Genomic DNA, 71,817 nt, shown 5'->3' with positions numbered 1-71,817 from the left:
TCCAGGTGGTGGTCCTATGCAGAGATGGCTTGATGGCTGTTAGCACCTCTTGTTCTCATTAATAGTTAGCCTACAGTAGGGCTACTTCCCCATATGTAATTATTACCCTCCACTGAGCAGGCGTGGTCTGCTCTGCTTTTATCCAATCAGGAGCACAAAATGAGCTGCCAGCTGCACTGTCTGCTCCTCAACAAAAGCTTCTCCTGGTTCAAGTGTTAGCTACTTTTTGTTTGTTGCTATGATTAATACATTTGAATAAAGTGCACATAATTAACTTAAGTACAGCCCATTGATTACTAGTAACACACACGATCAAATTTTGTTTTGTTCACATGCAACAAACAATTAAAATTGATGTAGGCTACAAACTTTGGTCTCATATTCTGGTTTCCCCGCCAGATATTACTTTATAAGGTAGAATTTTTTATTTTTTATTTTTTCAAAAACAGATCAAAGGAACTGTGCTCCTGCTATTTCTAATTGAGGTGAAACTTCATCTTGCGTGACAGATTGTTGAAATTGATCTCGGCTTCACTCATATAAACAGTTACAGAGTCAGAGGACGTAAAATCTGAAACTCCATTTGCTCCAAATGATGCTTCATGAGTGAAATGTTGACTTTTACCTCCCAGCATGATGGTGGAAAGGATGTTATCAGGACTAAGAGTTGATCATTGCAAAGGTCCAAATTAATGAATAATTTATTTGCATATTCAAAGTGAAAGTCCAGGTCATCTCATATCAGGGAGATATTTTATTAGATGAAACAATATAACTGCATCTTCATTTGAATCAGATGGTTTTTAATGAAACATATAGAAAATTAAGCAGATCACAAAATATTTGGTGAATACTTGACTTAAGATTCCGTTTTGTTTTGATTGAAAAAAAAAATCATTTTCGTTCAACTTTGCAAATATTATATCATGAGAAGTATTTTCGGGGTTCAGTAAATGACTTGTGCGGTGCAGAAAGCTGCAGTGGGGGGAGATGAAAGAAAGAGCTCACCCAGGGTTAAAATGGCCGCCATCCACTGAACACTGAGATGATTTGTAGCCTATTGTAACAGCCCACAGCCAATCTAATGAATGGAGGATGGATTTAATTGCGAAATAAACCTAAACACGGTTATTAAAGGATTTTGGATCATACCTGCGTGGTGAATCACATTCACATCCCTGGTTGTATGCGTGTGAAACTTTTTGGGGACCACTGTGTGTGAGACCTGCACGGATTTAAAGTCACTGATGATGTCTTTGACACCAGTTTCATTTGCCTTGACGCGCTCTTCAATCTGAGGATATGATCATCTTAGAAAATGTGAACAAAGTAGGGTGGGTTTTTTTGTGGTCTCCCCCTCATTTAAAGACTGGCCTGCTCGGTTTGAAATGTGTTACTTGGATTTGGAATGCAAATGCTTTGTTCACAAGGAGGAGGAATCAGCGAGGAGTCTGAAAGCGACGAGTTTTTGATTAATGAGCTTTGAAATGGCTCTCCAGGAGCAATAAAGGATGAACTGCTCTCTCTCTCTCTCTCTCTCCCTCTCTTTCTCTCTCTTACACACACGCACACACACACGCGCACACACATCCATGGTTGCATCATTTCCAATGTCAAAGTGGCACCGTGTTTTTATTTTCTCTTTTCTGTTTTATTGCTACCAATCTGCCTTACCCATCAATGGATGGATATATGTTTGTACCTCCACTCCCGCCAATTTATGAAAAATCATTTTGAAGATCACTCCCACTGTGTGTTAATCAATTAGACAGATAGTGATTAGGCTTTGGTCTATAGGAAAATGGAGCTTATTCCCTTCAGTCCTAGCAGATAGGAAGGTAATCATGTGGCCGAGTCTAAAAACTGCTAAGTGACATGTGGAAGATGCAATAAAGCCCATAGACTCACTTCCCTCATACCAATAAAACATCAATAATCTCCAGAGCTGAAATGCACTTTGCATTGGAGGCATAGAGCCGTCTGATGACTTTTAGATATCCTGGTGTCTAATTATTGATTGGCTCTCCCTGTTTGGACCGTACAGTAGAGCTGTGAGTCAATAATCCTCCTCGGCACTGTTACCTGACAGTTTCATTGGGAGCAGAAACTAAACGAGGAATTGAAATGATCAGAAGCTGCAGGATTGTCAGAGTTCCCTCCTGCTGCGGGGTGTTTGTTGTTTTTTTCCCTACAAAAATCAACAAAATGCAATAGAAAATGCAAGTTTGAGCACTTTATTTACAAAATGTTAAACACAATAAAATATAACATTTCAATATCATTAGGGTTTCATAAATTTATGGATATCCAACCGAGTGGAATAACAATGGAAGACAAATAAAAAATAGCAATGGACTACACGAAATGACATGCTGGTGTGTATAATATTTGATACTTCGATAGTCTACGTTTTGCTTAAGGTTTGACACAAGATTAACCATGGACACATAGTGGTGTTTATACACTATAAAATGCCCCATTTATCCCAGATTTACAATTAAAAATGCTCCTTTTCAACAATACACTGCGAGTCATAGCATTTTCAAACCCTGTTTGCCAACACTTCCAAGTGCACTGATCTGTCCAATCTTACAAAAAAAAAACTCCACACTTATAAATACTCGCATATAAACGATAAATAATGTGCAATACAAAAGTAATTAAATAATAAATAGGCTATATGCTAGTACGAAAGATTATTCAACATAATAAAAAAATAAATAAATAGGATGCTCGTGAGGAAAATGAGATCCTGACAAACAGACGAAAAATTTGCCTAAAAGTCCTTCTCTCTAAAGATGAGCTTCTACTTTCGTGATCTACAAGACTTACCTTCAAGTAACGGCATGAAATATTCAGTCAAAACTGCGCATTGCACTTGATAAAAAAAACAAAAAATAAAAACGGAACAACTGACAACCAGGCTAGTCTGCCTCTGCGCATCCCCAAATATTCAAGAGAAATGGACAAAGCTGTATTATTTAGAAAATAATTACACAATAGCATTAATAGTAATATCAATAATACTGTAATAATACACACGACTCGCTCGGAGTGTAGTTATTAGACTAGTGAGGTAATAAAAAGAGCGCAACATAATTTTGGCACACACGCGCGCGCGCACACACACACATACAGGAACCACATATTACAAATGCGTGAGTTTAGGCGCTTCCTGAATCCTTCCCTGAGACGCTTGGTGAGAGGTGAGGTCTGTGTATGTGGGATGGGGATCACAGGGTCCATGATGGTGGTTTCCTGGGATCTGAGCGGCACAGCTGTAGTCCACACTGGTGGATGAGGGGTGGGGAAGATGGCCGAGGTTGAACATAGGGCCCGAGGCTGGCATGGAATCAACAAAATTCCCACCCACATAAACGGGGCTGCCTTGCAAATTGGCGTTGGCAAAGCCGCCGTTGCTCTGCATGCCGTGCTGTTCGTACTCGGAGCCCGGGTACCTCTTCTGTTGCGGGATGCAACCACCCAAGGGTGCCGTGTACGCGGCCAAACCGTACATGCTTTGCTGGGGTTTGGCGAATGACGGGGGCGAGGGCGCGTCATAGCTGAGGCTGTTCACGTTTTGGAGCTGGCCAGAGTATCCAATGTGATTTGGGCCACTCAGCGGCGGGCTTCTATCCGGGGAGTGTCCCAGGGGAGAGTGCGCGAGCCCTTTAGACTTCTGGTCCTTTTTGTATTTCATCCTCCTGTTTTGAAACCAGATCTTTATTTGACGCTCGGTGAGATTTAACAGATTTGCCATTTCCACTCTCCGAGGGCGACAAAGATACCGGTTAAAGTGAAACTCCTTCTCCAGCTCTACAAGTTGTGCGCTGGTGTAAGCAGTTCTGACCCGTTTGGACGCTGGTCCCGGTGGGCTCTTTTCATCACTCACCTCACCTGCAATGACAATAAACAACAGCATCTTCACGTTTATGAGCCATTTCAATACCATTATAGTCTAGCAAACTGTAAGCACAACAAAGCACAAGGCCCAAAAGCCCCCCCTCCACCCCTACTCCCACACACACACACACACACACACACACACACACACACACACACACACACACACACACACACACACACACACAGCTCTCCATCATGATTACTACCTGCAGTGGTGCAGTTGTTGCTCTTCTGCTTTGAGTTCTGCCGGCTCTCCTTCATCCAGGGGAATATCTGCTTTGTGAGGACTGATGTGGTAGAACTGGAAGCGCTTCCGGATGGAGATTTCTTCTTCTGGGATGCAGAGCTGTTGGGGCTGGGAGAGGATGCGGACAGTGGAGGTGCTTGCTGCTCCACAATACTCGTTGCCTGGCTGCTGCTGCTGCTGCTGCTGCTGCTGTTGCTTTGACTGCTGCTTTGCCGCATACAGTCTCCGTTCAGGTCACTGTCTTTGAGAGTTGGTGGCCGGACAGCAGAGGTCTGGATGGGACACACTGTGCCCTGGTAGTCATTCTCGATGTTAGAAGCAGGGTAGGATTGATGAGCGGGGCCATAGTTGTAAGAGTCTGGTTTGGGGTAGGTGTAGCCTCCAAAAAGTCCAGAGTTATCGTAGTATGTTGCTTTCTGCATTTTGTTAATTCAAAGCCAATAATCCAGAGCAGCTCTATCCAATGGCATGGGTGTTGTTTATTCACGTGATTGGTCTTTCCCACCGTAGCTCCAGTCTGTGACCTATAAAAGAGAAATATATCAGATTCATCTGGGCACACATGAATTAACTTCCTCAACATTACTTCAGATGACTGCGTGAGATTCGGGGTTTGAACACACAAGTTCACAATAAACCAAGAGACTCTCTTCCTCTCTGCTCTGCACAAGATTCATTCTGCTATAGTGCAACAGCGGCTATTAAATTAGAAATTACCAACTGTCTCTACACTGTCTATAACAGTGATACATGTCTCAGGCCCTAGAATCGAGCCGTGTGTGACTCATTTCTGGCACAAAACAGTTAAAGTTTAACTTACGCTAAAAAGGACCCTCTGGAAGGCTTTACGAGCCCCTCAGAAATAAGCTGAATCAGCATTTGACACACACAAACACACAATACCCTTTTCACTAATCACAAGGCCTGACAAAAGCCCGTCATGCATTGTTCCCTGTAGCAGAAATATAGCCCACCAAGGCCGAGGCGCACATGCGTTTGAATCACATGTTTACGCACACAAGAAGGCGACGCTCATCGACGCCAGGCTTCGATATTAATGTTAATATCACAAATGTAGTGGGAGTGTCTGGAATATGTGTGTGTTTGTGAGTGTGTGTGTGTGTGGGAGAGAGAGAGAGAGAGAGAGACAGAGAGAGAGAGAAAGGGAGCTGTGTTTCGTTTGGCTGGGTGGGGGTGGGAGTAATATTTGATATTTCATTAGTCTTAACTCATGTCACAACCTATATTTTGGGTTGCTAAGTCAGTATCTTCCTTCTGCCTCATTCATGAAAAAAATGTACCTTAAAATATCTGCAGATATTTTAGATTAAAGCAGAAATAAACCAAATATTCTAGTGGATTATTTTATAAACAGACACATGTGATTAAAGAATATAACAGATAAAACAGCATTTTAACAAAGTTGAAACTAAAATATCAAAGGGTCTGTACTGTATGCTGGTGGCTTGAGGAGGTGCAGTCTGCGCCGTGCATAACAATTGCACCTGTCAGTGTGGACCGCGGCAAAATTTATGACCGCAAATGTTAAACGGCCTCAGAGAGGAATGAAAAGCAAAACACTCCTCAAGACACGAAGCCCTCAGAAGTGTAAAACTAAGCGTAGGAGGAAGGCAAGGGAAAGAATTTCATACTCGGCGACTTCTCTCATACAGGGGCTCGGTTTATAAATGATGCCTCGTGGCTGCGCGCGAGTCAGCAGCCAAAACACCGAGGTGAAAGAAAGACTGGAGCTGTTGCTGGTTTAAAAAAAAAAAAAAAAAAAAAACTGGCTGGGAATATTGGCGATGGCTGCAAAATGTGGAAATCGTGGGATAAAGTGGTGAAATTCCTCTTAATTTTACGTTTTTTTACGTGCATGTTTATCAGTTATATTTCAGTAGAGTGTGTGACTGTAAACGTGTTTAATGCATTTTTCTTTTTTTGTATTAAAATAATAAGTGTGTTGTCACTCACGAGGCTTTGTTGCAAACAGCAGGAAAAGGACAAGTTGAAATGAGATTCAAACCTGCGCAAATAATTACACGTAGAGGCTCAGTTAAAAGTCTAATCATCCCTCATGTCTGTTTTCGTGATTTAAGCCTCCAGTGAAACACCGAGAGCGTTAATGTGCAGCCTAATAACAAATCACCCTTTCTCCTTGTTAGCAGTTGGCTCTGTTGACCACTCCCTTTATTAAAGAAGTGTTACTCACCGAAATCTGTGCAAATCTCTTTTATTATATCCCTCACGCATTCATCACTGCTCCCACCTCGACCTGGAAGAAAAAAAAACAAAAACAAAATACAAATGTATTCTCATTAGAGGTTTGTTTTGCTCTTTTTTTTGAATTGCAGCAATGTGCGGGCCTGAAATTAAATAGAAACATAAAGATTAACACCAGGCCCAATTATATTCACACTTTAAAAAATTCAATCAAAAACGATTGTAATTAAATATTCAATTATAAAATATCAAGTAAAAAAAATCTAATTCATATGATTCCTGGGCGATTAATATATATTTTGCACTGTTTAATTTAATGAAACTGGAAGACTTGAGAATTAAAGAGCACATATGAGAAATAGAATTTTTTTTTTTTCACTGCCTGCAATGCTTGTGAAAACTCCTACATCTGCACTTTTGCACAAAGAGCTAGGCCAAATATTTAGCAGTCATAAGCTGTTTTGGGTGACCTTTGGGTCATTCAGCACTAAGTCAAAGTTTAATGAACAACGAGCAGTTTGGCTTCAAGTAGACTCAAATTCTCAACTAAATTCAAAGCAGCTTTTCAGCGGTGACTGAAACAAGAGGAGAAGATGCTCGACCGGCGGCGAGAAAGAAAAGAGAAAAAAAAAAGATAGAAATGAAACCTCAGAAAATGTCGGTAATTTGCTTTCACTGTGAGTGTGAAAACAACCACTGATCTCCTGCTTGTTTGAGGATATTCACTTTAAAATATCATCATGGAGATTTAAGATTCCTTCGATGTGGATTATTTTTGGTAAAGCTGCTTCGATATTGTGCTCCTGAAGTGCTTTTGCGCACACTGAGCTACTAGTCGCAGACATGGTCCTCTTTTCAAACAACAGTGTTTTTCGCCTACGCGTTGTTACGGTAAGTTTGGTTCACACAATAGGCCGGACTCAATATGGAGTGTTATTATCCCACTTGGTCGTTTGTACTCGTTATCCCTTCAAATTCTGTTTAGATTCCACTTTAAACAAGCTTTGGAGGCGTTTTTTAAATGTTGGATAATTATATCTTGCAGCAGCTGATAAACATAATGTTGGACCTCTGCTCGCTGTTGTTGGTCTGTTTTTATTCCTGGAGAAAATACGGGCTGCTCACAAAATGCTAAATTGCCTTTTGCAACATAAAAAGCTGCTTTTTTGTTGATATCTGTTGAAATTCAGCCGATTAATCCGCAAAAAAAGACGCACAACCAGGAGAATGTTGTCTGTAAAAATGTAGTGCACATAAATTAAACTGTAATACATTGACAAACAGATTATAACCAAATAAAATAATCAACTTAATTATAAGTTTTTATTGTCTTTACCACTCAGGCCTTTGATGTTTATTCTTATAAAGTCTAGTCAACACCTAAAGAGAAATATATTCACATGAGTTACAATTAACCAAATACAAGTTAGTCAGAAAGGTATCCAAATAAAATAGAAGTATTTGCCTTTTGTCCTTGATCACTTTCCAGCACGCTAATCCTTTAAAACATCCAATATGAATTCATGTATAATATAACATTGCAGGTTAACAAAGCCATACAGTTGAAACCACATAAATCACGGCAAACGCCACTGTGACGATAAGACAACAAATTAATGTGATTTACGATCCGGGAGTCAAAAAAGAAAAGTTGCTCTCCTACTTTTTCCTTCGAGCCGGCTTTCATCGAAACGTGAAATCAGCTGAAAAGTGCAGGACAGTTCAGACTCAATCTGTCGATAATATTTGGACGCGTTTTCCCCAACAAAAAAATTATCAATCTGCTTTTGAGGAGATGGCTGTGGTCTCCATATCCGCAAGCTCGCCGGCGAGAAAGCCACATTAACAAGCATCACCTCCTTGAATGGAATAAATCACATATATTTCCTTGCATCATATTAACCCGTGGTTAAAGGTTGCATTCTGCCATGCAATTGCTTACCTGTGAATCAATTCATCATATACAGGTTCCCCCTCAGTCTCAGTTCCTTTCCACGCAGTCTCTAGAATAAATCCTTCACCCTTTGTCTGTAGACAATGCTGTCCTAAACCTGATCTTGCTGTTTTTCAGACATTTCCATATACCAATGGAGACAGTATTCCCGAAAGAATGGAAGGACTCGCATGCAACTACCAATAAAAAGCGAACAAGGTATCCTTATTCCTGGAAAAAAAAATCCCTGGTAATCAATCACCCATTGAAACATACATGCATTCAGAAACGCACAGGCCTATACAGATTTGGAGCTAACATCAGGATTTTTTGGGGTGTTTCGGAAGCTTTATGATGACAAATAAAGGCGCTGCCTTAAGATACAAGCATATTTGTTCACGTGATTGTTCTCTTCTTCAACCAAGCCTTTACCTCACCAATCCATTTTGATAAAGGGTGGCGTTTATTTCCTCATCTGAACTGTGTGAAAATGTTGCACTGCCTATTTTCTTTTCATCTCCTGCTTACATTGCAACTCGCCTGCATTTCAGCATTTAAACACAGGCTGAAATGCTTGTTGTTACGGCGTTAATAATAAAGATTTACACATTATCATGCTCTATCAGGGCAGGGGTTAAGCTATATTATCTGCAGTGTGTTTTGCGTAAAAAATGATCTGTGCATTTTACATGTTACAGCAGCTTTAAGCTTATCAGCATTTTGGAGATTTTCACAAATAGAAACTATCAGGAACATCACAGGAAAAGCTGTAAAGTTGGCTTATAACGCAACACATGCAAGTATTTTTTTTGTTAATAATACTGTTTAGTCGCCCAGTAGCTGCCTTGATGTGGGATGTGCATTTTTAAGATGATTTATTACTTATTTTTTTTCTTCCAGCTGGGACTGGATTGTATTCAAATAAACCACATTATCATCTTTTGTTTGTTGTGTCTGTCTCTGCTGAAACACAAAGAGTGAGATGGTCGTGTCTTCTCCTGCATTGTTTTCAATATCTATCACAGAAAATAAAAACATATATTGTTGTTGGTTTAATAGCCAATAAATAAATGCACCGAGAGAGAGAGAGAGAGGAAGCAGGATGGGTTGTGAAGAGGGGGATTTGGAGCCGCAGAGACCCGTCGGCTGGTTCAGCGGTGGGTTATCTTTGAAGTGAAGAAGGGGTTCAGGACTGGTAGCGTCGCAGCATATGTTCAGAGGGTAATAAAAGTGAAAGATTTACAGTTTTCGCCCGGCCCCCCAACAGCCTCGCACCCTTTCAGGAATTACTGAGAATGATTTACAAGGAGGCAGAACTGTCAAGCCTGTCCGAACTTCTACGACTGTCAGACATCAACATCAAATCTTCCCTCATTAACAATAAAACAGTAGAAATCGACAGTAAACCAAAGCAAAAACTGAACATAAATTTTCTTATATTGGAAAACCTCCTCTATAAAGATATCTTCATTTCTAATTAGCAAACAAAAACACAACAAGTCATAATTTTAATGTTGTGTATTTGGGAAAAATATGTAGTTATTTCTTAAAATTTTAGACAAAATTAGTAAAAATCAGAATTAGACTGTTAATAAGGAATCAGTGGGCCCTGTGCAGGGGCCACTGTCCGACAGAGCATTTATTCACAGCGAGCATCCATAAATACATGTCACTGCCCTTTACTTTTTACGATTTATCCTATCAATCCTTTTCAAGATACATGCGTAAACAGCAAACACACACATACACACACACACATACACACATACACAACAAAACAAAAAAAAAAATCAGCCTTTGCTAAAAAAAAAATATAAATAAGAGACGTGCATACAGCGACTAGCCAGATACAAATTCTGCTCAGAGCGCACACATCAAAGGGAGCAATTTATCAAAATATCACGACATTTGATATCGTCATTTACCAGCTCGGGCAACATGAAAAATGCTGAAATATTTACCTACCCAAGCATCCATCGGTTCGGATGTGTTGCTAAAGTGCGGGGCTACGGTTGCGCCGGGTATCGGATATTATTTTCTTGGGGGATCTCTTCAGTTTTCAAGTCTGATAGAGTCCTTGCGATTAATGACGACGCCGTGTTTCTAGGGGGACGTGCTGCATTAATTATTTAGACAATCACGTGGTCGAGAATAGAGAGCGGAGTGGTATAGTCTCTGGATTATATCTCTGAATGCAGACAGCGCACTTTAATATATCTTAGGGGGGTTGTCTGGCACGGAGAGGCTTCTGCGAAAACAGCTGGAAATCAAATATGGCCGGATGGAGAGCAACGACGTTGTATTCCTGCACTGGGTGCAGTGTCATTGAAAATGGCACTGCCTTTGGCTCCCATTTATTGCTGTTCAGACATGTAGGTCAGTGTGGCTACACACTGCACGGTGTGTAGTAGGCTGCTCTGACCTGATAATTGCTGGTGAGAACTATGTTATGATAAATATTTATACAAATGATGTTTTTATGGCCAAGAGTTCAGACAAGTCAGGTTATGATATTAAATGGCTCTAAAATAATAATTAATGAATAGCAATCAAAAGGACTAATGTATATTAGGTAGGTTAGTTGTCCAATTGTGCCAATCCCCCCCCCCCTCCATCTCCCCCTCCCCCACTCCTCTCATCCCCCCCTCTCTCCCCCTCTCTCCCTCTCATCCTCTCTTCAGCATCTATGTGCAGATCATTTATGGCAGGATGGTGGATTGGTAGCATCACTTTGTCTCAGCTTCTCTCTGAATCCAAATGACACACGCTTGTATTTCACACATACACACACACACACACACTCGCGCGCACACAAATATATAAGCGCGTGTGCACGCCTGCAGGGACACACGCGCTCAGCGGGGATCAGATTGTGGTCACCGGGGATGAAAACATTGCTGAGTGTGTGACTGTAGATTGTCTTTCCACATGTCTGTTAATGCCCATTTTTGTTTGGATGAGAGTTGATTGTGTAGTGCGGAGGGGGGTCGAGGGTCAGTATCGCAGAAGTTCATCTCTAATAAAAGCATAACTCGTGATGCACGAGGGGGTTTCATATAATAACCCAAGTGGTCTTTCTCATGTGTGCACACATGCTAAAACAGCAGCAACTACTAAGTGTTGCGTACTTTGGTTTTGGAGCAGGACCACCACCTCTGACCAAGTTTTTATTTCAGTTTTGAGTCCCACTGGGCCAGTAAACTCCACTTGTGTCTCTATTTTGCAATAAATATCTCACTTTTAAGAACCCAAACAAGATTTTCACTGCACAAAATTCAAAAGATTCATTATGAGCCTAAAAATTTCAACGAGGATGTTTTTACGCAAAGCATGAGTTCCTTTCGATAAGCGCTAATGGCTGAAAATTAAGTCACGCCAGGTTAAAAACTCGTTCTTTATCAGTTTTATACACAAACTTCACTTATTCTACACTAATAACTAATTTATACTCTTAGATTTTTATACTTGACAGGAGAACAGACTGAGTTTACCCAAGCAGCGCACATTTGGTGCATTTGTGGATGTTTGGTAAAAAGGCTCCATGTGGCTTCACGTGCTTGTTACCACTGAAGAAAAACTCGCTTTTCCCACCAAAAGTGATTCTTTTTGTAAATGGCGCAACACCAATGACCCGAAATAACAAATAACCACATAAACATACATAATAAAAAGGATTTTTTTTTCTTTCTTTTTTTTTTTTTTTTTTTTTTTAGATTTGAGAATATTTCAAAGCCTCGGCTGGCAGAGGGGAGTAAATTTCTTCAAAATTAAAACGTTTCTCGGGTGAAGTAAAGAAGAAATCTCGCGACAAATTTCTTTCTGCAATCATTTTAAATGCATAGTCAGTAGAAATCTTTATTTTTTTCCAATATACTTCTCACATCTCAATGCACAGTACAAGGTAAAAAGCATGTACAAAAATAAAACCAAAAAGATTGCATATTGACATGAGGAGACAAATGCACATATCAGGACCTTTCTGGGGGCTGCGCCGGATATAAATACAGTTAAAACACGTGTAAAACTATTGAATCCACGCAATGACTCTTGCTTTGAATGCTTTAGCTTTTCTTTTTTTTTTTTTAAGTGTGGAAAACCCCTCTGAACCAAAGCGAGAAGCGCCTGGGAGAGAAAATGCTGCTTGTCCGGCGGGTCAGGGGTGTTGGGGTCAGTCCTCGCGGCTGAAATGTGTCCCCTGGATGAACCTGCCACTGCTGCTTTGTCGACCTTCGGTTGAAATACCTTTTCAAGCCTCTCATGGAGAAAACTTCAGAGAGAGAGAAGACCTCCAAGAAACTGTTGGAGCTTCTGGGCTTTTTTTTTTGTTTTGTTTTGTTTGTCCGAAGACAATGAGGGTTTAAAACAAGAAATATCTGTCTTGTGACGTGAAAGCCCCCCTCGGTAAGCTTGGTGTAAATGGAAAATGATAAGATTCCCACATGAACTAAGACTAAACTTTGCATAAAGCCATGCTAATAATGCACAAGAGTTCAAACATATTTTAGATTAATAAAAGTCCAACGAATAGTTTTAATTAAATTTGTATGTGTGCTATAGGCTACGAAAATTTACACTTTTTTTTATTTTTAAACAAATAAATAAGGACGCAAAAAAAAAATCATATCAAGGAAAATAAACAATTATCCTCCTAAATATTCTGGATTTGATTATTTCCGATGAGAAACATCCAATACCAATTCGGTGCCATGCAGGAACAAATGATCTTTCATGAAAGAGTTTCAGATGGCATGAGAGAGCCTCTTAAAATGTACACTGTTTACAAAGATGTCAAAAGAGATTTATAAGGGCACTCGGAATAGTATGCACACAGGAATGTTCTTGATTTTTGGGAATAACATTTAGGCTAAGAAAATTTTAAAAGCTTTATTGTACAAAATAAGTTAAAACATACAAGTCACGAAGAAACGTGTAACTGATATAAAAAAAATCAACGGGATATTTGCAACTTACGAAAAGGAGGTTGAGTTGTGTTTGGCGTTCTGTTTCTTTCAAGTATATATTTATATGTATATATAGCCTATATTGTGCATTTATTATGTAGTTTCAATGAGAGTAAAACTGAAACAACATTTATTGGTGTGTGTGTGTGTGTTCGTGTGTGTGTGTGTGTGTAATTTGAACGAATGGCTTCCCTGTTTTTGAATAAAGATATTTCAATCTTTAAAAGCAGCGTGAATCCACGTGAGAAGAGCAGAGACACTTTGTTTAAATCCATGAAATGTCCGCAGAGAGGGGGGATGATGATGATGATGATGGGGGGGTAAACGTCCAAAAAGAAGAAGTTTGTGTCTCTTTGAGGAAATTAAAACAAGCAAGAGAGGCTCAACTTTCAAACCTCTCAGTTATAAAGACTGATTGATTTTCTGACTCAGCCTTGAGTCAACACTGCTGGGGTCATTTTTTTTGTTAAATAATAATAATAAAAAAAATAATAATTAAAAAAAAGGCTAAAAACGACATCAGCCCATGCAAAAAGTCAGATGCAACCTGTGTCTTTTTTTATATACAGTTAATTTCTAAAGATATGACACCCCCTCCTCTCTTATAATGATGTGATATCAGTCTGGTTATCCTTCTGGAGGCTTTGCAGATGGCTGGAGGCTGGTGTAGATCTGCCCTTGGTGTTGGGTAGTTTGTGATCTTTCTTCCATTTCATCCGTCTGTTTTGAAACCAGATTTTGATCTGCCTTTCGGAGAGACAAAGCGTGTGGGCGATTTCAATCCGTCGCCGCCTGGTCAGGTACCTGTTAAAATGAAACTCCTTTTCAAGCTCCAAAACCTGCTGCCGGGTGTAAGCTGTTCTGGACCGTTTGGGCTCAGGTCCTGTGTAATCCGGGTTCACTGGGAGAAAGAAAACAAACCAGAAGAAAAAAGAAAAAGTCACCAAATGGACCAATGCAGCTTGCAAGCAAAAACAATACAATGAGGACTGTCTTGTCTACCCGGGGCGCTCAAACTTTAAGGAAATTCACACGGAAGCGAGAGAAGGAGAATAAATGACAGATTTCAGCTGAATTTAGATGCAGCAGATTTGCTGCAGATATAAGCACCATTACAACCGGTCAGTATGTGTTTTCAGAAGCTTTGAGGACCTCACCTAGCGGCCTATTTCCTGAGCTATAAAAATTTATGACTTGTGTAATTGGCGAGGCCTTTCAAAGACTCCCATAAATATTACACTGAATGATTTTAAACTACAGGTCTCAGCTGGTCCAAGAGAGAATTATAAGAGCAAATCTTACCAGTTGTTACGTGGACTTTCTTCATCCAGGGGTAAACTACTGCAGGCTGCTTGGCTTGTATCCCATTTTGGCTCTTTGTGTTTTGCTGCTGTCCACAAGTCCGGGGTCCGGCCACTTGGACCGGGGGCCCCTGCTCAGTCTGTGCGTTAAAGGGGCTCGGGTGGCTGGGTCTCTCGTGCACATGACCCCGTGGCTGCACTGTGGAGTCCTGCACAGTGTTGCAGCTGAAGGGCTGCTCCGTGTAGTTTGACCGTGGGTAGATCCCTGGATGCTGAAAGTCTGTGTCCTGCGATGGACTGAAGTAGTCCGAGCCCTGCTCAGGTATATAGTTATTTTGTGAATATTCCTCGCAGGGAGGAAATTTAGGATCCACATACTTAGAGTTCACCATATACGAACTCATGGCCATTAATTTCTGAAGGTAGAAAATACTAATTTTTCTCGAGTTGTCTTTTTTTCCTCCCTCCATAAAGCCCTCCTACTTGGTGTCAACTGAATAAAGTTAGCGAACCATGTGACCAGATCGGCCAATAGAGGTGATGCTGGTCCATAAACGGGTAAACATACAACTAAAGGCAATTTAATCTAACTTAAGATAAACCCAAATTAGACTCTAGTGGAATAAATAAACTTCGCCCTCAAACATTTGCATGCACATTTGGAAAATACAAAGTCATGCTGAAATAAAAAGAAAAAATACACACAACAACATCTGACTTGAACCTCTGAGCTTATATTGATGTAAAAATAATTCAAAGAAATAAAAGAAAGGAACATTGGAACACTAGCTGAAGACTTGTGGTTGTTTTATCCAAACAGATGTGAAAATAGATCAGTTCCTGAGGCACTGCTCTGACTTGAAGGCATGGTGTTCAACAGAGAAACCAACAAAAGATACAAAAAGCCCCTTGGCATAAAAGCAGGGAATAATGACTGAGGACAATTGATGGAGACTGTCTTTGTCAAGGAGGGGTCATCCAAAAGTTACACGAATCTCATCACTTCATCTGCTCCCATCCCTTTTGAAAAAAAAAAAAAAAAAAAACTGTCTCAGGAGCCTATTGGCCAGCAGCAGCAGCCTCTGGGAATCAATAAGAACAGACACGACTCACAGGAGAGAAAAGCTACAGCTGTGAGTGTGTGCTGTGACTTATGTATTTGATCCCAACACCAAATAGAAAACACAGCCTCCTTTTTTTTCCTAATTATGTTGATTTCCATGTGTAACATTTTGGATCAGATTCCCCTTTGAGCCCTATAGAGTTTCAACATGCCTAAGCTCCACTCTTCATGAAGAATGTGGTGTTGTCAGATTTACTCTCGTGCACAAATCAACACTGTCACTGTAGCGCTTGACAGCACATCAGGAACCAGACGCCTAACAAGATGGCAATAAGTCAATAAATCGAAGTTTTTTCATCGACCATATACTCCCCTAGAATCGAATCTGTGACTCTGGTTTCATCACACAAATTCGGTTCTACAGGGTATATATAGACGACGGGAAGCGACACTGCCCACTTTTTTTAGCTTCATAACCACAGTAATTTATTTGTAACAGTCAGTATAGATATAAATATCACAGAATGAATGCTGCATAAGGAAATGAGAAGCATGCATCAGATCTGAAGAATCATTATAATCGGATATGTCTTGTTTTATGGAAGCTCAGCTATTTTTTAAATTCTTTTTTTTTTTTGCTCTGTAGGATTAATATTTTCTCTGCTACAATCGTTTATTATGAGCTTTGTGTTGTGCGGGTTTAAAGCACAACTGGTCACACAATAGATACAAATGTCAGGTCTGTCACAGCTTCTCAAAAAAAAAAAAAAAAAAAAGAGGAGCTAAACTGTCTTTTTGCCCAGAGCATTGCTGTCAATTTCAGCTGCAAACGACAAGAAAAAGACAGTGAACGAATTATCAGTCAGTAAGTCTGGCAGGTCTTCTTCAACCCACCACAGTCCCAAGTTCATAATCAAACAAAACAGCCTCTTTAAGAGAATATAATCTTTAAAACTGTCAGCTCAGAATAAAATATAGGCGCTTTTTTTTTCCAAATATAAACTCATCAGCAGATAGCCAGTTAGATAGTAGCTGGCTAATACTCAAGATCTTATCACCACATGTCCAGAAGATGAGGCTCGAGGCCACGGAGGTCAAACTAAATCATTTACAAAGTTATCAAAAAGTTCAATTATTTTCGCTGCTGCTGACAGCTCAAAGGGTGCAAAAGTTTACCAAATCCTCGTAAGCCATTAACTCACCACCATGGCAGCCACTGCAAATCCTTCTGAAATAGCCTTTACAAATGAGTGAAGGCTGTGAATGGCTGCTTTTTATATATATCTGAACAGAGGCACCCCGGGAATGAAACCAAATTATATTAATATTAGTTATTATCAAAATATGTGGGCCAAAATCAGGCAGAAATATAATTTCAGTGTGTTACATCAGCCAGAAATTCTTATGGGACCTGCGTGACGCTTTGAATCGATTTCAGTCAGATTAAAATGATGAAATTATAATCTCAGGTTTTATTTCATGGGACATTTGTTTTGTTGTTGTGGGTTTTTTTTTTCTTAAAGCACAGTGGCCAACATTTGACACATTTCAGTTCGGGAAAAGCCTGAAATAAAGATGATTTCTTCTTTGATAAGAAATAAACATGTGAACATTTTTACCTGCTGGTTATTTACTGGATGATGTGTGAAGTGGTTTGATATAATGTCATATTTTGGCTGCATTTCAACATTTTCAGGTTGAACTACACTGTAAAGTAACATGAGAATAAAATTGAAAATGAAGCTTTTCGTATACAGACTTTGTCATAAAGCAGCCATCATCTCTACTCTGCAAATAAATAAATAAAAAAACAGCAAAATATTCGTTCTGGCTGCAGGTAAAAGTCACACAACAGAATCAGTAAAAATGCATTTCACATTTCAGTATTTGTTAGACAGCCTGACCTGCCTTTCACCTTGCCCTGCTAGTCCTTCAGACGGGTCAAAGCCGAGATACACAACAAAAGAATGATAAAGTCAGCGTTTCCTGGCTGCTTGTGTTAACTGAAAGCCCAACTGGTTCAGCTTCAGTCTTTTTTTCATTACATTTTAGGAGCTTTTTCCACCAAAAAGCTCTAAAACTGAGCGTGTGAGCAGCAGAAAACAGAAGGCCTATTTAATCTCATTTTCGGGCGAAGTCAGGGCGCGTTTTCTTTTTTGACTGACAACAATAGAAAATAAAGATTTAATCATCCCAATCCGTCGAATTTATATTAAAAAAACATTTTATGATTATTAGGTTTCATTTCTAGGAACGACTGAGGAAATTAAGCACATAAGGCCTACAGAGGATATGCATTAGGCCTATAGTGACTATAGGCCACATCATGTGAAAAATAGAAAACAGCTGTTATTGTAGTTTCCTGTGGTAAACTCATACCAGTATGGATAAAAAAACATCTTATACTGTTAAACTAATAATGTATGAAATTCTAACTGACGGATACAACTGAAAACAGCAGATTTGTGATGGAAAAAGAACTCGTATTGTTTTAATTAGGCCTTTTAGAATAATTCACCAAATTCTCCAATAATCTCGGAAAAAAGATGAGTCTGGTGACCGCAGGTTTAATTGTCCGTCTCCAGGCAAATAAGCAGCCCAATGCTATCAGCTAACCCAATCACACAGCAGCCAATCAGACCAGCAAGTTCAATAACACCATCCAAAAAAAACGCACCGATTGAGCCTTAAAAGGTCGTTATACCCAAAACCAATACCAAGCAGTGTAACAGAAGAGAACCCTCACAGCAGCACATCATCATAACTATCTCTGGCCCGAGCACACACTCTGCTGCCGCTTTTAGAGGCAGGAAACAGCATATACTAGTCTGTGACATCACACGCCCATAGCTCCAGCAATTGATAAAACGCAGCTTACCACAGAGACCGCAACACATGGCGCACCACGGAACAAACGCATCCACGAAGGAAAAGTCCGCCTGGTACAGCTCCCCGCCAATTGAAGCTCTATTCCAACCCATCTGGACCGTCTTACTAATACACAATGAGAATTATATTTTGGCTTGTCAAGTCCCAGGCCATAAAACAAACTTTAATGGCATCACGTGTTTCCTCGCAGCCATTCACAACACCGCGCAGGCCCATAAATAACCCTGAAAGTTGCACTTACTCAATAACGCCGATTACGCTGCTGTGCATTAAGGAAAAGTCGTAGGAATGAGGGAGCTGGGAGGCTGTAACAGTGTCATGGTTGAAATGGGAACAGAGGTGCACTTGGACAAGATAAAAAATAGATTTTATTTTATGTTGGCATTGTAGTAATGTGCATATTTCAGTCAGTCAACCAGTAACAAAGTATGACACTCTTAATAACTGTGTCTGTGCTCACTAGAACTAATATTCTCAGACTGCTTTATGGCCTTTTCTAAAGTTAAATTAGTCAATAGTTTTAATTCATTTCAATGCATTTTGCTGAAGCCGTTTGACCTCTAAAGTGTTAACAAAAACATGATACATGCATCAATGATCTGTGCTCAAATACATTTTTTTTAAATCCCCAGTGAACCTGCCACAGTAAGACTGATGTCATTCATTTATCCGGGCCAATCCCAGAGCGCACAGCATTTTTTTTCTTTTTTGCTCCTCCTCTCCTTTTCTGTCCAAACTGGACAGAGCAGATGATGTTGAGGTTTGAGTGGCTGCTACTGTGGGGCAGGTACAATAAAAGGGGAGGGCATCAAATCAGAGGCTTGTCACTTTTTTTTTTTTTTTTTTACATGCATGTCCCATAAAAAGGTTATTTCCCTGTGGATGATTTGAGGGCAAAAATATCCTGTTTGGCCTCCAGGGTGTTTGAGAAGAAGCAGGTCCCTACATTGATCCTACTGTTTGAGAACATATTAGCTGCTAAGTTGTCATATATAGTCATATATTTTTTTTTATTACCTAGTAATTAAATCTAGCAATTTTACTTTCAGCTACACCTCTTTTTGTAACTACAGTTCTCAAGAAGCTCTCAAGAGAAAACGTTGAAGCTGCTGCTGTCATTAAAGCATCTTAAACTGAAGTGGTTGCAAAGTGTCCATTGTGTTGGCTGTACAAGATAAATAAATGAGAATAAACAACAGTTTGTCTTTCTGCTGGTGCTCTGTGATACACTTCATGTGGTTTGTACAGAACGCAAACACATAAACATCCCTCGGTAATAAAAAAACGAGTATCTCATCTCATGTGTTGCCTCACTTAGCTTATTACAGCTGCAGCAGCCTAAAAAGGGTGACTTTTCTTACTCACGACTCCCCCAAAAGCACTTTCAAAAACGAGCTAGATCATGTGACCACGTGTCTCAGCCAATCACAGAGTCCAGGAACCTGCTGCTGGATGGGAGCAGAGAGGCTGACTGTTGGGCAACAGCGCCTTCTGCTGGCTTTAGACGGTCTCCCCCTTTTTCCACTGCAAAAAGTGTCCATCTATGCAAACAAGTTATTTCATCCAATCCCATAGTTTATATCATAAAACTAGTGACACAGGTGTGCAAGAAGGCTGCATGAAGTGCACTTTTTTCAAAAGCAAATGAGATTATTTTAACATTTTGTTGGACTAAATGTTTTTTGACGCTATAGTTGACTGATGAGCCTTGATTCAAGATATTTTCACCTTCCTTAAACAGATTAAATTGGATTAGTCACATCAAGAATCATATAATCCTTTTGCATATTTGTCTCCCTTGGTTTGGGCAATTAAATTGGTTATAAAGACTGACCATGAAACTGGATGCCATGCTTAGATTGGTATATTTTTCACTGTTGATCATATTATTCATAGTAACGCACTTGAAGGGAAATAAACGTGTTGCTTTTGATAACAATGAAAACATATAAATGAATGAATCAATTCACCCAACTAACGAAAAAAAATTATATATATATATGCACACATAAATATATAAATAAGAAAATGAAAGTATTATACAAACACAGCTTATTGTACCTTGTTAGATTCCCTACGGCTTGTTATTAAGAAACATTTGTTTACAAAGGCTGTCTGTTATGTGACCAGAAGACATTTCTGCGGGTGATTTAAATAAGAGTGAAAAGGGGAAACCACATCCAGTCCGTGGAAACTGCAATCTGTTAAAATGTGTGGAGGCCTGCGGTCAGTTTCCACTTAATTACAGACAACAAACACATGTAGAATATGTAAGCTATGTGCATAGTCAAATTAACAACACTGGCTGAACCCCATCTCATTTTCTCAGGCTTCTACTTGTGTCTGTCTTGCAGGGTCCATTTTGCCGCATTGCAGTAAGGTTGTAAATACTTTCGCAGCTGCCTGTCAGGCCACAGTGAAATACTGTCTTTGTTCAGTTGGCCCCATCTCCAGGCAGCTGAAAACAGCTATGAACACTGAACTTCTCCCTGCCAGGATTGCATATTCTGGATATAGCAAAGCAGATTTGTTATGTGTCGATTATTGTGCAGAATTTAAGCAAGTGCTCAGTGTGTGAAAAGCAGCAGATTACTGCAGGTTTTATAGCAGCTCGAGAGATGCAGGATTATATAAATTGTGTTCACCGCCTTTTGTGGAAAACTGATGAATACAAAAAAGTCTTTTCGACATGACATATGCTGCTTCAAACTAAATCGAAATGAGGAATATTCAGTTAAATACACGAAGCACTTTTCTGATTGGAGGAGAAATTACTGCATCAAAAAACTGCTGCTCAAACCTCTCAGACGCCATCATCACTGACTTCAAACACAAACTATATGTGTGCATAAAAACACTTCAAAGTCACCAGCCAGAATAAATACATTCACAAGATACATTAAACACTGTAAAACTATTTCATAATCAAAGTTTCTTTATTTCTAATCAGATTATCTTGGATTCTTGCAGCATGGTAGCATGCACATTATCATTTCTGAGTTAATCAACAACCTTCTCTTCGTGTTAAGTATAAAAAACTATTTATATCATATCAGTACATCCAGCAGAATCACCAAATTACCTGAGAGTCATTACCTTGCTGCTAATTTACATGACTAATGAAACAGGAAGCTGTCAGGCTTCACATGCAGACACACACACGCGTAAATGAAGTCCAGTATCACACAGAAAGCTTACCTATAGAAGGGAGGTAATCCATGTTTATTCTTTGAGGTTTACCTATGCTCTGCATTTTGATAAAGCTACGAGGAGCCGGTGTTGCTCTGCGTGAAGACGTCTGTTATGGAGAAAGTTGAAACGATCCTCTTGTCATCCAGGAGACCGAGCAGCGCAGTGCCGCAGATATGTGCTGATCAGACGTTTATGAAACGAATGACTGGCAATTTTTTAAGAGAACCGTAGCGTATCGGTTTGGGCGCCATAGACGCAGAATGCAGTGGGAAAAAAATCGCCTGGGAAATCAGGAAAAGAGCCATGAAGACGTTTGCCTCTCACACATGACCAGTGGCATCCAATGACAGGCGATGGAGGCACATAAAAAGGTCTATTAGGCCTACCAAGCTGTAAATTGTCCCTCTCACAAAAAGGAATTTGGACTGCAGCAATTCTCCCCATCTTTGCGCATATAGAAGCCCCCGCCATGTCCTCTAGAGAAAAACAAGAGTTTGTTCCTGCTACTCAGCCATCAAATGTTTAATCTAGAAGCTGCAGTTTGACTGCCGCCTTTTAAAATGTGTTAACCTCAGCAAGATGCAAATTTTACAGAATAACAGAAAACATTAGAGTGGACAGAATTTATACATTTTTGTTCAACTTATGGCAAAATGATGTTGATGATGCGATGTTTACTTTGCTCATAAAAGCTGAATGATTGACAAAACATTTCTGTTTACCCCCCAAAAACATGATGATTTATTTCTTTTTAACATTTAAGGGTTTTATTGTGTTGAAGAGAAGCTTTTTGCACCTCTGAAAAGGACGGAGAAATTCAATGTTTCTCTTTTCCTTTTTGTTTTTCAGTGAGCGGTCTGTGGAAAAGCTGTTAAGTTAATGTCACATAATAAAACCAGTAAGCTTACTGGGTTTAAATTACGTATACTTAAGTGGAAATAAAAGGAAATTAATTTATCCTCGTTAAATTTAGCCTAATACCGTCAGACTGGCCTTCTCCGTCTTGATGTTTGGGCCTATTTATTGTTCTAGGTGTGTTTTCAGCGGATCTGTGCTGCTGCATCGACTTGTCTCCACAGATTGTATACTGGAAAACGATCACGTTCATCTGCAGTCTGTAAGACGCCCTTAAAAAGCTCTGTTGTTATTCATATGAAAGAGAAATTATTGTGATATCAATATTTTTTTTTTCACACCATTAACCTTTGAGATTTAAAGGCGTGATTCTGCAACTGCATGCAGTCCATGTGAAGCATATTTTTGCAGCAAGAAGGAATTTCTTTTATTTCAGTGTCGTTCATCTGGTGGCATGCCAGAGTCAGCACTGTGCGATTTATAGTCAGACTATGGCTCAGTCTCTGGTTTCCTGTCTTATTGTGTGTGTGTGTGTATGTGTGTGTGTATGTGTGTGTGTAATGCAAGAGATCAGGATTTGTAGCATTACACAACTATGACAATATTGCAACTCTATAGTCCATTGGGAAGAGGTCATTCTTATTCATTCTTGAGAGAAAGAAATATACGGATGAGCATCGCCTTAGTCTCAGTGTAAAGATATAGGACCATCTGTCTGTTCATTCTTCTTACATGATGTTACTGCCTTTTATTTGACTTCACCGTTGGTAAGAGTCGCCACGTTGCACTGGAAGAGAGGTAAAAGTATGTGAATGATGGAGAGCCAAAGGCGAAAAGAGAAGCTCACAAGGACCATTTTCTTTGATTAGACAAAACAAATGGTGTTTGGTTTTATTTCCCAAAAGTTAAATAAATACATTTTATTCATGAGAGGAAACTAGACACAGCCAGAATATACCTTCCACTGCTTTAATCCTGTATTTCTGACTGCTATCTGAATGCTATTTAAAAGAAAGATAAATATAGTCTATATAAAGCATGAAGTGGTGGTGGGTGGGTGGTGGTGTGTGTGTGTTTGTTGGGGTGCGGCGCAGATCAAGTTAGTGGTGGAAGTAATACACACAGCCACACCTAGATGACTAATAAAGATGCAGCAGCTCGCCAGAACAGCGACACTCTGTCTGCATATTAATTCATGGGTGTGGAGGGCTCGTCTTTCTGTCTATTCTCACTTCTATTCTAATTTATCTCTTCAGCCAAAAGCCTCCTTTCATATCAGATAAGTCATCAAAGCCAAACATTCAAGGAAATCCAGTAATAATCAATAAATTAGCTACTGCATGTGTTTTTATATTTTCATATCATGACTCTTTACTTCTGAGGAAAATATTCCAACTAAAAATATCATGGTTATTAAAGTAAGTATCACTCTATATAAATATGACATTTGATATGTTGTGTAGCGCCAACAGGGAAGTAGACTTTAGGCTCCTGTAATGTACAATTATTAAAATCTTGCTTCATTATCATCATCACAGAGCTCTAGTTGCTCTTCCTGCACCACCTTGTCCTTGAAAATTCATCCAAATAAGCACAAGCCATTATGTTGCAAAGGTAAGCCTATGATTTGATGATTTATATCATGTTTGTTAACTAACTAACTGCGTTTTCAGGGCTGTATGTTCACCCAGTTCTGCTTTTTGCACTCACATCGGATTCAAACCCTGGAATCAAGTCTCAGAGTGTTGTCGCAAAGAAAAAAGTTAACGATTATTATCCATCTATGCACCTATCAAACCTAACTAAGGTTTTTTGGGTTGTTTTTTTTTTTTTTTACATGCACACCAACATTTCAATTCCTTTAGTGAGCCAACAGACTCACTGTAGGCTGTACACCACATGATTCAACACGTACTGTTGAGTTTATGACGTTTAAAAAACCTGTATTCATTTACTCGGTTTTTGTCTAGAATTAAAAAACAAAGGAGCGTCCAGGTGTGACGTTATGCGTCACAATTCACTCTAAAATGAAGGATACCTGCCGGTCAAAGTGCGTCATCGTCCTCAATTGCTTTACATTTATTGTTACTTTCCTCGTGAACACAAACAAGCAGGCTGGAGACATTAAACAGTTAATGGTCTTACACCAAAGTGTTTGTGGGTTGGATTAGAGACACAATGTACGATCTATTGGATATAAAGTCCCCTGCAGGCTTGTCAAAGGGGATTGCTGAAATATGATATATTGTCCCTTATATGCATTTTCTCTTATTTGACTTCGAAGGACGTGTATTGTTGACCCTGTTGTGGAAAAGCCCGAGCATTTTCCCCAAGTGTGTTCCCAGTCGTTTGGCTAATTCCCACAGCTCTGATCTTAACCTACATGCAGCCTCGACAGAAATAACACCGGATAAAGAGTGTGGATCTGGAGCAGCACAACATCTATGGGCGTAACATGACTGCATCTAATGACAAGAGTGAAGCTAACCCCTCTTATGGCCTGTAAGGAAAAGAGGAACATGACTATCTATAACGGTACAGTGAGGATTACTGCATGAAAATGGGGATAATGAGAGGAATTCCCCCTCTCTGTGCATGCCGATATGTTAAAAGATATATTTCTCCTTATCAAAGAAGCGGTCAAATACACTTATTGTGCGCGTGTAAACAGCGTGTAATCGTGCATTTTCAAATAAAGAAGCTGAACATTGTCAGTTTGAGGTCAGAGGTCACCTCATTCACCAGGCGATTTTGATTATAGGCCACTGTACTCATCTCATGAAGCCAAGTGTATCAAGACTCAGATAATCAATTCAATATTTTTCTGTTGCTACAATATTGTGCTCAGAGTGCTGGCTTTCAGCATTTGGATACTTTTTTTTTTTTTTTTTTACAACTGGGACCCTCATGACAATCATCACGTTTAATGGCGATGACTAAACTAATGCTGACGCTGACTCCTGAGGACAGAGAGCAGTATACACTCAGGGAGGCGCCTCTTATTCTTCCTCTGCAGACTGGATCCAAACACAGCAGAAAAGAGAGAGAAAAGTAGGCTGCTCTGGGCCGTTTTCATCAAGTATGTCATCGGTGTTTAAAGCTCGTATAATCTGTTATACGAGCTGCAAGTGAGATAAATGAACAGCGAGAATTGATCAGCGGGCTTTTGCGTATCAGATAATGGAAAATCAGAGGACTTCGGGCCTTAAGTGTGTCTATGTTGCTCAGTTTTGGAGTCACAAAATGCCAAATTGTAACCCATTTTTAATCCCTCTTAGCTACAGTTAATTAGTGGTAATTGTATGGATTTATTGTATGGAATGCAGTGGACTGTACCACTCACAACGACTAAAAAAATATATGTATCTCTTTGGGCTATTTTCTTTCAAACATCCAATATAGAATCACCTCTAGACTCTTTTTCATGTCAGGGATTTGGAGGGGAAAAATCCACATTTTATGACACTGGTTAAAATATCACCACTATTTGTATTACTTCACCATACAAGGACAAAATAAAAGGCACCTAAATTTAAAAAATATTAAATACATTGGATACATTGAGTTCTGAGGCCTTTGCCGGAGAAAGTTTAAAGAAATTCATTTCTGAAGGCAGATAATTGTTACTACTGTTGTTTACGGCAAACGAGGACGGACTGAGACTAATAAAAACCTTCCAGCCTTTTTATTAACCCTTCTTAACAGTCTAGACGAAAATAACCTTCCCTTTTTGTTTGGATGTGTGACAGACTGTTGAAATGTGGAATCTGAAAGTTGCCACGATTAGACTAAACAATCTGCACACCAACAACTGCAACAGGCGAGACAAAAATATGAATTTGACTATTCCCAGATATTAAAGGAGTGTCATGTTCTTGTTTTTTTTTTTCCAATACGAACAGCTTCCACGTAAATCGGGATGGTATCACTATCATGGCCTTCATGTAGTTCTTAGAAAATCACAATCTGAAAACTTATAATTTTACATATACTATTCTAGGGTTGTTTTTTCAGATCTTTTTTAAACATGTTGTTTCCTCATCTAAATGAATGAATCCATGAACACATTGATTATGGTCTGGCTCATGCATGTGTCGCTATAATTGAGACTAAAAGAACAATATCGCCCTCTAGCGCTCTCGTTACTTCTCCAATAAAGCTCACAGCTCCAGCAAAGCTAAACAGATTGCATTTAGTTCTGCATATTTCAGGATTTTTTCCATTTGATTTGACCGGAGCTGAAATAAAAACATTATAATTCATATGTTTGCAACAAGAACAATAATAATTTGGAGGAATTTAACCGGAAGAGTGATTTGTTTCCTCTGAGTTTGTATAAAACAGAATTATGGTTTATATTTCAACATTAATGAAAGCGAGGATGTGTTGGACACCAGTCAAAGTTAAGTTTTTTCCCATCGGTGGGAAGTGGAGTTGATGAATAAACGTGACCATTAAGGTGGGGGTGATTTCCTCTGAAACAATTCATCGACCAGACACCCTGTGGAAAAGTGTCTACATGCTGTTTGTCAGCAACAGACGCAAACGCCCAAGAAAAGGAGTTTCAAAGGGGAGTGTAATTACTGGCCAGGCTCATAAACTAATTTAGGCCAGACGTCTAGCCATTTCTAAAGCTTTATTGGACCGCGTTTCTTCCTGCTTTAAAGTCATTATTCGTACAAGTTGGACAATAAATTGGAAATCCGCGCAACACCTCTCCTAATCGTAAACACTTTATTACTCGTTCATCTACGTTTCAAATGAAATCCACTGTTAAAAAAAGGTGAAATTTAACATCACAGTATGTAACCTCATTTAGGATTAAAGGGCGATTTAAACCCTTTTAATCTCCTCACATGCGTTTGTTGCGTGTAGAAACTATTTAATTGTGACTGCAACTGGGCGACATTTTACGTTGTATTTCTCTTTTATGTGCCTGCAAGACAATGCTCAGGAGTTAAATTACTTTTACAATTAAAATAAGATTATTTAAATAAAAACAAGCTACCAATAAACCACTAACATGCACAGAAACCTATTAAATGTGTTACTTAAAGGAAAATCTGAGCGTATTTATTGATGTTTTAGGATTAGATGGATAATTTTACTCTTCTTCAAACACTGCAGCAGCAGCTCACTTTGGTGTGTGAGAAAGTTAAACACAGGCGTATCTTTTTTTTTTTTTTTTTTTTTTTTTAAACATTTCTTTTCAAGTAGAAATCTCCAAACACTTTGTTGATGCATTATTCCCATGTGCGACACAGACAGCAGTCAAAGTAGATTAGCTGTGAAAATGTTTTATGTACAACTCCAAATTCTTAACAAAAGCAACACACATTTCCTTAAAATGAGGATGCGCAACATCACTGTGAAACTGCTTGAACATCCCAGTTTGTGGATGAGTCTTATGTGTATGTGTGTGTGTGTGTGTGTGTAAAATTGTAAAACAGAAAAATTCAGATTGCCAAAATCATAGTTTCACTGTGTGTGTGTGTGTGTGTGTGTGTATGTACCAATCTGACCAAGACAAATTTTTGCGCATTTGTCCAATGACACTCAATATTATGCTATACAAGACGTCTTAAAAAATAAAACGGCTACCGAAGCTCCTACCAAAAATAAAATTTAATTTTTCAGATCCTTGGTACAAACATCACATGTGTGGACTTCATAGCTGCTCCTTGCCGCTCCTCTCTCTGTTCATCTTCTTCATTTTCATCCTCCTGTTCTGGAACCAGATCTTCACTTGTCTCTCGGTTAAACTGAGTATGCGGGCCACCTCGTAGCGTCGGTCTCTGGTCAGATACATATTGAAGAGGAATTCCTTCTCCAGCTCTAAAGTCTGATATTTCGTATACGGGCATCGCTTCTTTCTCGTGGATCGTGCGTGGATCCAGTTTGCTGCGGGGTTGTCTGAAAAGAAAAAAAGAACAGGAGGGGATTAATAGTGGGGTTGAGGTGGGGGGGTTTACATGTAAAGTAAAGACACACATGTGATGAGGGTGATTTTGATTTTCAGTGACTTTGAGTGCAGTAAATGGTTGCCAAAGTGGGGTTCAGGGGCGTCAAAGGGCACTGGTGTGGCCTTAAGGGATCAAAAGCAAAACAGGGAATCGTTCTGGTTCTTTAGACAACGAGAAAAGGCGCAAAGGATTATTAATTTCATTCATAAAACAGCAGAAATTAAATTAGCTTTACGTCTGTCGTTAAAGTCTCCAGGTAAAACTTATCGAAATGGGGCAACATGTAGCTATTTTGGGTGTCCCGTGACATGAAAAACTTTAGGGTCCCCTGTAGTAACCCGTGTAGGGCGGGTTCTTTCTCCTTCCCGAGCCGCAGTATAGTAGGCTAGGCTACGAGACACTTTTATAGGTTAGTAAAACCTCCAGTTTTACACACCCAGCTCATACAGTTCTTCGGGTTGTAAATCAGCACTGGCTATTTCGTTTACTTACTTGGGTCAAGTTGTTGTTGTTTCTCGTCTTTGGGCTCGCTGTGGCTCGAAAGCTCACTTCCACTGTGCTCTTTGCTCGCCTTTTCTGGACACTCCGACACTCCACACGCGTATTGACCGGCGAGCGGCCGAGCCTCTGCCTCCGACGTGTCGCAATCTGACGTTTTCGGTGGCAAGACGTCTGGCTTTGTCCCGTACGGGCGACTGCTAGGGTGAAATCCGGCAAACGAAACGTGGTTGGAGATGGGGTCCATCCAGGAGCGGACGCCGACATATCTGCCGTCTGAGGCGGGGAGATGGGACTGGTGGTGGTGGTGGTGGTGGTGGTGCACATACGGATGATAAATCCCCTGCGGGTGAACCGGGGACCAAGACGATGAGAAAACGGCGGACTTTGGTGCAAAATTGCAAGAGGAGAAGTCTGCGTTGTCCCCAGCACCTGACGGCCTCGGGGTCACCGTGTGTGGAGCCTGAATAAACCGAGCACCGTACACATCCTCCGGCTCCTGCCCCATTATAGCGTCCACATAGCAGTTACTGAGAGTGCCACTGGAAGACATTTTTGATCTCTTCCTACTCATATAATAAGGGTTGAACTGTTACGGGAAGCTTCCCTCTATGAACAATCATAGTATTTTTGCTGGCCTGCACCTACAGGGATTGGTTACATGGATCACGTGGTCATATTTACCAATACTGCGAGTAAATCAATCCTGCCCTTGCTCTCTCTTTCTTTCTTTCTTTTTTTTTCTTTTCGTCAGGTTTAATTTAGATTTTCATTTCACATATAATAAAAAAGTCCCATCAGATGTGACTGGAGGGCGACAACAATCGCAGAAAAAGAATACAAATGTTAATCCTTTTTTTTTTTCCTGTTTCACATGTGGCTGCAGGACGTTGCAACAATGCAACCAGCTCAGCAGAGGAATAAGACACTTTTCCTCCCACACACAGTCCACCAACACGGATTCCCTGCATCTTAATGCTTGAGAAAACTCTTATAATATCGTCCTGATACCCCCAATGCTATAAAAGGGTTTATAGACTTACGGAGTCCTCGTAAAATACATGTAATAACATGTTGTAAAATAACAGACGCCATTTCCGTCCACAATGCGGTGTATCCGTTGTTAATATTCGGCGAGGAAACATATTTTCTGCATTGGTTTAATTTTTAAAGTTGAGCAGGAAACAGCAGTTGTGAAATTATTGTATTCATTCAAAGGGAGGCAATAATCTCTTTATGTATCAATAAATGTTTTATGAGGTGCGTGTGATTATAACATGCCGTCAGTAAAAAGAAAAAAAAAAAGACTTGGAGAAGCAAACTCCATCTGTATATTTCTCTATGAAAGCTGACATTTAAAAGTAGATGTTGAGTTTGCTTTTTAAAGTGGATTTTATTCTCTTTTTTGCGCATTATGAAGTAGAATTACTTGACCTTCAATCCAGCAAAACAAACGCTTTCCAGGGGAAATAATCTATAAACTAGATAAGGAATAAATCTGCAGACTGTATTAGACAGAGTTACATTTTGACTCCACAGCAGACAATTTAAAAAAAAAAAAAAAAGTGTTATTTTGTACCCTTGAAAGAAAGGCAACGTGGCCATTGAGGCCTGCGTCGCCCAAAAAAGGAAGGAAGAGCTGTTTCTTGCCTGTGAATTTGTGCTTGAACATAACTTACCCCGTCAAACAGTCCATATAATATTAGATGTTGCGAACAGGGCCGAAAATAAAGCAAACACACAGTTTTAGTTGATTTGCCTCTTTTCCTCTGTACGCGTCTTTATACACAAATAGACGACTGGAGGAGGAGGGCGGCGGAAGAGGCTTATTTAGACTATTTTATATAAACCTTTTGGGCGTTTTTTTGTGTTTAAATTCACAAATAACAGTCTGTAATCTTCAATTGGTATATAAGGAAGTGTAATATCCTCAAACGCGACTGATGATAGACTAATCATTTTATCAGGACAACTAAAAACCAAAATTTTAAAGTGTTTAAGCCCAAAGAGTCACCGTCACGTGAAGCCAGAAGATAATTTCAAACATTTAGTGAGATAAGAACATTTCTTTAATACCATCGTTTCCTTTGTTGCGTTGAAGAGCAATTGTCCAATTTAGAAAATGTCCTTTCTTGCCCTTTGCTTCCCCTCATAAACGCCTCTAAGCAAAATAGTACCTGCGTCAGTGCAATTGAACACTCAGTATTTTGCAGTTGCGTATAACTGGTTCTGATAATTATAGATCAGAGACTTTGACAGCATAAACAAATACAAACAGGATTATTTGACCATCTATTTATTGCAAGATACATGCCACAAACATGCAATAAATTCACAATTAACCTTGTTTTCAGCCGCTTTAAAGGCCCATAGAAACATTTAGCAAATGGCTCGCACCCACTGTAGAACAAAATCTGCACTATACGACAATCAGTGTGCTTTCATGACTGAAACAGAGTAACTCCTTCCCGAACAGCTCGCCGTCGCGACATCCTTCTTCAGACTGAATTAAATGTCTGCTGACAGAGGGGAAGAAATCTACTGCACCAATAATTTAAGACCAAGAAGTGTTACCCTGTGATAAAACAAAGACAAATACACGACGCCACACAAAGTACTAAAATTGGCACATAGAGTCACAGTTTCCTTGAAATTGAAGATAAACGTCCAATGCCACTGAAGCATCAAACTGAATATGTGAGGAAAAATTAAAAAAAAAAAAAAAAAAAAGGAAAAAAAAAAAAAAAGACAGCTAACCACTGGTACATGCAAGCTCACGAAAAAGTGAGATTTGAGGTGAGTTCACGGATGCGGTTTTCCCTGTTAATTTTCTTCAGTTTCATCCTGCGGTTTTGAAACCAGATCTTGACCTGTCTGTCGGTCAGGTTGACGCTCCTGCTGATCTCTAGGCGGCGCTCTCGGGTCAGATACATATTGAACAGAAACTCCTTCTCCAACTCCAAGGTCTGGTGCTTTGTGTAGGGACATCTTTTCTTTCTCCCACTTTTTGCAGTTAACCAGTTGCTTGTTGGCGCGTCAGTCTTGCAGTCTGTGAGGAGTCAAATGAAAGATATGATCAGTGTTTTAAGAGTAGTGCGAGGGTTGGGGGGGGTTACGCTTGAACATCTCACCTGCTGCTTTGAATTTCACCTTTGGGAAATAACACAATATAAATGACTTCCCAGAATAAATAATATGCAGGAGGTGTTATTACTTGAGTACATGCCACCAAAAATAAAATAGAAATGAAAAGAAATCCCAGCTGATGAAACCGCACACCAGCACCAACATTTACACATCATTTTAAAAACTATTAATATCACTGGACCTTAAAACTACACACTAACAAGTAACCTGTATTTAAATTGCTGCATTTGCCAATATTTAATTGAATTTCAAATACAGATTACATAATACATATTATCACATTGTAGTTAAAGATACAGACTAAATTATCCAGCATTACACTGTGACCATGCAGCTGCAAATTAACAAAGTCTGAGGCTCCTTTTGTGTTAAATTTAGCATTTATTAAGCAAACGCGTGGTAGAATCATCAAAGCTGCTTTACTTTAATTTTTAGCTTCTGAAAACTGTGTAATATGTCTAAATATAAAGCAACATATTGTTCAAATACATTTTCTAAAATGCTTATTATTTGAATTTCAGGGGGACACAGAGGATACTCTGCATGCCTCTGCATGCATAAAACCCATTCACTGTTGCCTATTACTGCAACCTGAGAAAGACTCTCATTAAACATTACGACTTTAGGGTTGTTTGTGTTTTATACTTGGTTTTATGATGCTGGAGCCTTCTCAGCACAGCGCCACGAGATAAAAAAGCTTTCATTGAAGCCAACCCACCTTTCCCTTCCTTGTGGTGCAGCTCAGGACTGGACACAGGGGCTTCCATGGAGCACTTTTTCTCCTCCGAGCTGGACTTGGGATCCGGGCTTTCTACGGGGACGGGTGTCCTTGAGGTTTCGGGGATTTGCGGGCCGTCCTCACTTTCCTTTTCCACCTCTGCGAAATTAGAAGACGACGAGGAGGAGTGCGGTTTCGGCGTGAGCCGGCTGAGCTGCATCAGTGTTGGGTTTGGACTCGGTGGATCATGACAGTAGTTTTCCTGGTGCTTCCCGTTCGCATAAGTTTGGCTCAGTCTGAAATAGCCCGGAACCGGGATCTCGGGACCATCGACTGGACACGACTCAGGAATAACGTTAGGATATGCGGGGACGTCTGAAGAGCTGACTTTTTGCACTCTCTTATCGGAGTACATGCAGCAGTTGCTTTCTTCCTTTATGCTCTGTGAAAATGTACAATTTGACATCTGACTGGACGGCTCTATTCTGCAGGGTCTATTCGGATCAGTCCAGTTATCTATTTGAGGTATGTACGAGGGGACATTCATGCCCATATTTTGGTGGTTGACCTCCCCTCTTTTGCCGAAAGACGGCAGGAGTCCACAGGTTTGCATTCCGTAAGTTCCCATTTCTGAGCCAGACGGCATGTACATGTTGCTGTTGGCGTAAAAGCTGTCCGTCCTGCAAGCACCAATTAAAGAGTCCACTAAATATGTGTTTGCCGCAGGTGAGCTACTGGGAAAGGACATTTTGGGGGGTTAAGTTCTTTGGAGGAGAGAGATGTCCTTTGTAAGCTGACATATCTAGGAAAAACAATCTCCGTGTAAGTCAGGATGCCTCCGGACCACATGACAAGCCCACCAATGAGATTTGAAAATGGCCTTGAGACGCAGCCTCCTCTCCCCCTGCACGCGCTCGCACTGCGGATGCAGACGTGGTCAACAGCGACACCTACAACGCGGACTTGAAATTGGTTCACAAGAATCGCGCTGGTGGAGGCATCGCGGGACTACAGAGACTGTTCAACAAAAAAAAAAACCTGCAATAATCACGTTTTTTTTTGTTTTTTTTTTTAATTTTTTTTAAGACACTTTGAATGTCACCAGAAAACACTTCACCCGCATTTGGATTTTCACCTACTCGAGAAGTGATGCTCACTGAGAGGTTTTCATGAGCTTCAAAGGCGTTTGTGTCTTTGTGTGAGAGACAGAGAAGAGAGGGAGTGTGTGTAACGTGTAGGCCTACGTGTGTGTGTGTGTGTGTGTGTGTGTGTGTGTGTGTGTGTGTGTGTGTGTGTGTGTGTGTGTGTGTGTGTGTAAAATGCTGCCTACATGGCGCAAAGGCGACAACGGCCCTTGAACAAATGTAACCAGCTCTACTGAATTTAATGTGCTGTTTTGTTTTTTTGCATAAACCATCACATGATTCCACGCACACTATGGAAGCAGCGCTAAGTGTATTTGCATATATTTTACTCATTAAAATGGGAAACAGAAAATAAATAAATAAATGAAGATACCAAATAAAACTACATTGTTTGCTCTGTTTTTCAATTAATTCAAAGATTTTTTTTGACTGTTGACTATTATTCTATTTTTTTTTTAAAAACAAACATTCGATATAAGGACAAAGTCATTTAAATATCCCGACAGACAAAAAACAAAAACAAAAAAAACAAAAACAAATCTAGTCAAAGGTAATTCAAAGTCAAATCTATAAGGTAAAATGTGGGCCCATCATTCACAGATTTAAATGAAAAAGCAGCTCTGTATGCATGAAGGTCAATACTCCTGCATCAAATATTACAGACAGAAACGGATAGAAAATTGTCCTTTATTAGCTGCACAGATCATTAAGCACAATATCTTTATTTGCATTTTTGTCACAGGTGTATTTTCGACTTTCAAATATTAAAAAAAAAAAAAAAAGTTTAATAACCTGCTGCACGCGGAGGTGTACACAGTGTGAGGATTATTCTGCTCATGGCGCCATTGTTTTTGTCTGCAGGGAAGGCAAATGTGTGCAAGAGAAACAATAAAAGAAAAGCACTTTGGAAGCACTCCTGGAAAAATCCATCGTCCAAAAATTCAGAAGCCAGGTTAAAAATAATCGCCAGTGCTGCTACAAGTCTTTACAAATTATCAAAACGCAGTAAATGCAGCTTGAAATGATTATATCTTTGGTGTTTATGTATCGAGCTTTGTCAGAACTTGTTTAAGATGATGAATCTTTTCAGCGCTTTTTACATTTGGTTACATGTGCAGTATGCAAATTTTAGTCACAAACAACAAAACACAGGCCTAATAAGCCACATTTTTTTGTTATGGAATAATTCTGGAAAATACATCCCCCGTTTAACACATTCAGTTATTTCAAAGGCAGAAAAAACTGCATTTAACTTAGACACGTGACCACACGGATATCATTTTTATTTGAATTATGTTTACTAATTATGCCACTGATCGCTCAAAGATATCATAAGGATATTTCGCATATCACGTGATGAACTGAACTGAAAACAAAATCTTTAATACACGTTTCTCTTCATGTGTAAACAACAATTCATACACGCAAAATATGTACACAAGTCTTAGTGATATTTCGGAGAATAAAGCAATTTTAAAAAAGGAAAACATTGCTCCTCTTCCACGGTTTACGAATAATAATAATAATAATAATAACAACAACAACAAAATGATAATAATATACCACCAGGATGTATTGGGGTCCAAAAAGGAAAAAGTCACTGTTGCAGTTTCAAAGCAAAAGCTTTTGGGAGCTCTTAACATAACATAACATAACATAACATAACATAACATAACATAACATAACATAACACTAATGTTTTACAGCAAATAGGCGGCCGAAATACAGCCGCAGATAAAAGATAACTTAATAACAGTTACACAGCTGCAAAATGAAATGAAATGAAAGGAAATGTGAAGCACATTTATGTCAATAATCCCCCACAGCAGCATGATATTTGAGCCTGCAGAGACAGATTCCGTTGGCCTGCAGTGTAAAACTGAGCGGCCTCCAGGTAAAGATAGAGGTCTGTTCAGATGCGAAAACCCAGAGGCTTTACTGACACGGAGTAGAGTTATATTTCTTCTGCCTTGTCATCTAAAAACACTTGAACATGACTTGAAAATGAAACTGCTGCTTGGAAGATACCACACAGGAATTGCATCAGTTCAGCTGGATACGAGTGAAAATAAAGACATATATTCATATTATCTGTTTATTTCTCAGATCTCCTGACAAACTGTAAACCATTGTTGGACGGTTTGATTTAAACCACATGCGTTTTCTGGACATTTAAAAAACAGAAATTCTGTAGAAAACAACCAAGTTCTGGCTGATGCATGAATTCAGAGTTAAAACAAAAAACCTAAACAAAACATGTGTTAAACGGATTATTCCACCACTGAAACGATTTTCATGTTAAATCTGGCTGAACTCTGCATTCCCAACTGGCAGCCAAGCTGCAAGTCTGCCCTCATGTGGATACACTGAGAATCAAAGTGAAACACAGTTGGTAATGTCATTTCACTACAGGACATGATGACAACCCAATTAAACGCTTAATGAAACCTCAGTTTTCTAATAGCCTATTTGGGAAATAGATGTGATAGATCGCAAATGAAATAAACATGAATTCTCCTCCTGAGTTCTTTTTTTATTATTTTTTCCGTAAAAGGACGCTGAAACAAGTGTCATTCCTGTGATGCGATGACCCAGTATCATCACACGAATTATCAATAAAGCGACTGTTTCTGTGGCATCAATGCATTTATTTGCTGGTTACAAAAAATAACAGAGTGGTGTACACTGCTGAGGTAAAGCATGGCGCTCAGATATAACTACTTCTTGTAGAAATAGTCTTGTGTCTTATAGTGGAGGTGCGCCAAGATGGAAACGGTTCACCTGCATTCATTAAAGAGAAAAACGCGCTTTTTTTGCAAACAGTTGGAAATCTCGTGCGTCAAACTCACACGTCGAGCATTGAGATACTATAAAAGCAGATAAACTTGGAAAATAAAAATACTTATCGACATATATGGGGTTCCTTGTTAGAATAACAACCGTTTCCAAGCTGAGACTGGCAGCATTACAAGTTCCCCAAGATGTCAGAATAAGCTAAATATGGACGGGATGCGCAAAAATCCCTTTAATTCTCCAAACATTTGTAGCCTGGAGTTAAACTAAAAGAATCAGTCTTCTTGTGGTCTGGGGGTTGTAACACCAAAATCCAATAGCCCTCTATTTAGACGTTTACAGCTACTTTTATTGTACTGTCTAGACGGTTCAAGGTTTAGTAAACAACCCAGTGTTTGAAAGCAGAGGAAATAATGGCACCATACAGGCCCGCAAGCGCCACATTTCTCCACTGATGGATCTTTAGAGCATTTTTTCTTTTTCTAATCTTTTTTTTTTTTTTTTTTTTTTGGTTGAGTTCACTTGACAGATTTCGTGACTATGATACATTTTGTTGACTTTATTTCACACCACAACGTTCATTACATGCGTCGTATAAATGCACATACACAAGGAAGCCTACATATATATATTTTTATAAATAATTTCAAAGCACAGCTCGCACTTTGCTAAAAGGAAATATTTGTTGCCAATAACGCGAAAAAAATATGTGAACACAAATAAATAAATGCAGGAATTGTTTGCAAAAAATATGACACCTCGGTTTCCCAAATGCCAAATTTTTGTTAACAAAACTATTTTCAACAGGATGATAAAAGGTTCAAACACACAGGGGGGACCAGTCTTTGAAAGATATGCGTGTGTATACCTATTTTACTCTTCTCTCTCTCTTTGTGTGTGTGTGTGTGTGTGTGTGTGTGTGTGTGTGTGTGTGTGTGTGTGTGTGTGTGTGTGTGTGTGTGTGTGTGTGTGTGTGTGTGTGTGTCTCCCAGGTATCAGAATAAAGGATTCCCAGTGAAATACTGTAGGCGATCGCGGTTCAGCTTTTTCTCTTTCATTCTTCTGTTTTGAAACCAAATCTTCACCTGCCGATCTGACAGGTTTAACATCTTGGAAAGCTGAAGCCGCTTCTCTTTGTTAATGTACACGTTGAAGAAAAACTCTCGTTCAAGTTCTCGGATCTGGTATTTGGAGTAAGGACACCTCTTCTTCCTGGACTTGGTTGATGAACCTGCACAAAAAGTGGGAGGAAAAAGATGTGAAATGTTTTTGTAAAATTGAAAATCAGGTTATAAAATGTTTTTTAAAATAATACAGCTAACAGGTTGACAGATTGGTCACAGTTTATTTATTTCAGCACAAAGGCCCTCTCTCTGACACACACACACTCACACAAACACACCCACCCGCCCACCCACCCACACACACACACACACACACCCACACACACACACACACTTACTTACACAAACACACAAACACATATACACACACAGATACAGAGGAATTTGCATTAAAATGAATTTATACTGATGTTTATCGATATTACGGTGTTTGGCGGTAAACTCAGGGTTTGCCTGCATTTTCTCAAAGTGTTTTACCTGCACAGCATTACTGATAAGATGTAGTAAATAAAGCGATTTCTATTTCTCATTTATTCCCTAACAATACATATAAATTCCAGTTACAGAATATTGTCACTGGACACAAGGCAACCGTCAAAGTATGGTGACTTTACTGTTTCCCATTGTAAATACCTTTACAACCGTAAAGTAAATCTTATTGGGATATAAAAGCTTTTGCATGCTTATAAAGCGGCACATAACCCTGGACGGCCGCGACGGTGGACACAGTGCAGCCTAGTCTATTGTCTAAATTATTTACACCTTATACACTGGAAAAATGAGGAAATAAATAAAACTTACTCTGTTGGTTATTCTTGTCGCCGCAGTTGGAAGATGAATCCTCGTCGACGCTCCCGCTCGGCTCAGCTTTGTGCTGCTCCAGTTTGGTTAAAGCCTGATTGTTATTCGCAGCATCTCCGGGAACAGAGGAGTCTGTCTTTTGTTTGGGGGGCTCCGCGCCTGGCTTCTCCGAGTTAGAAGTGTCAAGAAACTGGTCGAAGCCCTGGGGGAGAACCCCATTCCGGCCGACACCGTTGAAGAAATTGCACGGCGAGCTCGTCCCTCCGTGGTGCCCGTACAGGGAGTCGTTTTTGAATATCACATCCGCCCTGCTGCTAGAGGACTGGATTAAGTCCCGATGCATTATTTCGTCCGTTGAATAATAGGACGCGTAATTTCCCCTGTAGTGCCATTTGCTGGGATGGTCCAGTCCATAATCCCTGAAAGCGACCTCTCGAACAGGTTGCACTTGGCCAATGTTGGGGGAATAGGGGAAATTAATCTGACACGAAGTAGTCTGCGGTAAAAAGGAGGAGACTGATGTAAAATCAGGCGTCGAAACGTAATAAGTGCAGCTCGGTAAATACATATTTGACGCACAGCTGCGATCATCGTATTCCGTCATATCTCTTCCCTTTTCCTCTTTGCACCAGAGGAAAGGAATTGGCAGCTTGACTGTGTTAAACTTTGTCCATCTATGGCACCACAGGCGCGTGGAAAGACCCCGCCAGGGAGAAAAAATCGGAAACGTAGGCAGACCTGCAATACATCTTGATCGATTCTTGAGGTAATTGTGTCATGTGATCCAGCCAAGAAATTACCATACATCAATATCAGTCATTAGAAACTGTCCGGAGAAACTCATGTGAGCGCATGCAAGAGACTCCATTGGCTCCCTGGCTGCAGAGGAAACTCCTCTCTAGCCTTCTTGCCCTATAGCTCACGGAAAAAGAAAAAAAATAGTGAACCACCGCTGGAATATTTAATTGAATGCTTTACAGCAACACAGTCTTCATCGTGTAATGACGTGTAATGACAGCCACACACGCTCATTTGTCTATAAATGTGCGCACTTTGGAGCAGGCATCCATGGGCAACAGTTAGGTTGGAAAACATTGAAGTTGACCTCCGCATTTAACGCAGAGCATAAGGAGAAGGCCTCCGTGCCTGCGTTGTGTGGCTGCATGGTTTACAAAAACCCTTCAAAAGCATATTATTAATATCATATAAGAAAGTCAGTTTTGATGCAAATAAATTTAAGGGGTCATTGCGTATAATCACTATGCTGGTTTGGGGCAGTTAAACACGCTCAAATAAACGCCAGCGGGAAATATTAGAATTACTAGTCAGCCACGGCCTGCAGCAATGCAAAAGAGTCAAGAGCCAAAACTGTAAGACTGTTAAAAGAATTACAAGAAAGAATTCGCAACTAAATTTTATTGCAAAGTATGCAAGCTGGCTCGTGTTTGACTTAAACTGAAAATCTGAATATCTACACATTGTTGCTGCTTGTTTTTCTAATTTGTTTCGCCTTAATATTTAATGCAGATGAACGCGCGTGAAAACAGCCAAATACAACAACCCACGGCTGCCTGCTGCAATTACAGGAAAGTTGATTTTGGATCCCACAAAACAGGAAAAAAAACATACGCTAAGTCAATTGCAAGCATGCATCACAAAGCACATTCAGCATGGCCAAGTCCAAAACAACTGGCGTTGACCGTCTGTGGTCGAGGTGATGTCCACCAAGCATTCACCAACAAGCCTCTGCACCCAAATCCTTTTATTGCACGGAGGCAGCTGCAGGGTGTCGGTGGGGAAAAAAGGTAAAACATTGGTGAATGGATTCCTTATATGTCTTCAAGCCTCTACTAATATTTTGTGTTTGCCTCTGTGAGTATATTTTTATGTTTGTTATTCACAACCAAAGAAAGAAAGAAAAATATTTAAAGCTTCACTTCGTTTTTTGTTGGGTTTTTTTTTTTTTTTTTTTGAGGGGGGGGGGGTGGTTGTTTTTTTTCCAGGCCTTGTGCTGGAATGTACATTGAATGCAAAATTATCAGTGCAAATTGTGTCCATCCAGAATAAATGATGCTCTGATTTGAAGGCCACTTGTACTGTGACCAAAGGACTTAAAGATTCTTCAGTGCTTTAAGCTTAGAGGTCACACGCAATGTGGAAGTAGCTTAAAGGCGACTGGGTTTATTGTTATTGGGGGGTAAAATCAGCTCTGTGGTCGGGGTGTCTGTGTTCAACATTTACCACGTTGAAACGCCTCAGGCACTTAACAAAAATGCACACATGTACTTTTGAATTAGGCTAAAAACTGAGAATTTCTATATGTAAAAAAAAAAAAAAAAAAAAAAAAAAAACAACAACAACAAAAACAAGTACAAACTAATTCACCCTCAGATTGAACAAATCTTAAGCCATCACCAGCTATCATCAATTTTGCAGTGAAATGTTAAAGTAAGTGATGATTGTACAAGACTGAATTACTTTCTTTACCTCTCAGATGGACAAAGTTAAGACGACCTGTTGCTCGCATTGCTGTGACTGTTTTCGCAAGGTTGTTGTTTTTATTGTATCCTGTTTGTTGTAAAGCGTGGCAACGTGGTGTATTATTAATATCATTATTATTATTAATACTACCATTATTATTATTATCATTATTATTATTATTATTATCATCCCTTTATCCGTTGCACTTCCGCACTAAAATTGTGTGTATTCAGCGCTTTAAGCGTTAACCGTGTAAAATTCATTTGCGCACAAAACAACAACATGTTGAAATGAGTCTGAAGTAAATTCAACATTTCAAATTCTACTACAAGAGAAGTTTTGGATGATCATGTTAGCAAATTCCTAAATCGTTGTGCTGCTGAGCTTGTTTTGTTGTACGTAATACTAACTTTACCACTACAATTTCACCACATCCATCTGAGAACCTATTTCAAAACGTTCATATTGGTAACTATTTTAATTTCTATATCGTCACAAAGTAGTAACTTTGTGCTAATATTGTGAGAAGTAGCAATGCACAGGCTACTAACTTGACCTTAACTTTGTTTTGGCGCCCCCACTTTCTTAAGGAGCCTGAGCTATATGACGCTGTCTGGCAGCGTTTGGCAGTAAAGCAATAAAGCAACAAATACTGAGAGAAAACGTTGCGTGCGGAGCAAAGACTATTCTGTACGGCGACATCGAGTTTTCTTAGCAATAATAAGTCATAGTAGGTGAAGCACGTTGTGTGTGGGAGGGATTCTGCGCTGAGAAAAACCAGACAAAACTCGAGGTGGAGCACGAGGCCCGAAGGAGGGAAGGTGGACTTTGAATAAAATAATATCATGGAAATACAGCAAGACTGCTTCGATATAAAAACAAATATCTTCAGCAGCTCTACAGAAGAAAAGAGCAGAGTTCTGTGACATTCAGTGATGGAGGAAGAGTCTCGTAACGTTTCGTTTCAAATGACTAGCTTTAAAATGTCACTATGACTTTCATGAAGCTATAATATGACTGCTGTGATAGAAAAATAAAGCTTGCGGTGATGACGTGATGATGATGTAATGGGGGTGACCATTATAGGGAAAATCTCTTGTAATGTTTAATGAGTATTGGTCTGTTGGTGGTTGTATTCAACAGTTAAGCGAGGAAAAACTTCTTTACCTCTTCTGCCTTCAGAACCAAGATGACTATTTGTGACCTGCAGGCTTAAAACTTCATCAATTCTCAACAAAAATGTAGAAACAACACTGTTTTGTTGGCGCATGTGATTATAGCACATGCGCCAACAAAATCTCTTCTCATACGCACAGACAAACCTGCTTTGGCGCATAAATTGCGCATGTGATGTAACAGTGGAATTAAAAAGCCGCATATATGGCTTCTGAATTACGACAGATCCGTTTTGTTACACAGCCACACTAACCTCTAACTGACATTGGATGTATTGGCTGCGGGTGAGAGCTGCTGCTGTGTTATGTATTTTTTGTCAGCAGGAATTACGCGTCTGCGCGCAGGAAACCCACATAAATAGATACACTACAGAACATATGACCAACAGTGGAGCGAATATGGTGAAAATAATTGTAAAACATAATCCAAAGTCCCATTTTACAGCATTTGGTTTATAGAATTTATAATTGAAAGTGACGTTCATGAAATAATGCTGCTAAAGGAGTCGGTGAGTTTGTTAACCGGGCTGTGAAAATGTTTAAATTCGCTCTTTTTGGAGCAGATGAAAGTTAAGAAGGGTATTTGCTGGAGGAATGTGTAGTTGAATGCAGACTATAAAGCGTTTGCGTTCCGATTTAAGGGGGGATTGTACCTCAAAAAGATGTTAGGCCTATTAAAATGCCTGCGTATAAAGGCAACAACGACATTTCATCCATGTTTAAGTTTGGGGCTATTAAATGAGGAATGTTCGCCATAAAACCGTCGAGGTTTCTTAAGGAAATTTCTCGCCACTTGTATTAAACAAAGCCAGTGCAACGTGGTGAGAAGTGGTGTATATGAACATTGTTCCTTTTCACATATTTCAAAAGATGAAAATCATATTGATCGACTGTGATGAGCGATTGACTAGAAGAGCATGAAAAAAACGATATAAAGATGAAGTCACATAGGTTGGATACAGTTTTGTCATTCAACATCCTGCTTAAAAATATGAAATCAAGCACAATAACTTGGTTACAGGTCATTTAAAAATCATCTTTATTTTTATAAATATGAATCTGCATGTTGCGTCCACTTTACAAAATCTCTCGTTCTTGCGTAAAAACGTGGCTGTTCTGATGCGTATTCTTATCCTTTACCAATAATGCAGCACACTTCCTGGAATTATTTTTAAATTAATCCAATTAAAATATACTTTCATTTAAAAGTGAAATATAGTTTCATTAATTATGTATTTATAAAGACCGGATTCACAAAGCAAGAGTGACTCCGGTGCAAACATTGTACAATCATTTGTTTGTATAGCAACACAAAACCAGGTCTGACAATAAAATCCACACTTAAATTACAACAGTTATAATGCCTTTGAACCAACACCATTATCATGTTTCACATCCACAAACTCGCTTGTTTTGCACGCGTCTCAAATAAACACTTTGTTGCACAATGCGGCGCAAAAAATCTTTTCCTCGAACTTGAATGTGGACGCGGCCAGATAGAGTAAAAGCAATGCAACTTTACTTGTTTATGCAGATTTACAATACAATGGGGGGAAATCAGGCATTCAGCTGAATAATAGCAATTAGGAAATAGGCATGCAATTGTATATAATTTGCAATATTGACTTTTCTTAACGTTTAATCTGCTTGTAAACATGAACTTGAGCGCAGACTGTTTGCTTTCACGTTAGGCCCACACTACATGCGCAGGCCATCATACAAAAAAACAAAAAAAACAAAACACATAATTATAGTCATGTTTAAATAAGTCTGTTTGTGTTGGATGAGAAAGAAATAATCTTATAGGTTTATTAATATCGCGGCTGTGCCCACCAGGAGCCAGGGCCTACTATTGCGCATTTGGAGAATCTCAAAGTCATTCACCTGAATCTTGACTGCATATTTGTATTACCTCTAATTTCAATTACCATTGAACTTGTTGTGACTGGGTAAAACTGCAGTGAAACTACTGTGACAGGAATATAAACATTTTACACATATTTATAAATACAAGTCCATGCCACAAACCGAAATGGCATGTGATGCGCTGCAGCATTTCACAGCACAACACAATATTCTGTCCTGCTATTGATTCTCTGCTGGTCATGATCAAGGGCGAGAAGTCATTAATAAGCGGCGAACGTTTGTTCGCGCATCAGCAGTCGTTTCTTCTTCATCCTGCGGTTTTGAAACCATATTTTCACTTGTTGGTCGCTCAGATCCAGTCTGTCTGATAACTCCTTCCGTTTCTGTCTGTTGATGAATTCATTCATCATAAATTCATTCTCAAGTTCAGCCAGCTGTAGCTTCGAGTAAGGCTTTCTCTTCTTTCTGGTTCTCACTTGTGATGTGCACCATGGCGCACCTGGAGGGAGCAGAGGTAGAAAATACGCGTTATACTTTAAATTAGTAATAGAACATATAAAATAACTGCTCCCGAGGACACGGCTGCAAATGTTGCTCACATCTGACAAAATTATGGTTTAATAAGGGGTTGCCTACTGTACATGTAGCAATGAAATAGAGCCAATATTACCATGAACCACACAGTGGCCTCTGTAAGTCTATTATGAGTCTATTCAAGTAGCTAATACTGATGCCACATGAGATATAAACAGACTATAAAATCAGTCATTAGACGACACCACAGACAAACTTACAGGGTCTCTATATAAGACAATATTCGCCAATAAAAATTGATCAGCGTCTTATAGCCAATTAATGTCATATGAGGTCACAACACAGGTTCGATAATGAACAGGAACTATCCTGAAGCACAGATCAAATCTCTACTGGTGTCATAGTGGTTTTGTAATTGATAATAGAATATGAACAACAGAATTGCTGTTGGAAATAGTGAAAATAACATAATTCTATAAAAAGGTACTTGACCTTCAGCAAAGGTGGTCCTGGAGCATGTGTTACTTGCTGATGGGTGAACTGGATTCTGCTGTTTGGGGCCGTTCACATTTAGTCGACGTGCTGAATCCGGACCGAGTTGGGCCACAGAACCGTGTGACCGGCTGTCCAGGTCTGAATAGCCGCAGTCGGTGGCGGCTCCGTGCTCCCCTGCGTAAACTTCATCTTGTCTACCAGACTCTTCTGTTTTGAGGTTTGCGTCCTGGAAGCATCGAGCGGAATCCTCCAAATGCGCCTTGACGTGGCTGCTGGAGGAGTTAATAGACACCGAGTTGGAAAGAAACGGCGGACAGTAGCCTCCAAAGGCGCGGCTCTGTGGTGGTGCGGTTGGTCCAGACGTGCACGAACTTGAGGAAGTCCACGGGAGCGTGCACACCTCTCTCCTATTGTAAGGGATCTGATGAAGCCCGGGTATATGGGCTCCATTACCCCGCAAGTTGGAGAAATACAGCGACTCAGGGGGAGCAAAATTCAACAGAGAACCAACATAGCCGGGATTTAAAGGATTCCGTTCACACATTTCCATGGAGCTTTCCTCAAACGCTTCTTGCAACCCTTTTAGCAACTCCTGAAGAATAAAGGGTAGGTAATTGTTGATTTGTCAATACCACGTCACGTGATATGCAAACTATGCTGTTCCGCCCCACCCTTGCTCCCAATAGCCACTGCAAAGCAAAATACCCCATGATGAAATATGAAGGTATGAAGTTAAATTCTAACCATCATTATTTATATTAGTCGGGAGCTGTTATTTGAAAGCACGTGTACATGAGTTTTATTTTGGGACCAGTGCCCTGTGACATGAAGAGTAAGAAAGTAACTCTGTAGACTGACCCACATAAAACAATGACAAATACAGGGCCTTAAATGCACCACAGGAGACCAGAGACCGTGCACGCCCGCATTCATATTCATGAAAATTCTTCCAGTGCACAATTATTTAAAATTGTAAAGAATATATGATTTGGGGAAATTGTTTTCTAGTAGTGATAGAAAAGAAAGTCTATCAAAGTATAGTAAGTATGTAGACGATAGATAGATAGATAGATAGATAGATAGATAGATAGATAGATAGATAGATAGATAGATAGATAGATAGATAGATAGATAGATAGATCTCAACAGTAATGTATAACATTGTCATATTATAAGCCTCATACAGAGAACATATATCACAGGGCCATTGGGCTGTACATCAGCTACAGTACATAGTAGCCCTAGAGGTGCTTTTCTTGTGGTCACCCGCTTGCATACAATGTAGTCTTTATATTCTGTAAATAGGCTACTGTCGGCCTCAAAGCTACATTATAGACTGAATACAACACATGAGACATATCCGTTTTCATAAAATTCACATCAGCTTTCGGAGAAAACAAACGCATCGACCAAAAATGAGTCAGTTTCCCCCCCCGAGCTGCCGTGATACTGCTTTGCAATGAACTTCAGCTTAACTCGCTTAAAACTATGAATCAGTTTGAAAAGATTGTTTTCATATATACTACTTACACACTTCTATAGACCCAGTTTTCTCGTATTTGAAAAGCAATATCCAAAACTAAACTTAATCTACTGGAGCATTTTCGCTTCATGGTTAAGTTCATTTTTATAGAGAATAGCCTATTTTCCGCAGTGAAGACACAGCCGTCATCTCTCTATAAAAGCTTGTGCATTGCAGCCCTTCTGTACAACTACAATCGTGAATCTCTAGTCACACATTAGCGCAAAGAAAAGAAAACTCATCCCGCAAAATGATGATATTGTTAAAATGTAAGAACGTGTTCAGTTTTAATTTTAAAAATCAAAAACTCCTTTGCACAAATTAAGAAGCCCAAGTGCGTTTTCACTAGCGCTGTTTGTATTGTATTATATATATTTTTATATCTATAGTAATGAAATACGATAGCTTTTACCCATTATTTATATATACACAACATATTTCTGATCAACGGTATAACTGACTTTACTATAATATTCCCCTTTACTGGCCTACACACATGAAACCTAAATAGACCAATATTAGGCCTACTGAGGGCTTGTCTGCATTGTGTGTGTGTGTGTGTGTGTGTGTGTGTGTGTGTGTGTGTGTCTGTGTGGGAGTGTTTTTGTGTCTGTGAGTGTGTCTGTGTGTGTGAGTGTGCGTGTGTCTGTGTGTGCGTGTATGTGTGTGTTGGGGTGGGGAGTTCAAAAATACACTGACACTGCAGACTTGGAGCAGCAGTTGTTTTTTTTCAGAGAGTGTAATGCATCTTGAAGTATTTAGTAGGACAATGCATTTAGTTTGTACTGATCAGAGCTTCACTGTAACTTCCACACACACACACACACACACACTTTACCACGACACAGAGACAAAGAGACAGTAAAGTAATTCTGTAAGTAACTCAAATCCTCACAGATAGTCAGCTTATAACTAAATTTTCAGGCTTATTTCGTGTATCTACTGTGTACCTCTGGGGGAAAGGTCTGTGCAGAAAAACCATCAGTCTAGAGAGAATACAAAGATAAGTTAAAACGCTTAAAAACAAAACGCTTCAGTATGTATAATTTCAGTTGTTGCGACTGTAATCCAACAGATGGCAGTACCAGTTCATATACAGCCTTATATTTTTTGCCATGCTGTCCTTTCTATTATTACTCAGTAGCCTAATTCAGCGATTGGCCATCATCAGTAACGTCAGTCATCCTGCAGTATGTAGGCTTCATGCTCACCAAAAATCAAAATCTACTGTGGCTTAATGACGAAACATAAGATGATGTACTATAACATCCGCAGGCGAGGGAAGACAAGTGTGGAAATTACATAAACACGAAGGCTATTTCAGTGATTCCAGGGACTTTTAAAAGAAGAAATCAAACATGCAAAACGGATGAATAAACACGTGTAACACGTGTAACTTATTCTGCCAGTAAATGTACGTCTGGCACGTTTTTTGAATTGATAACGGTTAGAAATGAAAAGGAAAGGCTACAGAAAGTAAAAGGCTCAATCACAGCTCTAAAAGTCTATTTATCTCTATCTAAAAGTCTATCTATCTCTATCTAAAAGTCTATCTATATCATATCGAAATTTAAAACAAAAACAACTGCGTTACACATTTGGCATACATTATCTCTACAGTGAAAGCTCATATAGCTTTTTTAATAATTTGGTTCGGTTATAGGACAGTTTTGTTTGAAAAAGCTTACTTATCTGGGATTTTTTTTCATGCTATTTGAGAGTTTATATAGGCCAGATATATTTAAATATTCCAAGACATAAAAACACGTCTAAACGTCATGCGGCTGATTAACCAAGAAAGAAATCAAAAACAAAAATAAAAAATAAGCAGTATGAATTAAATGAGAAAAAAAGCAAGTATGGGGTATTTTTGTTTATAACATCAGAAAAAAACATGTGAACAGACTAATCCCAACTAAAAGAGAGGAAACATCAATATAATCAGTAATATCTGTGTAGATACATGTGTCGTTTTAAGCCGCTCATGTTTTTATCAGTTTCGTAATGTTTCATCACAATTTGTGCAGAGCTCCTAACGGCGAAATGGACATTTATTCACACAAATGAGCTTCTCTAAAGAGAGAAAAAAAATAATAATAATCTCTTAATAAACTTAAAAAACAGAGGTGAATCTTTGACATGCAGATTCAAAGATTTTCTTAGTAAAGTAACAGACATAAACAGGCTCCCACGATTAGAAAATGAGGAGAAGTTTAAGTGTTGAGTTTTAGTGTCATTTACTGCTCTTCGTCTTGCAGGTTTAGGGTGGCAGGAGCCAAATTGAGGAGCTCCTGTCTGGATGTTTTCAGGCCCTTTGAAGGAAGCTATCCGCCGTCTAGTCGTTGGTAATAAACTTGCTGCTTCCCTCGTTCAAGTTCTCTGCGGTGTTGCCTTGAAACGTCCAAGTGTTGAAATATCCACATTGTTCTGACTCAGTGGAAGTCAAACTGGGTTTATAGTTTCATTCTGTTTAAAAATAATTCACAGAGGATGTAGGCTCTTATCAAATGTCCATTTATCTCATGTAAAATAAAGACGGACAGTTTACAACATAGAAAATACTCTCATAGTTGCTGCATGGGGAAAAGTTTAATGATTTTCTGTGTCCTAATTATGTCCATTTGGCGCTAAGTGAACATCTGAAACTCCTCTATGTCTTTAGACCCATTCAAAAGTAATAGACAACAGCCTGCAGGCCTTTACAAGGTTTTACAGACTAAGCTGACAAATCGTCTTATTACGGTTCAAGCTTTGGATCGCTTCTTACAGACTATACTTGACAGTAACGTGCTTTTGTAAAACTGAAACTTTGCTGAGGAATCTTACAAATCTGACAAACGACGGCATCGAAGAGGAATCATTCAAATAGAAATCAGGTGGAGAAATTCAATTTACCTTTAAACCTTTGACGGATTTGCTTGACGTATGAATTAAATCCCCCAAAAGGTTAGTACAGTTTCCAATAAGTTTTGTCAGTTTTCAAAAGATCCGGCTGAAAGTAGAGTGTGTGGAGCCAACAGATCACATAGGGGAAAAAAAAATATTCTACTGTAGAGGATCCTCCGCGTCTGTAGTTTATCCAATGGAAAGAAAAATTTCCATAAAATAGCCCAAAACTTGTAGTCTACAAACACAGGCCTGTTCTGTGATAACATTTACATCTTTGGAAAGTCTACACAGTACACAAGTCTTCAGTTTAAGACAGAAGTCTGCAGAAACGTGGTCTGAGGGGTTATGGCCAAGGTCATGTTTAAAAGAGGAGCAACAATGCAAGGGTAAGATCTGAGTCAGATGTTACCCTTGAATGGTGCTCCTTTTTGTCGGATAATCTGAAGACACAAAAACTTCTGACAATACACAAACTTCTGCGCAGCTACCAAAGAATGAGAAATGAACAAATCATGAACTAACTAATAATTAATTAATCGCTAACAATCCGCTTCAGAATAAACCTGAACAGAGCAGCTAATATATAATACAGCAAGTAATGAGTTGAGAATAGACTTCGAAATATGTTGAACAGTCTATGCTAATGTTTAGCTCCTACAGAGGCCTTTATGTACATCGACATATTGACCAGTTTATGATGAATAGTTCCTGATTAATTCTGCTGCTGAAATGGCACAAAACGTATCACTACACATTATCATTTACACATTTATTGAGATGCAAAGTTTAATCTATTCTCTTTAGTTTCTATGTTTGAGCCTCCTTCAGTGAAGTCGTACATCTACTGGCCTATTCGTTACTTCGTAGTCATCTCACAATTAGAAGCATCTTCACACCAAAGTGACAAGTAGCTGTTGAGATTTTACTGTGAATATTGATAATTAGTTATTTAACGACGAATCGGAGAAAGCAGGAAAAAGGCCCAACGATATTTTGTCAGTTAAAGTAAAGGATAAAGTCGAGTAGCGCCAAAGAAACATGACTGATAATTGTTGAAATTTAGAGAACTTAAATTACTCGAAAACATTTTATTTTGAGTAAGACACTGTCGCATTTTACTTATAATAATGGCAGCATCTTGCTATTTAAAGCATAACGATATTCAGTCAATGTGTCGTGTTTCTAATGTTTCTTTGACTCATTAGTAGCGAGACGATGTGGAAAAAAATGCAATTTATTTTATCATTGACGATGCTGGTCAAGTGGAAATATATTGTATTCATTCCAGTCGTGAAAAATCAAAATGTTGCATCTACAACCATCTACCATGTCACTTATAGCCCTGCAGCAAACTGTTCATTTAAGATGGTTGTGAGTTTTACTCAGTTATTACAATAATTTGATGCAACTCTGCCTCATGGTTTAAGAATGTGATTTTTAAACACTGTAGGTTAAAGCAGTGGTTAGGTTTGGTCCCTTTTCTGATTTTTTTGTTTTTTCTTTCTTTCTTTTTCTGGGAAGAAGGGGGGAGGGGGGTGTTGTTTGCATTCACAAGAAATTACCACTAGATGGCCCTCTCACTTAAGGAAAGAAGTCAGCAGACAAGCAAAGGCCTAGTTGTCTTCGCAGTGCACTACTGAGAAACTGACATGATGCAATAACTGGTAAACAGCAAGAGCTTCTATCACTTTACAGTTTAGTGAGACATTTCAGCTCCGTTTGAGTTAATATCTTGCTCAGGTATGTAATATGCAAAAAAATGAAGCAACTTATCTCTTACACAGACTTCAAGACTCAAGAGATTTTATTAGTCACATATGCACACAGCCAGTGAAATGTTGCGTCAAACTCTCAGGCAGTAACCATTACAAGTACAAGAAATTAAAGGCTTAAAAGCTAAAGTTTATAAAATCTACACCTATCGAAGAGCCAACAATAAAACAATAAAAAGTAAAAAAAAAAAAAAAAAAAAACTATTGATAAACAGCAAAAAGTGTAAAGATGGTTGTGATTGAACAGTAGATGAGTTGACAACAGACTCGGGTGAAGGAAAATATGCGTCAACATGTCTTATTGATGTAGTAACCTGCTCCAGTTAGTTCCGCCCTGCCCTGATGTTCTTTTAAAGAAAAGATTTGATTTGAAAGATTGTCATTTTGCATAATTTGAAAACCAAATTATTATAAAAATCGAATCAGTTTCTCAGGGTTAACAAGCTCTCGATGTAGTAGTATTGTTAGTCTTTCTTTTAACCGGCAAATCGCTTTTCCTTTCATCGGAAATGATCGGATTCTCAAACTGCTTTTTTCCTGGATGGAAATTTGATGATGGAAACTAAAATGTTTCAGATGATTTGCTCTCATTTCAGCAAACTGTCAAGACACATAAATCCACATTCCTCAGTGGCTAAGAGCAGAGGACAGTACTATGCAGCTTGCAATGTGACTGAAGGATCATTAAACAGAGCAGTGCCAAGAAAAGAAAAGAAAAATGTGTCAAATGAATGCAAAACCTATAATTATTCTGCCACAAAAGCATATAATGTATGAACAACTGCCTTATTATTAGATACACATGTTAACTTAGATGCTATTTTTCCAGTGAATCAGAAAACAAATAGCTTTGACACTTGAGCAGTAATAGTTACTCATGATGTTGCTTAAGTGCCTGACTTTCTCAGTAAATGCTACTTAATATCCTTTTGACTAGTAGTTTATTGAAGACAGCGGTTTGGAGTGTAATGTTAGCAAATAGACACTTTTTACAGTAAAAAAGATTCAGTATTGCACCCTTGACTCCAGTGATACACAACTTTAGCAGAATTTATCTGAAAATTATAATCATAAAAAGGAAGCAAACACCAAATAGTTATTTCACAAGAGTTTAGGTCCATTCAGAAAAAACAAGTATATACTGTATACAGGCCACCAAAACTTCCTGAGTCAAATGGATCAAAGCTACTGTAGAGAGAATCAGTAAAGGCTCACAACTTTCACCTGAATTCAATGATCAGGCAACTTCATAGAGAGATAAGTCCAAAATATCTTAAGTGCAATGGCTTTTATAAGTTTGCAATCCATTAAAGTTCCCCTCCAATCAACATTTTGTTTTGCTTATTGCTTCGTCGCTTGTGTTGTTTGAGCTTCACTGTGCAGAATGATGTACAGTATGTGCAGTTTGACACTAGAAAGCTGTTTTCACATTTATCTGCTGAAGAGGGAAAGTTTCTCAGTGCTCATTGAAAATCTGAGTTTTAAGACATGCACGTACCAGTATAGTAAAGTAGGAGAAATCAAGGTCCAGTAGTTAAACTTTTCAAATTAATATGCATAGTCTATATTTTTTATGAGGGAGAAGGAGTAGATGTAATTTTAAGAATTTTTAATAAAGCAATTGAACATTCAATTGTAGAAAATTCCAAGCAGAGGATTTTTTATATATATCTTAAAAATGGAGGGAAGATTTAAAACAACATATTCTGTCCTCCTATGCATTTTGTTTTGAATGCCAACGTATGTAAGGACTAAGTTGTGTGTAAGGACAGTGTGATTTGGACATTTAAAAACTGGTAAATAAAGTACCAGAAGTTCAGTCGATACAACCTGTTGCAAGATGTGCACTTGAAATGACAAACAGAAAGGCATCTTACATTTCACTACATATATTTAAAGTGATAAGTCCAGTAAACCCTTAACAGGATGCTTGAAATGTGCTCTTATGTAAGGAAAACTGCTCTCTCAGCTAACTTTACTCATCCAACCCACTTATTAACACATACCTTCACAGCTTCATCACATAAATTGACTGAATTATTAAGGAAAAATCAAGGGGTAGTATTACAGGATGAGTACAGAGTGCAAAAAAACATGTTATTATGCTTAACTGTACAGATGCTGTACAGATGATTTCTTGTGTTTTGAGCAGTGACAGAGACCAGATCCCTCCAGTTTTTCTGTTGTGGCTCCAGGTGCTTTGTCATCAGGGTATATTGTGGCATTATATACTTTTATTCCTCACTGCCTGCTGCATGTGTTAATTGTAAAGGCATGCTCATATATTGCTTTGCCAAAACAAACGTCTGTTGGTTGTTTAGAGGAGGGTGGAGCTATCCCTCAGATACTTTTATCAGTCTCCTCCCACAACTGTGATGTATTTCTGCACCTCACTCAAGCAAGTTTAAAATCTCTGCTTGTTGATTTACATATGAAGTTGCTGCCATATTCAGAAACACTGGTTGGATGTAGTAAACAGAATATAATGCACAGAAACATGATTATTTAATTCCTTTTTACTTTTCTCTCCTCAAACTGCCTCAAGTTTACTTCCCTGCAACTGAGAACTTTTCATCTGTGTCAAGTCACCCCTGACTAGTGCACGTGCTAATTTAATACGGCTGCACATACCAAATTCAAAACTTCAGCTTCATACAAGGTTACCGCCCCGCAATTGTATGTTGCCTGAGCTCAGCAGGAGAACTTACAGTGGACACTGCAGTCTCACCACCACTGCTCCATCCCACCTTGTTCTGTGTTCATCCCAGCTCACAATAATATTATTAACCCTTTAACTACCATGATCTTATATTGCTATATACCATCCACTTTAATGTGTTGCTTCTCTCAGAAGTTGTGCTTTAAATTTATTATTGTCCTTCTACACATTTTACAAATGGTTTTGTACACATGATTGAGTTGTGGTAGACTTACAAGCCAAGTGATGTATTTCTTTGTTGTTGTCCTTCTTAAATGTAAATATATTGTAGAGTCATGGAAATGAAGGGTTTGAGTTTAAGTAATTCTGAATTTGGGTCAAATTTTTTTGTTTACTCAACTAATATTTATGCCAATGAGCTTAGTGTGCAGTATGTCAACATTCCTATCCATTGGTGTCTTTTCAAACTCGTTACACTTTCAATGAATTAGGTCTAAAAATATCCAGCACTTTAAAAAGTAGTTGTTTTGCTGACTGCAATAAATTTAAGAGAGCCGGGTTGGTAGGGGTCCTAAGTGCAAGGGAAACCCCTCAGAGAGGTAAAGCCCTTATGTCAAGTGGCCCTATTCACCCTTGTATACAACAAGTGCCAGCCACCATGGCTGAAGCCAATAAAGTGCTTTAAGTTGCAGTTCCTCTAATGGCCACTAGATGCTGAATCAAAAACAAAACTGACTGTACTGAGGTGGCGGGGGAAAGTACCCAACTTCTCACCATACAGTCAATCCCACATCTTCTTATGTGCCTCTAATGGAAAACATTTTGACATGTCACAGTAAGAAAAGTCCAGGTGTAAATAATAAAAAGTAACGGCTGAATTCCTTGTAGCGGCTTCAGTTTCAGGGTCATGTTATTGTGCATGCTGGGACACTTGAATAGAACAGAAACATTGTTAATGTTATTAGTAACATCTGTGCTTTTTATCTTTATTTTAACAAATCAAACTGTCTTCTGTGAAAAAAGGCTCATTGATGACTTTGAAAGCCATAATATTAAAGGCCCTGCACAGCCATGATAAACCCACACAGGTGATTTTAATTATGTTGTCTGATTATACTTCTTCTCAGGACTGTGTGAGTGTGCACAGACTGATTTGTTGCACTTGTGAAGGTGGGACAACTTACACCTTCCGCATTCTCACAGGTAGATAGACAATTCAATGACAAGGCTCCCATCATAGCTTGCCCGCCTTTAACCTGGGCATGGGTCTAATAACGGTAAACACTTGTGGGTGTGCAGGACCTTTAGGCCGTTGAAATAAATATGTTTTGAGGGCCATTTGCTTGATTGACAGGTGCTCCAGCACATCAAAGTTGGCCATGATGGTTGCTGCATGCTTGTGCCACCACAGCTCTTCTTTATGGGACATTTTAAGTCCTGGTTTCTAGGATTTACCTACTTATTGGCTTGGTTGGCTCAATTTTAATGTGATGCTAACTTCCCATGGCCAGTTATCTGATAGATAATCAATCAAGACTTTAACCAAAACTGTTAATTTTAACTCAAATTTAATTTTAATTGTTATGTTTTGTAAATCTGGTCTTATTCTCTATCAACAGCATACCTTATTGCTTAATGCTGCTATGCATGGCTACTATGTGCAAAACGTGGCTATAAAGTGTCATTTGTACTTTGTTGTTTCGCGTCACTTTGCATGGCCACACAAACTCAGTAGTGGATGTAATCATTATATTATTGTATTAATATTTGGGTTCGAGCACCATCTTGATAATTCTGATTTTGTTGCCATTATTGTCACTTCAGTGTCTTGTTGTCTTTGTGTTTGTATTTCTAACCCTGTCAATTAGTTTTAGAATATCTTGTCAGTGGTCTGTATTAGAAAACGTGCTTGGTGTCTAACACTGGTCCATTTACAGACATATAGATTAATGAACATTGTCTTCATAAATAGTCTGAATAAATGACATGAAATGTGACACCTCCTTGTCAAATCTAGCCAGCTTTACAGGTTTATACCTGTCTGTTCTGTTTTATATCCACTTTTACAAAATGTCAATAAAAAAATCGTGATTGTATTTTTTTTTAAATATATTTGTTTTGTTTTCATATTCTTGTCGTATTTTATTTCACAGAAGACAGCATTGATTATCACAGTTGGTCAGTATGATGGATTTTTGGCTATTTAACTTAACATAATTTTCAATACAGTTTGAACTGAATATGTGAGATGTTTATTTCATTACACATGGGAACAAATTCCAACTGTACTACCACAGAAAAATGCCCCTTGGGAACAGTGAGGTGTGACAAATTATGGACACAAAACACCTTGTTCTCACTGTGAGGTGCAACATTTTCAGTTTTTGAACTAAGAAATCACAAAGTTGAAAAGTGAATATATAAGCTTCAAGTTCAGAAACTCATGTTTATTTTTAGATGTGATATTCAAACAGAAAAGATAGAGACTTATAATTATATTTGCTCTAATAATGGTGAGATGACATATGAGTGATATATGAACAATATCATTTGACGTTTACAGTGAGACACTTCAACCAATCAAAGACTTAAACAAATCACTTAAGTAAAGATTTACTGTTTCAGTGTTTTTTTCTACAGTTGGCGAAGAGGAGCTGAGCAGAAATGTGACATTTGCTCTATTACTCAAAAATATTAACTGTAACTAACTAAGGAACAACTAGTAAAGGTTTAGACAAACTGCAGTGTAAAAATATTTCATAGCTTAAAAGTCTTTTCATAGAAAGATTCGTCAGCTGCACAATTAATCCAGTACATGTATGCAAATGACCTAATTATATTAAATGTAAATTCCTAGAGCTCTTAGAGAAGAATGCATACTGGTGTTTTACTTGAGTGCATTTTTTTATTATTATTAAAACAAAACACTGTGTTCACCAAGAAAGTGATGGGTGTATTACAACTTAAACTAAGGTAAGTGAAAATGTAATAATTGGTCTTATCCTGCAAGTTGTAAGACATTATTCTTTTAAACAAAAATCAAACATTGGTTTACATGAACACTGCTTTAAAAAAAACAAACAAATTATTTAGGGGGCTGAAATTGGCTGCAATTAGGCTTCAATAGATTCTTCTAAATGGACTCTGAAGTCCTTTGTGTCAATATTCAGTGTCATACTCTGTGATCACACAGGATGGGACAGGGGGCTCATTTATGTTCTGTTTTGAATCCTGTTATATTATTTACAAGCATTAAAAAGTAGAGAAAGTGTCAGATTAGGAATGAGGCTCTTTCATTGAAAGTGGCCCTTACAGCAACTCCAATTTCCTCTAGACTGGCTTTCGCCTATAAAACATGTATTACTATTACCCATTTCTTACTTACTATTCTTACTACTACCTATTTATCTTACTTTTTTATTGCCATATACACATATAACATTGCCTGGAAATGTTCCCAGAGTGCTCAAGACAGTCACAAGTCAGGACACCAGCTACACAACAACTCATTCAACGCCTGTTATCAATGACAGCAATTAATATTAAAACCTGCAGGAGGCGCCAGAGAACGCACAGAAGATAATCTGATGGTCCCTTTACAGTCATTTCACATCGAGGAAACCAGGAGTCCATGCATGGGTGTTATGTCTTCACACATCCAGTCTCCGTTAGAGTTAATATGATGCAGACATGTGCCAGTTATTTTCCTATAAATACTAAAAAATAGGAGGTTCAACACAGGGATTGGAGACTTTATAGTGACCTTTTAAACTAATGATGCTGTTAAAACATAAAATATTCAAGTATACGATCTTAAATCTGTGTAATTCGTTTAAATCCAATAGAAAAATCATTCATAAAGTCAAGGACAATGTAAAGAAACAGAAATTATAGGCTATATTAACTCCAACAGTAACAATTAGATGACTGTCACGTTTTAAAAGAAACGTCCTTTAACATGCAAGAAGCCTACTTCTGCATGCCTTAATTAATATATAAGTATGTACTGTTGTCAGTAAATGTGTAATAATGCACCCATTATCACCACATCAAAATGTGTCTTAAACGAATAAAGAACTGAGTGGATCAACATCCAAGAAAAAAGGAACAAAAAACTTGCTAAAAAAAAAGGTCTCACTAACTGAAAAACACTACAGCTCACCTTTTATCACAAACTTGCACCTTAATCTGATTAAAGCACAGAAATGGACAAAAAAGAGAGAAAGAAATAAGGAGAATAAATAAAAGAACAAGGATTACAGAGGGGGGAGGAGGGCGAACAGAGAGGAGGGAAACAATAGAGAATCAAAGCATAATAATATTCCTAAATGAAGAGGGAAATGTTGCACCGCTCATTTTATTAATCAGACTGCCAATTTCACCCAAGAGGCCAAACCCAAGAGCAATCTAAAACAGACTCAGAGATCAACCCAGGGACAAGCATCTCGCTCCTCTCTTCCTCTCCACTTGGATATTATTCGTCTGACCGAAGGCCGCCTCCATCATCAAGTGACAGCCCTCTCCTATTTATTTGCTTATAAACCTGTTACAATAAATGATCATTGGAGCAACGTCAGCCGAGCATTTTAACAACGAACAGCTACCACTTTTGATGAATGACATTTTTTGCCGCTGTGGGGAGGGATGCACGGCACATTTTGAGCAGTCGCTCGTCGATTGCATTCAGATTCTTTCATTTTTTCGCGTCTTGCTTATAAAAAGGTTTAGAGACAGATATTCAAGAGACAGTTGCTGAGTTGCATGTGGATTTAGCTCCGGTACAACTCACTGGTGCGCCAGCCCCCTGGACAAGTGTTGTGTTTTTTTTTTTCCTTTTTTTTTTTTTTTTTCTCTTCCTCCTCGTCTTGCGCGGCTTAATGATGGAGAGGATAAGAAAAGAGATGATATTGATGGAGAGAGGTCTGCACAGTCCCGTCGCAGGGAAAAGGCTTTCAGAGACGCCGGGAAATTCAGTGCTGGAGGCCCTGGAAAACTCTCAGCACAGCGGACGGCTAAGCCCGAGAATCACTTCGGCTTCTCTCCATGGAAATCTTGGGGACATCCCGACGAAAGGCAAATTTGAAATTGACAGTCTTTTCGGTACACACCACAACAGTGAAAACAGCTCTTCGGCGGAGATTTCGTCGACAGAAAGCAGGAAGAAAATGAGCATTTACTCCGAAGTTTCACAAGAATCAGATATTAACAGTGATGTGGAGGTGGGATGCCCTTCGCATCGCTCCCCGAGCCAACACAAGGAAAACAACAAAGGTAAGATTTTATTTCACTCAGTGATATTTTGGTCTTGTTTATATTTGTGCAATTATACAGTATGTTGATGTTAATATAGCGAGTATTCTTCCTCTATTATTATTATTATCATTATTATTATTATTATTATTATCATTATTATCATCATCATCATTACTTTACTTCTATTTTTTATTATTATACAATGGACAAATGTAATATTAATAATATATATATATATATTGACAAAACTTTTGCATTTGCTTTTTGACACAAATTTTAAATTAACGCTTTAGTTTTATTATTTTTAATATTAGGCTGTCAAATATAGGCCTACTGTAGGCCGACACACGAGTATATTATTTCGGTATTATCAATATTAATAACTATTTGTTTTTTTATTTTTATTTAGGTTTTTCTGACAGTAATTCTGGGTCGAGCTCAAATTCTATCCCGGGTATGAACGGTAATTCAGCGGGAGGATCAAACAATTCAAATTCCGACCAGGTCAGAAGGTATCGGACAGCTTTCACCCGAGAACAGATCGGAAGACTGGAGAAAGAGTTTTACCGGGAAAATTACGTTTCGAGACCGAGAAGATGTGAATTAGCCGCAGCGCTAAATCTGCCCGAAACTACTATTAAGGTACAGATTAATCTTCATTATTCTTATGTCCAGTGTGCATGTATAGTGTGTTTGTGTCTGTGCTGTGAAAGCAATAATGTTGGTATTAAATACAGGCCGCGTAACAGTTATTTCTGCTGATGAAATGTTGCAGTGTGATATTTTGATTTATACATTAAATAACGCTTTTTTTATTTGTCACTCCACTGGATGCTAATCAATACAACTGTTATGTGTAGGCTACAATTAATTCACAGCCTGCATGCTATTTATTAAAAATAAAATATTGAAAAGAGCAAAATATATTTTCAGGTCTTTAAAAGTTGATTGTTATATTTTTAACTTCTGCAACATATAACATTTTTTTCGCGATTTAACATGAATGTAGAGATCAGTGTCTGTAAGCAGACGCTGAATCTCTTCAGAGGTCTAAATTTAGAGCTTGGGAACAACATGGCAGCTTCAATATGGGCCTTGTTTTGGCTTTGTGTGCAGGTGTGGTTCCAGAACAGGCGGATGAAGGATAAAAGGCAGCGTTTGGCGATGTCCTGGCCCCATCCAGCAGACCCCAGCTTCTACACTTACATGATGACGCATGCGGCAGCTACAGGAAGTCTACCTTACCCTTTCCACTCGCACATGCCTCTACATTACTACCCGCACGTCGGTGTCACAGCAGCAGCAGCAGCCGCCGCCGCCACCGGTGCCGCCTCGTCACCTTTCGCCACTTCCATCCGGCCCCTCGACACCTTCCGCGCACTTTCCCACCCCTACTCACGGCCAGAGCTCCTGTGCAGCTTCAGGCACCCGGGACTCTACCAGTCACCCGCAGGCCTGAATAGCTCAGCAGCGGCATCAGCGGCGGCAGCGGCCGCGGCAGCGGCGGCTGCGGTAAGCGCCCCGTCAGCCGCCGGGCCTTGTTCGTGTCTCAGCTGCCACAGCAGCCAGGCGGCCAGCGCGCTGGGCTCCAGGAGCACCAGCGCTGACTTTACCTGCACAGCTTCGGGGCAAAGATCCGAGAGTGGATTTTTGCCGTATTCTGCTGCTGTTCTCAGTAAGACCTCAGTCCCGTCACCAGACCAACGAGAAGAAACTTCGCTTAACAGATAACTCATCATGCAGCCTACACGACCGTTTCATATTTTGCTCTACTTTAGGGGATAGGCCTACTTTAAATATCACACCGGGGTAAAGCATTTGTTTATTACACAGCATTGTAAAGACACACACAAACACACACTAAGATTAATTTATAAAAGTCTGACTCAAACCCAAAAAGGCTCTTTATAACGAAAACGACATGAATAGCTGAGCACCGAAAATTTTGCAACTCATAAAAAAGCCTTTTCTAAAAGGCGTGTGCCCTTGTGTTTTTATGGGCTGTGCTGGATTAACTTACATATTTGGAGAAAAAAATAATAGAGTATTCATTCTGTCCCCATGCCTCACTCACTGTGCCATTTTAAATAAACTTATGTGTTTCTACTTGTCCCCAAATTAAACTATGGAACTGAGATTGAGTCTAATTCCACATTTATGCGGCTCAAATGTCCAATATTCAACACGACAGACCCAGCCTGGCTATCCTGACTGCTTAGGTTTTAAGACACAAACCTGATGTAATTATGCTATCTAAGGTCCTGCTTTTCATCCCAGCAGCATATCTTTCTTCACTAAGGCCTAATAGACTGAGATTTTGGCAGCAACAGCTTCTCTAACACCCAGCCTCAGCTCTGTGGGGATATGCCTAATCAGCTGGAAGGTGCATATCATTTTTGCACCGCGTCTTTCGTGTCAATTTTTATGTTAATAATGAGAGGATCATGACAAAAATTGCCAATCATGTACCTAGATGGAGCTCCTTTGAATACACGACTGTAAGAAAGTTCCTCGTTTTGAGACCCGCTGTCAAGTGCTAACAACCCGCGGAGGGAAGTCATTAGACATACAAAAGACCTGAAACAAAGCGACAGTCCTGGTACACAGAAATGCACTGTACATGGCTACTATTTGACACGTGGAGGGTTTAAAAATATTACACACAAGCCTACAAAGAACCCCTCACACGTGTTTGTTCATAGTGGGAAAATACCTCGATACATGCAGTGATCTCCCTTTTATTTACATTGCAGAACCTCATTATATCAAACCCAGTATTTTCATAGGTATGTAGTCCCTGTAGGACCTCCTCACTCAGTACACACAGTGACGGGACTGAGCAAGGCGAAAATTCAGACAAATTAGCCTGGTTTTACAATCTGTCTGCGCCTGTAAAAATGGCTATGTGCTATTTTATTCGTTCCTGTTGGGACATCACCATTAGCTATGTTAATTATAAAACATGTGAATTGTAAATCGTGAAATATTTTGCAAATATCATGGATAGTCCTACTGATGGTTGGAAACTGAATTATTGATCGCCCTGGAAAAAAAAATGCTTCATGAAATGTGGATGGTAGGCTATTTTTGAAACACATTTTTTGTTTGTTTTTTTTTTTATTTATTTTTTTGTGTGACTTGCTGAATGTTTTTAATGTTAAAACACTGGATGTACACGCCAAATAGGCCCATCACAAAAAAAACCCGCCTACAAATTGACCTGTAAAATCACCAATTAGTCCAAATTCATGATCTGTATTTCGTGCGAAATTTTTAGAGGGTGGATTATTTGAGATGGAGAACATTTTCGTTACGGTCCACTCAAAAAGAGGCTTTTAAAAGGGCTGATAAACAAGCACTGAAATGAAATGAAATGAAAATAGTATTGGCCTTTGTCCCTATAGGGCCTCTGTTATAACTCTATATCTCTGTGTTTAAAATATCAATGACTGTATGAATTTAAATATTTTAACTTGAAAAAAAAGTGCAATATGAAATGTAAATCATGTTATTTATTGATCGTGTTTGTTCTTGGAAAATAAATAAAAAAAAATCTTTACACATTTCCATCTCTTCACATTATATGACATTGCAGCAAAATAATCCAAATCTAGGTTGACTTCAAAAAATGGATTTGATTTTATATCATGTTACAGACTAACAAGCTCGACACACACACACATATATATATAGCTATATTTATATAAAAGAAAAATCCTAAAATAAAGACATCCTCGGCTTATTTATGTGCTGTGGCACCATCTCTATAGAAAACACTGTGTAACATTAATTAATAAATAGGTGGGAAAGCTATAGGGAATATGAAGCATGCCATCACGGGTCATTCCGGCCCTATAATTTACCATTATTTTTACATTACCTCTAAATGATACAAGCTGATACTGTCGTTAATTGCACTTGGTTAAAATATAGCCTACACCAGAATGCCCCAAGAGACTTTAAGATAAGTTGCTTTTTTGAACGTCCCCATTAAAGAAATAGGATTAGGGCAGCAAATATGGGCGTGATATATCACCATGTTTCCTTGCTCTTTACTAAAGCGAGGGCTGCAACCCATACAACAAAGGCATTGAGATAGATGGAGGTGTAAAAAGGAAAAGACAGAGGCCAGAAAAACACTGCCCACAATAACACGATTAGTTTTGTATCCAATGTGCAAGACTGAAAAAAGAATTCATCATAATGCAGAGGACTGTCTGTCACCTTAGCCGAATGGTTTCTGACAAGAAAATAAATCTTTGGGTTGTTTAATATATTTTATATTTTCTTTATTTCGGTGCTAATAGAAAAACCAAATTAAATGTCCACCAGCGAGATAGAAATGCAAAGATCGATGATCCTGCCCCTACTGTCCAATCACCCCTATTTAATTGACTGTATTTTCAGGGTAATTGAACTGCTTGTTGTAAATTGAGGATTTTATAGAAACGACATGAAAACTGCATTTACTGACATTCATCGCATCTTTGACATTGATTATCTGATCAGCGCCGTGTCATGCTAACCTCCAATTCTTCATTACACACTGTTTATGAGCTGTTACAGAACAACTTGCTTGTTCCAGAGTGATTGATTGCCTTATTAACGCGTGTTCTTGTAAGTGTGACCGGACTGATTACGATGCATATGTTTAGAATAATGTTTCATTTAGCTGACTGCGAGTAATGCAGGGTGACAGCTGCTGCGGGAGGACAAAAAACCTAAACTACAGGGAGCAAGCGGGGCCAAAACGCATTTAAGGTGGAACCAGAAGACAGCGCAGACCCCTATGGTCAAATGCAGTCACTCAACGCCAGATGAAGGACTGGCAGCTCAGTAGGGTCTTCAGTGAGCCAACTGACTATAAAATACAACACGTACATGCAGTTATTTTGTCCCTATTGTTACTTTGAAAGCATAAACTTAATTCCACGCGTGTAATATTATCCTCCATTATAACCCAGCCTGCTTATTAACACATATTGTCCTCACATTTGGATCTAATGCAGTATTTACAGCTGATATACCAGCTGTTCCATCAAAACATCCACTAAGTCAATCAAACATCATCAAACGCTGCCTGTACTCACTAAAAAATAATATAGCTGGATTATTTTCCCAAAATGTAAAGAAAACGAGCAACATGAACTGCAGCTTGATGAGATTTATGCCACCATTATGCTTCTAAAGTAGTTTCTGCTCTGTTTGTCTCAAATCATTGCCTCTGTTCAAATGTTACTTTCATATATTACATGACATTAATTCAACTATAGCTCATTAAGACAGAATGAAATGGTTAAATTAACTTATCAACTCATAATGATGATGAATGAGGTATTAATTCAGATACAAGCTGGGCAATTTGCAATTTTGCGCGTTTTGATGGTTCTCAAATAACATTTAATATAACGGGTCATCCCCTCAATCAATTACGTGAGCATGTGAGTTGGTCCTATGGAAAATCCTTTTTTCATGCATATGCATTGAAACATGTTCTCAATTATCTTTGGAAATTGCTTTTATTGGTTTAAAGACTAAATCTTCCAGTGGTCTTACGCTCTGGATACGGTTAAGGTGGTACAATAAATTCTGCTATTCTTCTGTCCTGTTCTTGAAACGCAGCCTGTAGACATCTACAATATTAACAGTAATTTTTAATTTGTTTAATATTATATTTGGGGAATTTTAAAAGCAACACATTTCTGAAAAGGAAGTTAATGGAGAAATACCTTTGAAATATTATGTTTTTGTCAATGTTGTTATGGTATTGTAAATTTTTCTGATTACATCTGGTCACATTAGCAACAAACTAATCTCAGTATTTAAATAATAAAAAATATATTTTTTTGTAAAGATTGGGGGATCAGGTGGGACAGGGGTCTACTTTCTAGCCAAACTCTCACTTACAAGAACATTACACTTGAAAATACTACACACCCAAAAACATTGAAATCATCAAGTTGTCATCAATATCCCAAAGACAGTTTATGAAATCGTGCACATACAGAATTTACTTTTAAAAATCACATTAAAATATAGTTGTAAGGGACGACGCATATGTGTCATCTACATTCCTGTGATTGATTTTCATTCTGTTCCAGTGCATTCTTAAAAATTTGGGTCCCCGGTTAATTCTTCGTCTCATTGAGATTCACCTTGCCTCTTTCTTATTAGAATTAGTGTAGAAGTGGGGCTCTGTGGGAACTTCTGACATGTTTTAATTTATAATAGCTTACACATGGCAGTTCTTCTTCATCTTCTTCGTCTGAAACCCAATCCTATTGGAAAGTGCCACTCATACAACTTTTGGCTGCCACTGCAAGTGTCAGAATAAGTCAGTGATTTTGGTTTTTAGTTAATCATCATTTGATTGTCAAATTCATCTGGATTAAAAGTCAACACTTTTTCTTTCAGCATCCTTTGATTTTGAGAAGATGTTTGCCAGGATAAATCATTTTCACTTCTGTATTTTTTAAGTTACAGTCAGTAGGTTATGGACCCGTCTCTGGTGTAGTTCTTTAATGAGTCTGGTTCCCAAGAGATTTTTTATTTCACATCTTAGATCGCCAAAGGTGCACAAGTGAAGCCTTGCATTATTCAAGAGTAATGACAAAGCTATAACATTATGATTATTTTTGTGGCAATAACACTAAAGGTAAGAAAGGATCCTGCACTGTCTGATGTTTCTGGCAATAAATATGTTTACGTTGTCAACAGTGAGCACATTTTAAGAGGCTGATGAGGTCAAACAAGTGGGCATGCACTTTTAAAATTTTACCACAAGATGCTTAGAGAATTCTTCTCCCCATGCAGAGACAACTTAACAGAGAAATGACATCTCATGCATGTATTTTGTCTTTCGTCCTGATGGTGGTCTTGGTGGTCTGCACCTGACCTGCCCACAAATACTTTCATGAATGCAGAAGTACATAGCAGCAAGACAAAAATAAAAAACAAAAAATTTAATGAAATCAAAGTGTTTTTGGAGTGTGACCTTTATGTTTGTATAAAGAGTCAGTCAATGCAAAAAATTAATACTTTATTCCCCAGTTTAACTGCATTATAAATGTTTTTAAAAAAAACCCTTTCAATCACCGGTTCGTATCACGAGTTTCCTAAAACCAGTCATTTAATAACAGACTACATTTCTAATAGTAAATGGCCACCAATCTAAACAGAATAGAGTTTACCGTCTGAACTACCTAAGCAGTGGTGGGCAGTAACTAACATTTACGGTTATTTAGTCATTTTACTCTGTAATTAAGTTCTTAAAGTCTTCTTTTCTTTATCTGTCAGTGCAGTAAGAATATTCCAACCTATTTCCAGTGCAAATCCCCTTGTTTCAAGTATTTTCTAAAACAAAATGACAGCATTGGTTTTTGGTTAAAATAGTATGTGGTCAGTAGTAAAGCAGAAAGTTGAAAATATGAAATTCATATAACGCTACAAACAGTCTTGAGAGGTGGTCAGGGTGGACAGACACCAGAAAAAGTTCACTTAATGTGATACTCTACCACAAATGTTATAACTATCAGATTCTCATTCCCATAGGTTTGAAAGGTAAAAAAACTGGTTGTCCCTGCCATCACAAAGACTTGTGGTCAGCTTGAATTCAATCAATTCTGATGGTGAGTTTTCACTGCTTTCCATTCATATGCTCAGTATTGTTCAAGACAGTCATTTTTAGCAAGATAAGACTGAAATTACACTCTTTACACTCTCCATTAGACTTTCAAGGAAGGTGACAGTATGACACAGGATAATGTGTATTTCATAAGTATGTTTTAATTAGTGTATAATCACCTGAAAATAAGAATTGTTATGTTTTTGTTACCTTAGAATGAGCCCTTTATATCTACATAGGGAGTGGGTCCTCTCCCACAGAGGCTGCCACGTTGCACCGCCATGTTCGTACAGTAGCCCAGAACGGACAAACCAAACACTGGCTCTAGAAAGAGCCTTTCGCATTTTTCGCAGCCACCATAGATTCTCCTTCACGCTTCGAAAGGGAGGGGGAGGGGAGGTTTATTCATTTTGTTGCAATCTGCAACCTAACTGCTAGATACCACTAAATTCTACACACTGGTCCTTTAAGGAAATACAAACAAAAAGTGAAAAAAATACTATAAAAAGTACAGAAAACACAAGCAAATACAACTGCCTTTATTGGACAGTTTCTGGCACAGATGATTAGGAAAGATGGGTAGAGAGAAAGTGTTATGACATGCAACAAAGGCGTATGCGTCCTGGCTACCAGATATCCCGCAGGTAGAGTTTGGAATCATACTCAACAATGACCTCAGTTTTGACGAACACAACACCGATATTCAGGAACGACTTCATAAACTCAAAGCACTCTTATGTTGCTTACCAACTGATGTTGCTGCTATGCAAAACCACAGTTCAATCCATATTACTTTAGCGTTCCCTCATGTTTCTTTACCATCTTATCCATATCCAATGAGAACTTTTCTTTTTTTTTTTCAAATTGCACACACTGCCTCCAAAATAACTGGCCTCCTACCTTACCCTACCAATCTCTGCAACAGAGCCTCCATTGCACTCACCATAGTAAACAACCCTGAACCCATTTCACGCTTCTCCCATCCAAATGCAGTCACAGGATGTGAAAATGGGGAAGCACATGCTTTCATAAGAGTCTTGTTCTTTCTGCTCTGGCAGCTCTAAAAACAATGTCACACTGATTACAGGAACACACTTATATTTAGTTATGTATGTTATTCATCTATATTTCTTGGTGTGTGTCTGTACTATATAGATATCTGTACAGTATGTTAAGTAAGCTCTATGATACTATAGTTCACTATACAAGTTGTGACATGGAAAATAATTTAGCACATTTATATATCAAAATAACTGCCACCAATCCGAAAACAAACAGCAGAGTTTATGCTTAGCTAGAATTAATCATTGCTTGTCATTTCTTCATTGGTCCATTCATGGTACATTTAATGGATTTACAAACCAGTGAATTATGACCACCTGAACACAAATACCTGGTATGTATGTGGTCACAATAACAATATTAACTGAATTCACATTTGATTAGGACCACTTGAACACATTCATTAAGACCAAACCACGCCCTGTTGTGGGCTATTGAGGCCCGCAAAGAATACAACATCTACGTCCTCCGAATTTGGACAAAAGAAAGCTGCATTTCTAAGCCATGTTTGGAAGAGACCTTTGCTGACCAGTTATGAACTTCCTTGATAGGCAAAGTTAAATGGAACCAGTTCTAGTCTGTTTTAGTGCACTTACCTTGCGCTGCCATTTCAGACTGTTGGTGCATTAGGTTTAACATCAGCACATTGTCCTTCCTTGGTCTTCAGTAAGCCCCAGTGATGAACTTTGTGATGTAGACAGAGTGAGCACATCTGGTCCTCAGCAAGGGAACATTTGAAGACCCAATAAAAAGAAGTGCTGCCATAACAACCTTTCCTCAGTTTAGGCAGATGAAAGCATGGATTCCTGAAAAAGTGAACACAAAAAAGAACTTTAAAAAGGGCAGTGTAGACAGTGCAGTCAGCAACTGAAGAAGGCCCAAGTTCATACAGTAGCAACAAGCCACTTGCTGTGACCACATCAGGAGTGTGGCTGTTTATGCCTGGCCATGGCTATGATATGACTATGGCAACTGCTATGGCTATAGGATATGGTTATGAATGGCTGGCTACTCTATACAGCACATAAGGAAGTAACAGCCAAGAAAGTGTTACAGAGTCAGACACTCCCACCAGCATTTGAACCCAACTCCATCAAATAGATCAGATTGATTTCCAATATACCAACAAGAGTTCACAGATAGCTTGTGTCACAGCTTTGGTAATCACAACAGTGCTAGTCATAGTCAGCCACGGGTATAGCAACTCAAAAGTCACAGCTACAGCCAGTGTCATAGCCAAAATCACAGCCACAGACACAGCTAGAGGGGTAGACATAGCCATAATCACAATGCTTGTAACTACAGCCATAGCCATGGTCATAGTCACAGTCACAGCCATGGCAGCAGTCAGGCATGGTCTTCATGGGGTTACATACAGGAGTCACAGTGTAGGGAACTCAATAGCCTCCCTTAGTTAGCTTAGCAGTCAAAATTATGCACTTGTGTTCATGACCATGATATATTTTCAGCCACCACATCAAAACAACATATATAATTACCCATTACCCATAAAATACTAATGTGCCAACATGAAACTCAATGCACAGTGGCAAACAGAGTAGCTAATACAGCTAATGCTAAAGTAACCTCATCAACTTAACTGCAGTATCTTTACACAGAATGAACATAAAACATTTGCTGACTTTACTCAATTGCTGTTCGCCCACAAAACTGATACAGGCAAACTACCACAGCCTGACATAACCAGCCACGACAAAGTTTGTACCTCCTCACAATGTGGTCACAGCATGTAGCTGCAGCTACTGTTGGAGCCCAGGCCTACTGCAACAATGTCCATAAAACAGCAGCTATAAACCAACCATTTGTGTTTGAACCGTTTCCTTTTTTTAGAAGTGCTCCTCATTTCCTTCATGTTAAAGAATTAATTAAAATAAGAAGGCTTATGGCTTTTCTTTGTTTGAGAACCTATCTACAGTGTAGCATGTTAGCTAAGTCATGTTAGCAAGGATAACATCCTCTCTTGTGAGAAAATGCATTGTGACAGCATGTGTAGCAAACCCTGGCACCTCCATAACCAAAGCTTATATACCCTCCCAGTAACTCATTGGGACTGGGCCAAACAACCAGTGTGGGAGCTCACTACATAAATACATATATACAGACAACTGAGCAAAATAGGTATTACATTTTATAAGTTCATGTTCACAAATTACCAAGCAGTTACAGAGACAAACATCTATGTGAACACCAGCTTAAGGAAAACACTCTTTGTCAAAAACAGATACATGATCCCCCCATGCTCCTCAAACATGGTAGAACCAGGAAGTATCAAAAGACATGAGATCCCATGTTGGTCCTTTTGCCTGAGCCACATAAGACAAGTGAGTAACAAGGTAAGACAATACTTTGCTATGGACATTGTGTTAGCAGCACTTAGCATACCATCAGCAACAGAAAAGTCAACATGCCTGCTCGAGGTTACTGGACCAATTGCTCATTTGTGTTTCATGCTTTGTTTAGGACTGACTTCCACAGCTGCCAAGAACTGCAACGACAAATCTTCCTATTTGTACAAGCGAAAACATGAATACACACATGGGATGAAATACAATATCATGAGATGGAGCAAGCATTTCATACCCTCACAGGAAGGGGACGAAACAGGAAACAAACATTTTAGAGGGAACCAAATCCACATCAATATGCCACAGCTGCCGACTGCCACCTTCCACGTAATATGGCTAAATGCATTCAGTTTACTGCATTTAAACACTTTTTTTTTTTTAGATCAAGTTACCTTAAGCTGGACTTATAATTCTCCTTTCAGGGTGTGGCAGAGTCCATGTACAAGGCTACATACTGTAGCTCAGCCAAGATACTGCCAGAGCCAACTTGCATGTCTTAAACTACACATCAGAGGTACAGGCATAGGCCTACCATGTGGAGTACCCAAAAACCAACAAGTCCTCAAAATTAGACAACCACATAGGTCATTTGACCATGTGCTCCAGAATGACCCCTAAGAGTGTTTCCGAATCAGGTGCCTCCATTAGCAGTAATTGGCAGGACAAATTCATTTGTCAAATCACTGTTTAGAGACACTTATGTTTTATGATGTGACAACGCTGTGGTCAAGGACTGAGTTTTAGGCACAAAAACCATTTGGTTATGGAAGGATCGTAGTTTGGGTTAAAATGATCACTTGAAATGTGATGTGGGTTTAAGTTACTACTTCCTTAACCCTCGTCCTACCAAAATATGCTGAGGGGCAGCTTCTGAGAGCTGGTCAATCAGAACAGAGTGGGCTCTTCGGCAGGGCAGCCTTAAAGAGACAGGAGCTAAAACGGCCTGTTTCAGGCAGGGGCTGAACTGATGGGCTGCATAAAGGGCCTGTATAAGATAAATACGTTTGTTTGTTTTTTTTAAACTGTAAATCATGCAAAGATATTCCAGTAGACCCCCAGATTAAAAATATAGGCCTGTAAATATGCATATGTCCCCTTTAAGGGGATTCTGATGGAGTAAATCATGTCAAGGAAGTGGCAGTAAGATGCAGGTACTTTGTCTACAATGGAAGTAACAGGTACTTCAACATAAGCTTAAATAAATGCGTCAATAAGCCTGTACCATCCAGGAGTTTCCATGCTGTAATGTTGAAGGACACTTGAGTTTTTATTTAAGTCAAACTGAAATCGCATGTAGTCATCTTTTTGTATTGAGAATTTTTTTTTTTAAATAAATAAACTTGAGCTGTAGCTTTCAAGC

General features: G+C 38.9%; 6 protein-coding genes across 10 annotated transcripts; 1 reads left to right on the top strand and 5 right to left on the bottom strand.

The window, feature by feature from the left end:
* Positions 1-3,054: 3,054 nt before the first annotated feature.
* Positions 3,055-8,365, bottom strand: hoxd3a (homeobox D3a). The gene is made up of 4 exons (XM_042425675.1): positions 8,319-8,365; positions 6,366-6,428; positions 4,113-4,677; positions 3,055-3,897 (listed from the first exon to the last, which is right to left on the bottom strand). The coding sequence occupies exons 3-4, from the start codon at positions 4,573-4,575 to the stop codon at positions 3,149-3,151; spliced, it is 1,212 nt and encodes a 403-aa protein (XP_042281609.1). The 5' UTR covers positions 4,576-4,677; positions 6,366-6,428; positions 8,319-8,365; the 3' UTR covers positions 3,055-3,148.
* Positions 8,366-13,150: 4,785 nt separating this feature from the next.
* On the bottom strand, positions 13,151-68,768 carry hoxd4a (homeobox D4a). Its single transcript, XM_042425681.1, has 3 exons — positions 68,688-68,768; positions 14,573-15,591; positions 13,151-14,171 (listed from the first exon to the last, which is right to left on the bottom strand). Exons 2-3 carry the CDS (start codon positions 15,039-15,041, stop codon positions 13,873-13,875), a joined length of 768 nt encoding a protein of 255 aa, XP_042281615.1. The 5' UTR covers positions 15,042-15,591; positions 68,688-68,768; the 3' UTR covers positions 13,151-13,872.
* Positions 28,178-29,672, bottom strand: hoxd9a (homeobox D9a). The gene is made up of 2 exons (XM_042425679.1): positions 29,026-29,672; positions 28,178-28,483 (listed from the first exon to the last, which is right to left on the bottom strand). Exons 1-2 carry the CDS (start codon positions 29,603-29,605, stop codon positions 28,239-28,241), a joined length of 825 nt encoding a protein of 274 aa, XP_042281613.1. The 5' UTR covers positions 29,606-29,672; the 3' UTR covers positions 28,178-28,238.
* hoxd10a (homeobox D10a) lies at positions 31,323-69,997 on the bottom strand. Of its 5 annotated transcripts, none has more exons than XR_006098706.1 (3): positions 69,912-69,997; positions 68,688-68,897; positions 31,998-32,080 (listed from the first exon to the last, which is right to left on the bottom strand). XR_006098706.1 is itself a non-coding variant. In XM_042425678.1 (3 exons), the coding sequence occupies exons 2-3, from the start codon at positions 45,858-45,860 to the stop codon at positions 44,542-44,544; spliced, it is 792 nt and encodes a 263-aa protein (XP_042281612.1). In that variant the 5' UTR covers positions 45,861-45,902; positions 68,688-68,770; the 3' UTR covers positions 43,483-44,541. The 5 variants fall into 5 exon arrangements, 2 of the variants coding, with proteins under 2 accessions (XP_042281611.1, XP_042281612.1); XM_042425678.1 differs by lacking the exons at positions 31,998-32,080; positions 69,912-69,997 and adding exons at positions 43,483-44,780; positions 45,308-45,902 and having other exon boundaries at positions 68,688-68,770; XR_006098707.1 differs by lacking the exon at positions 31,998-32,080 and adding an exon at positions 44,698-44,780.
* On the bottom strand, positions 37,816-39,530 carry hoxd11a (homeobox D11a). The gene is made up of 2 exons (XM_042425682.1): positions 38,760-39,530; positions 37,816-38,065 (listed from the first exon to the last, which is right to left on the bottom strand). Exons 1-2 carry the CDS (start codon positions 39,361-39,363, stop codon positions 37,830-37,832), a joined length of 840 nt encoding a protein of 279 aa, XP_042281616.1. The 5' UTR covers positions 39,364-39,530; the 3' UTR covers positions 37,816-37,829.
* On the top strand, positions 59,030-61,136 carry evx2 (even-skipped homeobox 2). The gene is made up of 3 exons (XM_042425676.1): positions 59,030-59,423; positions 59,815-60,047; positions 60,522-61,136. The coding sequence occupies exons 1-3, from the start codon at positions 59,030-59,032 to the stop codon at positions 61,134-61,136; spliced, it is 1,242 nt and encodes a 413-aa protein (XP_042281610.1).
* Positions 69,998-71,817: the final 1,820 nt, after the last annotated feature.

The sequence above is a fragment of the Thunnus maccoyii genome, chromosome 11 (assembly GCF_910596095.1).
Source record: "Thunnus maccoyii chromosome 11, fThuMac1.1, whole genome shotgun sequence".
Classification (NCBI taxonomy): domain Eukaryota; kingdom Metazoa; phylum Chordata; class Actinopteri; order Scombriformes; family Scombridae; genus Thunnus; species Thunnus maccoyii.
The sequence above is the reverse complement of the archived record's forward strand: the minus strand, read 5'-3'. Positions and strand labels throughout refer to the sequence as shown.

Coding starts and splice junctions, on each gene's coding strand:
- evx2 (XM_042425676.1), top strand. CDS start 59,030: ATGATGGAGAGGATAAGAAAAGAGATGATATTGATGGAGAGAGGTCTG. Junction 59,424..59,814: donor ACACAAGGAAAACAACAAAG/GTAAGATTTTAT, acceptor ATTTTTATTTAG/GTTTTTCTGACAGTAATTCT. Junction 60,048..60,521: donor TGCCCGAAACTACTATTAAG/GTACAGATTAAT, acceptor CTTTGTGTGCAG/GTGTGGTTCCAGAACAGGCG.
- hoxd4a (XM_042425681.1), bottom strand. CDS start 15,041: ATGGAGGGAGGAAAAAAAGACAACTCGAGAAAAATTAGTATTTTCTAC. Junction 14,172..14,572: donor GAAAGTCCACGTAACAACTG/GTAAGATTTGCT, acceptor TCTTTCTCCCAG/TGAACCCGGATTACACAGGA.
- hoxd10a (XM_042425677.1), bottom strand. CDS start 33,644: ATGTCCTTTCCCAGTAGCTCACCTGCGGCAAACACATATTTAGTGGAC. Junction 32,081..32,896: donor GCACCACAAGGAAGGGAAAG/GTGGGTTGGCTT, acceptor GACTCCTCACAG/ACTGCAAGACTGACGCGCCA.
- hoxd11a (XM_042425682.1), bottom strand. CDS start 39,363: ATGACGGAATACGATGATCGCAGCTGTGCGTCAAATATGTATTTACCG. Junction 38,066..38,759: donor CGACAAGAATAACCAACAGA/GTAAGTTTTATT, acceptor CTTTTTGTGCAG/GTTCATCAACCAAGTCCAGG.
- hoxd3a (XM_042425675.1), bottom strand. CDS start 4,575: ATGCAGAAAGCAACATACTACGATAACTCTGGACTTTTTGGAGGCTAC. Junction 3,898..4,112: donor CAACAACTGCACCACTGCAG/GTAGTAATCATG, acceptor TTGTCATTGCAG/GTGAGGTGAGTGATGAAAAG.
- hoxd9a (XM_042425679.1), bottom strand. CDS start 29,605: ATGAGTAGGAAGAGATCAAAAATGTCTTCCAGTGGCACTCTCAGTAAC. Junction 28,484..29,025: donor ACAACAACAACTTGACCCAA/GTAAGTAAACGA, acceptor TTTTCTTTTCAG/ACAACCCCGCAGCAAACTGG.